The 67,806-nt window shown below is 40.0% G+C and overlaps 3 protein-coding genes across 5 annotated transcripts; 2 read left to right on the top strand and 1 right to left on the bottom strand.

The window, feature by feature from the left end:
- Positions 1 to 7,413: 7,413 nt before the first annotated feature.
- On the bottom strand, positions 7,414 to 17,291 carry LOC309811853 (oxidized low-density lipoprotein receptor 1-like). Of its 3 annotated transcripts, none has more exons than XM_082635100.1 (6): positions 17,176 to 17,291; positions 15,118 to 15,219; positions 13,351 to 13,596; positions 9,781 to 9,920; positions 9,370 to 9,485; positions 7,414 to 9,072 (listed from the first exon to the last, which is right to left on the bottom strand). In XM_082635100.1, the coding sequence occupies exons 1-6, from the start codon at positions 17,249 to 17,251 to the stop codon at positions 8,928 to 8,930; spliced, it is 825 nt and encodes a 274-aa protein (XP_082491226.1). In that variant the 5' UTR covers positions 17,252 to 17,291; the 3' UTR covers positions 7,414 to 8,927. The 3 variants fall into 3 exon arrangements, with proteins under 3 accessions (XP_082491226.1, XP_082491228.1, XP_082491227.1); XM_082635102.1 differs by lacking the exon at positions 17,176 to 17,291 and adding an exon at positions 17,008 to 17,151; XM_082635101.1 differs by lacking the exon at positions 15,118 to 15,219.
- Positions 17,292 to 29,500: 12,209 nt separating this feature from the next.
- On the top strand, positions 29,501 to 37,165 carry TMEM52B (transmembrane protein 52B). The gene is made up of 5 exons (XM_082635618.1): positions 29,501 to 29,898; positions 32,020 to 32,063; positions 33,962 to 34,000; positions 34,548 to 34,714; positions 35,750 to 37,165. Exons 1-5 carry the CDS (start codon positions 29,845 to 29,847, stop codon positions 35,992 to 35,994), a joined length of 549 nt encoding a protein of 182 aa, XP_082491744.1. The 5' UTR covers positions 29,501 to 29,844; the 3' UTR covers positions 35,995 to 37,165.
- A 13,948-nt stretch (positions 37,166 to 51,113) lies between these two features.
- On the top strand, positions 51,114 to 59,737 carry GABARAPL1 (GABA type A receptor associated protein like 1). The gene is made up of 4 exons (XM_082635948.1): positions 51,114 to 51,473; positions 56,042 to 56,120; positions 57,332 to 57,450; positions 58,353 to 59,737. The coding sequence occupies exons 1-4, from the start codon at positions 51,384 to 51,386 to the stop codon at positions 58,416 to 58,418; spliced, it is 354 nt and encodes a 117-aa protein (XP_082492074.1). The 5' UTR covers positions 51,114 to 51,383; the 3' UTR covers positions 58,419 to 59,737.
- Positions 59,738 to 67,806: the final 8,069 nt, after the last annotated feature.

Genomic DNA, 67,806 nt, shown 5'->3' with positions numbered 1-67,806 from the left:
CACATATTAATCAAACTGTCAAAAATTAAACACAAAGAAATCATATTAAAAGCAGCAAGGGAAAAACAACAAATAACACACAAGGGAATCCCCATCAGGTTAACAGCTGATCTCTCAGCAGAAACTCTACAAGCCAGAAGGGAGTGGCAGGACATAATTAAAGTGATGAAGGAGAGAAACCTGCAACCAAGATTACTCTAGCAAGGATCTCATTCAGATTTGATGGAGAAATTAAAACCTTTACAGACAAGCAAAAGCTGAGAGAGTTCAGCACCACCAAACCAGCTTTACAACAAATGCTAAAGGGACTTCTCTAGGCAAGAAACACAGCAGAAGGAATATACCTACAATAACGAACCCAAAGCAATTAAGGAAATGGGAATAGGAACATACATATCAATAATTACCTTAAATGTAAATGGACTAAATGCTCCCACCAAAAGACACAGAGTGGCTGAATGGATACAAAAACAAGACCCATATATATGCTGTCTACAAGAGACCCACTTCCGACCTAGAGACACATACAGATTGAAAGTAAGGGGATGGAAAAAGATATTCCATGCAAATGGAAATCAAAAGAAAGCTGGAGTAGCAATTCTTATGTCAGACAAAATAGACTTTAAAATAAAGACTATTAGAAGAGACAAAGAAGGACACTACATAACGATAAAGGGATCGATCCAAGAAGAAGATATAACAATCGTAAATATTTATGCACCCAACATAGGAGCACCTCAATACATAAGGCAAATACTAACAGCCATAAAAGGGGAAATCGACAGTAACACAATCATAGTAGGAGACTTTAACACCCCACTTTCACCAATGGACAGATCATCCAAAATGAAAATAAATAAGGAAACACAAGCTTTAAATGATACATTAAACAAGATGGACTTAGTTGATATTTATAGGACATTCCATCCAAAAACAACAGAATACACATTTTTCTCAAGTGCTCATGGAACATTCTCCAGGATAGATCATATCTTGGGTCACAAATCAAGCCTTGGTAAATTTAAGAAAATTGAAATTGTATCAAGTATCTCTTCCGACCACAATGCTATGAGACTAGACATCAATTACAGGAAAAGATCTGTAAAAAATACAAACACATGGAGGCTAAACAATACACTACTCAATAACGAAGTGATCACTGAAGAAATCAAAGAGGAAATTAAAAAATACCTAGAAACAAATGACAATGGAGACACGACGAACCAAAACCTATGGGACGCAGCAAAAGCAGTTCTAAGGGGGAAGTTTATAGCAATACAATCCCACCTTAAGAAACAGGAAGCATCTCGAGTAAACAACCTGACCCTGCACCTAAAGCAATTAGAGAAAGAAGAACAAAAAACCCCCAAAGTTAGCAGAAGGAAAGAAATCATAAAGATCAGATCAGAAATAAATGAAAAAGAAATGAAGGAAACGATAGCAAAGACCAACCAAACTAAAAGCTGGTTCTTTGAGAAGATAAACAAAATTGACAAACCATTAGCCAGACTCATCAAGAAAAGAAGGGAGAAGACTCAAATCAATAGAATTAGAAATGAAAAAGGAGAAGTAACAACTGACACTGCAGAAATACAAAAGATCATGAGAGATTACTACAAGCAACTCTATGCCAATAAAATGGACAACCTGGAAGAAATGGACAAATTCTTAGAAATGCACAAACTGCCAAGACTGAATCAGGAAGAAATAGAAAATATGAATAGACCAATCACAAGCACTGAAATTGAAACTGTGATTAAAAATCTTCCAACAAACAAAAGCCCAGGACCAGATGGCTTCACAGGCGAATTCTATCAAACATTTAGAGAAGAGCTAACACCCATCCTTCTCAAACTCTTCCAAACAATCTCAGAGGAAGGAACACTCCCAAACTCATTCTACGAGGCCACCATCACCTTGATACCAAAACCAGACAAGGATGTCACAAAGAAAGAAAACTACAGGCCAATATCACTGATGAACATAGATGCAAAAATCCTCAACAAAATACTAGCAAACAGAATCCAACAGCACATTAAAACGATCATACACCATGATCAAGTGGGGTTTATTCCAGGAATGCAAGGATTCTTCAATATACGCAAATCAATCAATGTGATACACCATATTAACAAGTTGAAGGAGAAAAACCATATGATCATCTCAATAGATGCAGAGAAAGCTTTCGACAAAATTCAACACCCATTTATGATAAAAACCCTGCAGAAAGTAGGCATAGAGGGAACTTTCCTCAACATAATAAAGGCCATATATGACAAACCCACAGCCAACATTGTCCTCAATGGTGAAAAACTGAAACCATTTCCACTAAGATCAGGAACAAGACAAGGCTGCCCACTCTCACCACACTTATTCAACCTAGTTTTGGAAGTTCTAGCCACAGCAATCAGAGAAGAAATGGAAATAAAAGGAAGCCAAATTGGAAAAGAAGAAGTAAAGCTGTCACTGTTTGCAGATGACATGATACTATACATAGAGAATCCTAAAGATGCTACCAGAGAACTACGAGAGCTAATCAATGAACTTGGTAAAGTAGCAGGATACAAAATTAATGCACAGAAATCTCTGGCATTCCTGTACACTAATGATGAAAAATCTGAAAATGAAATTAAGAAAACACTCCCATTTACCATTGCAGCAAAAAGAATAAAATAATTAGGAATAAACCTACCTAAGGAGACAAAAGACCTGTATGCAGAAAATTATAAGACACTGATGAAAGAAATTAAAGATGATACAAATAGATGGAGAGATATACCATGCTCCTGGATTGGAAGAATCAATATTGTGAAAATGACTCTACTACCCAAAGCAATCTACAGATTCAATGCAATCCCTATCAAACTACCACTGGCATTTTTCACAGAACTAGAACAAAAAAATTCACAATTTGTTTGGAAAAACAAAAGACCCCGAATAGCCAAAGCAATCTTGAGAACGAAAAACAGAGCTGGAGGAATCAGGCTCCCTGACTTCAGACTATACTACAAAGCTACAGTAATCAAGACAGTGTGGTACTGGCATAAAAACAGAAAGATAGATCAATGGAACAGGATAGAAAGCCCAGAGATAAACCCACGCACATATGGTCAACTTATCTTTGATGAAGGAGGCAGGAATGTACAGTGGAGAAAGGACAGCCTCTTCAATAAGTGGTGCTGGGAAAACTGGACAGGGACATGTAAAAGTATGAGATTAGAAGATCATTCCCTAACACCATACACAAAAATAAGCTCAAAATGGATTAAAGACCTAAATGTAAGGCCAGAAACTATCAAACTCTTAGAGGAAAACATAGGCAGAACACTCTATGACATAAATCACAGCAAGATCCTTTTGGACCCACCTCCTAGAGAAATGGAAATAAAAACAAAGATAAACAAATGGGACCTAATGAAACTTCAAAGCTTTTGCACAGCAAAGGAAACCATAAACAAGACCAAAAGACAACCCTCAGAACGGGAGAAAATATTTGCAAATGAAGCAACTGACAAAGGATTAATCTCCAAAATTTATAAACAGCTCATGCAGCTCAATAGCAAAAAAACAAACAACCCAATCCAAACATGGGCAGAAGACTTAAATAGGCATTTCTCCAAAGAAGATATACAGACTGCCAACAAACACATGAAAGAATGCTCAACATCATTAATCATTAGAGAAATGCAAATCAAAACTACAATGAGATATCATCTCACACCAGTCAGAATGGCCATCATCAAGAAATCTAGAAACAATAAATGCTGGAGAGGGTGTGGAGAAAAGGGAACACTCTTGCACTGCTGGTGGGAATGTGAATTGGTACAGCCACTATGGAGAACGGTATGGAGGTTCCTTAAAAAACTAAAAATAGAACTACCATATGACCCAGCAATCCCACTACTAGGCATATACCCTGAGGAAACCATAATTCAAAAAGAGGCATGTACCAAAATGTTCATTGCAGCTCTATTCACAATAGCCCGGAGCTGGAAACAACCTAAATGTCTATCATCGGATGAATGGATAAAGAAGATGTGGCACATATATACAATGGAATATTAGTCAGCCATAAAAAGAAACGAAACTGAGCTATTTGTAATGAGGTGGATAGACCTAGAGTATGTCATACAGAGTGAAGTAAGTCAGAAAGAGAAAGACAAATACCGTATGCTAACACATATATATGGAATTAAAAAAAAAATGTCATGAAGAACCTAGGGGTAAAACGGGAATAAAGACACAGACCTACTTGAGAATGGACTTGAGGATATGGGGAGGGGGAAGTGTAAGCTGCGACAAAGTGAAAGAGAGGCATGGACATGTATACACTACCAAACGTGAGGTAGATAGATAGTGGGAAGCAGCCGCAGAGCATGGGGAGATCAGCTCGGTGCTTTGTGACTGCCTGGAGGGGTGGGATGGGGAGGGTGGGAGGGAGGGAGATGCATGAGGGAAGGGATGTGGGAACGGATGTATATGTATGACTGATTCACTTTGTTATAAAGCAGAAACTAATAAAAAAAAATTAAAAAAACACCCATATTCAAATATATGTTGTATTCATATATACCAGCAAAAATAGACGATTTTTTGTCATTTACAATAGCAAGAAAACTATCAATATCCTAATAATAAATACAATAATAAATGTGATAAAAATGTGCAAGAGTGTTATATTAAAAGCTCCAAATTACTGTGCAGAGAATTTTTAATAATATATAAATAAATGGAAAGATATATCATTAAAAAAATAAAATAGGGCTTCCCTGGTGGCACAGTGGTTGAGAGTCTGCCTGCCGATGCAGGGGACACGGGTTCGTGCCCTGGTCCGGGAGGATCCCACATGCCATGGAGCGCCTGGGCCCATGAGCCATGGCCGCTGAGCCTGCGCGTCCGGAGCCTGTGCTCCACAACGGGAGAGGCCACAACAGTGAGAGGCCCGCGTACCACAAAATAAATAAATAAAATAAAATAAAATAAAATAAAATAAAATAAAATAAAATAAACGAAGGAAATAATGCCCAAGTTCACATGGGGCAGGAAACAGTGCCCTTTCCCAACAGCAAGACTGGACAAGATCATAGCCCATTGAGTACTGGGTGGGATACTCAGAAAATATTTCCTTCATAATGGAGAATCATTAACCCCAGACTGAGAACTTCTTTGGTACTGCCTGATAATCGTAAAAGCAATACTCAGGAGCATCACAGTGTTTCTATGTAACTTAAATTGTTCTCACAATAAAACTCAGGAATATTTAGAGGAACAAAAAATATCTAGCACTGACCTAATATAATATGCTAAGTCAATTATACAGTAGATCATTGAACGAGATGGGTTTGAAATGCATGGATCCACAAATATGTGGATTTTTATCACTAAATCCGTACTACAGTACTACACAATCCACATTTGGAAAGGAGGTACAGAGGGCTGACTACAAAGTTATACATAGATTTTCCGCCTCATGAAGGGGCTGGTGCCGCTAGCCTCCACATCGTTCAAGGGTTAACTGTACTCCAATTAAAAAATAAAATTAAAAAAAAACTTAGAGGTCAGAATTAGAAGGCACAGACATTAAAATAGTTAATATGTTCTTCATATGTTCATAGATTTAAAAAGCTACATAGAGACATGGAGGATTTGTTTTCAAAGCATACTTCTAGAGATGAGAACTACAAAGTGTGGGATGAAAAATACATTGTATGATATTAATGATAGACACTCAGTAGAAAAGATTCATGGACTTGATTATATAACAGTAGAAACTAACAAAAAATGAAACACTGAGAGAGAATACTTTTAAAAGGCAAGGAAGGAACAAGGACAGGGAGGGAGGGAAGAGAGCAGGAAAGAAAGAAGCATTAGGGCACTGTGGTAGCCCAATATTCACATAACTGGAGTCCCTCAACAGTGTGTGTGTGCATAGGGTCGGGGGGGAGGGGAGAGAGGTGGAGTGAGGGGGCTACCGGGAGGCGGGGCAGAAAAATCATTTGAAGAGGTAATAGCCTAGCAGCTTAAATTTTTTCAAACTTGATGGAAAAGAAGAAAGATTTCCTCACAAGCAGACCTTCACTATAGGAAATGATAAAGAAAGTCCTTTAAGAAAAATTAAAATATCACATGATGTAATATGGATCTAAAAAAGAGATGAAGAGCACCCAAAATGGTCACTACATGGGCAAATATGTAAGATTTTTTTGTTTACTGTTTAAATGTCTTTAAAAGATGATTTACTATTTAAGCAAAAATGATAACTATGCATTGTGGTGTTTACAACAGATATAAAAATAAAATGTATGGCAACATTAGTGTGACGGCTGGGAGAAAAGAAATGGAAGTATGCTATTCTAAGGTTCTATTCGTAGACATGAAGTTGTATAATATCACTTCAAGGTAGACTGCAGTAAGTCATGATGTGTATATAAATCCTGAAACAACTACTAAGATAACAAAACAACGAGTAACAGCTAATAAGCCAACAGGAAGATAAAATGGGAGAGTAAGCAATATTTAATTAACACAAAAGAAGACAAGAAAAGAGCAAAAGGCAACAAGGACAAGATGAAAGAAAGTGAAAGGAAATATCAAGATGGTAGACTTAAATCTAATTACATCAATATCACATTAAATGTAATGGTTTAAACACACACACAAAAAAGACAGAAATTGTCAAATTATATAAAATAGCAGCACTCAACTATTTGTCACCTAAAAGAAACACACTCTAACTAAAAAGACAAAAAATAGGTTAAAAGTAAAAGAATGGAAAAAGATATATCATATTTACATTAATCAGAGAAAAAAGGAGTGCCTGTATTAATTTCACTCAAATAGAGTTCAGAGCAAACATTATAGAGCCAAACTGATTTTTTTTTAAAGGGGAGGTATAAATTAACAATGCCAGGAATAAGAGAAGTAGCATCACTACAGACTCTAGAGATATTGAAGTAATAAGAAAATATAAAGAAAAATGTTAGGCCAAAAAAATTAAACAACTTAGATGAAATGGACAAATTCCTTGAAAGACACCAACCACCAAAGCTCATTCAAGAATAAATCATTTGAATAACACTGCATCTATTAAAGAAACTGAACCTTTAACAGTAAATAATTTAAAATCTTGTGAAACAAAGAAAACTCCATGCCCAGATGACTTCAATGGCAAATTGCTTCAAACACTGAATGAACAAATCATACCAATTCTACACAAAATCTTCCAGAAAATTGGCATAAAGGAGTACTTCTCTGAAGCCTAAAGCAGACAAAGCTGTTACATGAAAAGAAAATTACGTATAAATATCATTCATAAACATAGTTGCAAAAATCCTAAGCCAAATTTTAGCAGATCTAATCCAGTGATATATTAAAATGATAATACATCTCGAGAATCGAAAGTTGGCTTAAACTTCTATAACTATTTAAGTTAATTCATCAGGTTAAAAAACTAAAAAGAGAAAAGAAAAACTATATGATCATCTCAACAGATATAGGAAAAGTATTAGACAAATCAATACCCATTTCTGATAAAACCTCTCAGTATTCTAAGAACAAAAGGAAAATTTCTCAAACTGATAATATTCATCTATGAAAAATATACAGTTAACACCTTAGTTAATGGTATAACTTTGACTTATTCCCAAGATCAAGAACAAAATAAGAATTTGCACTCTCACCATTTTTATTCAATATTGTACTGGAGGTTCTAGTCTATGAAATCAGGCAAGGAAAAGAAATAAAAATCATCCAGAAAGGAAAAAATAAAAAAATATTTTTATTTGCAGATGACATGATTATGTATGAGGAAAATCCAATGAAATACACACACACAAACACCCACACAAAAACACAAACACACACACACAAACACACACACAAACTTCCTAGAAGAAATAAGTGAGCTTATCAAGGTTTCAGGATATAAGGTTAGTATAAAAAACTATTATAATTCTATACAAGAGCAAAGGACATTGGAAATAAAAACTACAATGATAACAATACCGTCTAGAGTAGCATAAAAAATGTGAAATACATGAGGATAATCTAATAAAATATGTGAAACATCTATACAGAGAAAATTACAAAACATTACATAAAGAAAATCCATGAGTTGAACAAATCAGTATTTTAAAGAATTCAATTTCCCCCAATTTATCTATAGATTCAGTGAAATCACATTCAAAATTTCAAAAAGTTTTTTTAGAAATTGACAAGCCAATTCAAAACTTAAGATGGAAATGCAAAGACATAGATTAACCAAAACAACATTGAAAAACTACCTCCATGTGATTTCAAGATATTTTATAAAACTACAGAATCCAAAATATCATAATGGTGTTATGCACAAAGAATACACAAATAGATCGATAGAACAGAATAGAGTCCAGAAATAGACCCAGACACGTATGGATAATTGTTGACAAAAGTGCAAAGGCAATGTAGTGAAGAAAGAAGAGTCTTTTCAGCAAATGTTGCAAAAACAATTGAATATCCACATGCAAAAAGGAAAAGAAAAAGAACTTCCATACATCCATAGGTGACTTACAAATTATCCCCCCAAAAGTTAAAGATTTCCATGTAAAATCTGAAACTATAAAATATCTAGAAGAAAACATAGCAGAAAAATTTTTGTGACCTTGAGTTAGGCAACAAGTTCTTAGAAACAGGAAAATGGACTTCACTGAAGACTGGCAGGGGGGCTTGGAACAAGCTAGGTGAAAAAATATATACATAGAGAATTAAAACTTTTGCTATCAAGGTGTCAAGCAGCTGGGCCCCAGTCTCTGCTAAGGAGTTCTGCACTTTAGCTAGTAACAGGAAGTTCTCAGGGCTTTTATGGTTTGCACCTAAGTGACGAAGTATAGCTTAATTTTCAGAAGAAAATTCAAAGGTCTTCTCCTCCTTTTCTTCCCGAGCCTTCACATTCACTGTACTCTCAATACGTTCGCCTTCTTCTGACAGATACTGAATGCAGTTAAAATGCAGTTTTCAGCAAAAACAGCTCCCCTTTGTATATATGCACAGGTGCCTGAAGAATACATCTGGAAAAGGGCTCCCTGGAGTCTAAACCTGCAGGCAGGGAGAAAAACAAATTTAGATTTACTGCCACCTTGTGTCAGGCACTTAGCCTTGTCTTAAAGCTTCAGGTCAGCAATAAACGTGAGAAGGAAAATTTAAGAGAAGATCTGAATGGGTAAATGGGCAAGTCCCTGTGTGAGAGAGCTGGGGAGAGAGATTCAGAAATTCCCCAAGCTTCTTTCCAGCAAGAAGAGGACATTGTGTGGAATGTGGCAGTAACTTCACTAGTAGGTTCAGCAAAGAATAGGAAACTTACAAGTGGGGCATCAAAAAGAATAGGAGACTTACAAGTGGGGCATCAAAGGAGAACCATCCTCCCAGAGCCATGAGTAGTTGGGTTTCTTCAGAGACAACCCCATCCAGAATGGGAAACCGGAATGGACAGTTGCTTGCTGGATGAATTCCTGTGGGAAGTAACATTTCTGAGTTGACGAAAGAGTCGATGTGGACTTTTTAGATTAGATTCACAAAACGAAAGAACCCAAAGAGCTCTTAGACATCCTCTTGATGGCTTTACAGAAATGTCTACTGGAGCCTAGAGATACTTCATAACCTGTCCATCCAAGGTCATGCATGTAACCAGTGGCCAGCCTAGGCTAGGAAACAGGTACATATTCTGATTCTCAAGGAGGGCCTTAACCTGATCTATTTCCCTGTAAACCAATATTCCAGCCCAACACACATCCATTAAAAACACACCAGATCAACTGAGCTATTAATCTTCAGCATGTGGGCATCCAAAGACAAGCAGTTCTCCCGGCTTTTTTCCCAATTAAATGGGCCAGAGGAAAATTGGTAACAGTTTTCTTCATGCCAGAGCCAGTCTTGGGGACAAGGACCTAGGAAATGTAATATACTTAATTAGTGAGTTATGCCTGAGTAAAAATATTTCTACAATTCTTAAATCAATTCACCTCTCAGGACTCTCACAGGCTACCGCCTCTTCTTAATTAGAATTATACCCAGACTCTGCAAATACCTAAATAGCCTAGAGTCTTTATTGCTCCATTTTTTTGAGAAAAAAGAAATGAAGCATTCTGATTTCAGAAAACTCAATTAAAAAGCAAGGCTGTTAAAAAGCAAGGCTTGAGCTGGGATGTAATTTTAGAATCTGATCTATTTTTTAAAAATTATGTTTGGAATCATGGAAGTGAGGGTTGGGGGGATGAATATGTAATAGCTATTCTGCTACTAAAAAAGATATGCTTATATATTTTAAAACTTCAGGTCTTTGAATGATGGATTTGGGCATAGATACTATGCCTCCTGATTCTGGACATGTAGCCCTATGTGGCTCTTGAGTACTTGAATTACGGCTAGTCTGCATTGAGATGATGTTCTGTAAGTGTAAAATATACCCCTGATTTTGAAAACTTACCATGAAAAAAAGAATATAAAATACCCCATTAATAATATTTATACTGATCAGTGTCAAAATAATATTTTAAGTATATTGGGTTAAATAAAATATGTCACTAAAATTAATTTCATCTGTTTATTTTTCATGTTTACTGTGATTACTAGGAAATTTAATGTTGCATGTGTGGCACACACTGTATTTCTTTTGGACAGAGCTGTTCTAGGGAGAACAGTATATTGATGCAAACAGAGCATCTCAATTTAAATAAGATTTCAGAAAGTAGGGGAAAGTTTTCAGCAGAAAGTTCCCAGAGAGTCCAAAAAACTCAACTCAGGGCTTAGGCAATAGGCAAAATATGTGTTTTACAGATATTTTAAACGATCCCCAAATCCTCTTCCTCCTCCCCCTTCCCCTCCCCCTCATCATCATCATCCCTTCTGTGCGTTACTAACACTTGGAATCTCTTTACTGGGGAACAAAGCCCTTTGTTCTATGCTGTGACCAAAAAAAAAAAAAACCTCAAATCCTTGAGCAAGGCAACATTTTAATTTCAATTTTCATTGTGGCATAAAACCATCAGATAATTTTGTAAGAATAGGCTTTATCAGAGAGGACAAAATAGAAGGGCACTGAACTACGAAAGAAGAAAGTGAATGAGGAAGGGCATACATAAGGCCGGATTGAAAGCAAAGGATGCAAGCTTCCTAACTTATTAATTTGCCTAGTCCTGTCTTACTATGTCAAAGGAAAGAGTATATTGGTTTTCCTGAACTAAAAGAAAGGTCTAGGTAGGTTTTCCAAGCCATGAAAAAGTGAAAAAGATGAATGTTAAAATATGGCATTCAAACCACCTGTATGTCCTTTAATTATTATTATTTTTTATTTAACAAACACAATAACCACTGTGTTAACCAATGTGCCAAAAACAGTTGGCAGTAATTTTTATGTATTGGCTCATTTAATCCTCATAACCACAGTATGTAAGAGTTAGGTTAATTTTCTTCATTTGAAAGATAGAGAAAATGGGAATTTGAACATGAGCAGTCTAACGCTAGCATCTGTGTGTTTAATCACTATATCACACTACCTCTCAGACTCCTGAGTTTGAATTAACTGAGGAAATATTTCTTGATGCCCCTCAAGATATTTTGATACAGGGTTTTGGGGTAAATCTGGAACTTGCCACTTTTAACAAGCTACTTAGGTGATAATTTCGTACACTAAGGGTTGAGAACCACCACTAATTCAGGTGCTAAAATGTAGTCTATTACTTTGAAGATTCTGTATCTTTCTAGCTGGCTGACCTCAAGCAAATCACATATGCTAATTTCTCAGCATCTTGCCCTCTTCATACATTACCGAGGACCACAGACTGGTTAGTAAGAAAGATAAAACTTGTCTCAAACTTGAGAAAACTGGCATAAGTTTTTTGCATAGTATTTTATTATTAATGTTTTTGAGAATCTTCTCAAAGCTGCTTGATGAACAGCAGTGCTTTATTTGGCATCTCTACTAATTGGCCTTTATCTGACACTGCCAAGGAATGAAAACACATTACTTGGTGTATCTGCTGCAAAAGACATATCACCTTTTAGTTGTCCACACTTGGCATCTCTGGGATACGAGTCTGAACAATCCTGACATAATTTTACTCCCATACAATGGATAAAAACAAGACTATTTTACAGCCCCACCTGTGAAATAAACCATTTTTGGTATGTAGCTATGTCTGCTTATATAAACATTCCTGTCCTTGATATATTAGCCTCCTTCCTTTAAGCCTTCTTTGAGATGGTTTTATTTCCTAAACAGCTCTTTCCTTAAAGAGATTCAATATATGTTTGACTTGCTAAAAAATCAGCTTGTCTATAAACGTCTGCTAATTTTGGAAATTTAAATAACCCTGTACATACTGAAAGGATTTATAAACTGCAAAACTTTATACAAAACTACTTATCGCTATTAACATTTAACTTACCTGGGTTTCATCTATAAAATAAATGGATGGGTACCTATAAACTTACTTTATAATCTTTATTCAACAAAACTACGTGGTTGAGATTAAGGTGAGCTGTACAAGCAAGAAGCTGCAGAAATCTCTGTTTATTAGTGACAGCTAGTTACTAATGCCAAGAAAGCAATGTACCACTGAAAGTGACTCTATTTCACACTTTCAAATTCTCCCCATGACTAAAAGCACATACCTGATTTAATTATACATTGTAGAAAAACTATATTAACTGTACAGATCACTTCTGTAATATTGAGCTCACATTATCATCTCCATGTTATAAATGTTTCTATCTGCCTCCTAGATTCTGAGTTCACCTAGTCAGCTGAGATCAACTCAGTTCTTCTCATATACATTGACTTCCTGGGTCTCTCATAACTGTCTAATTTGAAGTATCTACTTAACACTTACAAGCCAGCTCACCTCTATTGATTCAATTTACATTGATGTAGTACCCTTTATGAGAAACAGTCCCATAGAATAATGCTAATGAAGAGGAAGGGGTCCCCAGGACAAAGGAGACCCCTTAGGAAAAGAAATCAATGATTAAGATACATTGGAATGGAAAGAGAGAAGAATCTGTGCAAAGGGTAAAGGTGAGGGATTTCTTCCAGAAAAATCTCAAAACCAGAAAGTTATAAAGAAAGAGAAGGCTCTTGTGAGGCAGGAAAACTTAAATCCACCAAAAAGTATGGTTAATTGAATCAGATTAACTCAAGAACTTGGCATGGGATAGGGTGAGGATGACAAAAAGAGAGTACTTCTGGTATAGAACATGATGAACAAAAAAAGATACATATATCAATATGCTAATTTTGTGCCTAGAGATATTTCCAAAAAATGTTAAGATTTACAGAGAAGCTTCCACTGTCTCTCTTCACCCCTCCCTCCCTCATACCTGAATAGTTTGCTGCTTTTTTCAGAGCTTCTTGGAGATTCAGGTTCTGGTGATGAAGTTCCATTAGTTTCTTGGATTTTTCATCCAGCTTGTGAGCAAGGGTTTCTATCATTTCTTTGAGTTCCCTTTCTGACTCCTGGGAAGATTTTTCTGTCTGGTGCTGGGCTGAAATCTTTCCCTCCAGGATAACTTCCTGGTGAGTAAGATTTGCTTGCTGTTCCTTTAGGAGATCAGACACCTGGGATACTAAATCAGAACTGAATTAAGACTCCATTTCCAACCCCAGTAAAAATTCCTCCACAGGATTTTGAGGAAATCAAAGAACTGAATCAAACCATTTGTTTTCACAACAAACTGCTGCAAAATGACCCAAATTTATTCAGGAATTACATATTTGGAAATTATTTGATATTCTTGCAATATTTTTTTAATGTGAGGAACTGTCACAGATACTTGTGATTTAAAAAAAAAAAGACAGGATTTTACTCGTTGTTGAGAGTTACAGACAAGTTAAAAGGAATCACAAGATAAGTCTTATATGAGTGGCATAAATAAAATGTAGACAATCTAAGGTAGTCAGACACAAACCAGCCTCAGTGACTGTTAGTAGCACTTGTCATTAATGACTTACTCTAGTTGTGTCTTAATTCCTCTGCCCTTTCTCTACCCTTCCACATTTCCTGATTTTAGTTAAAAACTGTGACACTCACCCCGTTTTTGAGAAACCCTCCCACGGAATTTTTTTAAGCTGCTAACACAAGAGTCTGAAAACATATTTTTCAGTTTTAGTTTGTTATTTTTTTGTTTGTTTGGTTTTGGTTTTGTTTTTTTAGGAAGGGTGGAGATGAAAGGGAAGTTGTGAAATCAAGCAGGCAACAAATGTTAAGGGTCCAGTATCTCAGTTCTAGAAGCTTGACGGTTCAGTACAAAGTAGACCTCTTGGGTTGAAAGCCAGATTTGACCCTGTTGCAAAGTGGTCCAAGCCTCAGAGGAAGACTCTTCCAATGACCATCTCTGAGTCAAGGGCTCTTCTCCCAGATCAGTAGGAAAAGTTTTATAGATTGAAAGTGTTCATAGATTGAAAATATAAGTTGTTTGAGACCTTAAACAACCGAGAAACAAATTAGCACTTCAAAGGCCTTAGTAACCTGGATTCTAGGATTCTAGAGATAAATAACTCAGATCTATGACCTAAATACACAGGTGTATTAGATGGATGATCAGCACCATTTTCTTTCTTTCTTAGCCATTTTCATCTTTCCTTTCATTTCTTTTCCTCTCAACATCCCCTCTTTCCTAAATGGCCATATTGTAAATTTGAAATCTGTTTTGTTTTAAATGTTTTATTTATGAAGACTGTATTTCTGGGTTCTTAACTTTAAATTGGTATTTAATCATCTCTATTAAAACTCAGCATGAACTAAATGAAGTTTCTTTTACTTGTGTGTCCCTCGGGTGACCTTGTGGATTAGTAACTTCAAATTATTTTCTTCCTCATTATTCTGGGATTTAAATAGGCTGTATCCATGAAGTTATGAAAACAAAATCAAACAAAAACCTACCATTCATAATCTTCATCCCATGCCTCAAAATCTATTTGAGGGAAGAGCACAATATACCCATTCATCTTCCCACTCACTCTTAAAACAATTTGCCTAAAATGTATCTAAATCAAGGTTGTTTATAGTTGTTATGAAACCAACAAATAAACCATGTTTATAAGTTCTCATTTTTTGTTCTCCATCTTTCCCCTGCTTCAGCACTTACACTGGTTTATCAGCAATATAACAGTCACCAGTAATCCCAGACAAAGGATCCCTAGAGCCATAGCAGCAGGATACCACCTCCGAGAGGAAAGAAAACGAAGACCTAAAGTGACAGAGGATAGATTCAGAAAGACAAAAATGATGGAGGCAAGGGATCAAACAATTCTTTGGATACTGTCTGTACCTGGTGCTTTGCATTACTTACCTCTAGTATTCCCAATGGCTTTGCAAATAATTCATTATTCACATTTACAGATGCAAACTATGTACAGTTAAAGAATTTAAGGAATTTACCTATGGTCACGCAGCTAACAACATTAGGAGCCAGGATTCGATACCAGATATTTGACTCCAAATCTAGAATCTAAAGCTTATGCTTTGTCTACTGTCCCCACAGTGAGTCTTCAAGAAACTCTCAGCCCAGCTTGGTTAGATTAACTTCCTCCACAGGGTAGAGAGCCTGATGTTTTTAATATGGACAATGTGTATGTACGCGCACATGTGCACAAACACACGCATGCTCGCATGCACACACACACGTTCAAACACATGCACACATGTATGTGCACACGCACACACAGTTATAAGTAACATATCATAAATGAATGTCAGATATCAAGCAAATAAGCCTTTGGTCAGTTAACCAACTGACAAAACCTCAAAGAACTAATACATAATTTTGTGCTATTCAATTTTTATTTGGAACTGGGTTTTTTTTTTTTTTTTTTGGTGGTATGTGGGCCTCTCACTGTTGTGGCCTCTCCCGTTGCAGAGCACAGGCTCTGGACGCGCAGACTCAGCGGCCATGGCTCACGGGCCCAGCCGCTTCGCGGCATGTGGGATCTTCCCGGACTGGGGCATGAACCCGCGTCCCCTGCATTGGCAGGCAGACTCTCAACCACTGCGCCACCAGGGAAGCCCTGGAACTGGGGTTATTGACCAAAGAAAAATAGGAATGAAACCTCAATATTCACTTGATTCATATTAACATCATGTCCTATACTCACACCAGCTGTGGCCTTCTTGTTACAAGAGAAAAATTCACCATTATTATAACAAATAAATAAATCATGTAGCTCACAGGTGTACAAATATCTTATTATGAGGTCCACCACTTAAAAAGCACAGATATTACTGGTTCAGCGGGAAAACATTTCATGTAATGGATTTGGACTCCTCACCTTGTAAGATAAACAAATAAGGCACTGATAATGTTATCCTCTATACGCAAACAAGGAAACTGACAATTCAGTGACTTGCCTAAGATCACACAAATGTTAAGATCCAAACATAGGTCTTTAATCCAGTCGTCAGTAGCTATGTGACTTAGAACGTCACATCACAAAACTTCCAGCATGAATGTATAATGATCCAAATCAATCAGTGGTCAAACGTATTCACAGAGTTCTCATGCATCAGAAGCACTCCTAATAGATTCTACAGATGATCCAAGCAAAATAAAATTTTGACAGGAAGCAATATGGTTTATTCTCTGTTTCAAAAGTTATTAAGCTCCTAGAAATGTGTATGGTAAGTTGGCAGAAAGGAAGTTGAAGACAGTTATGTGTCTTGCAAAAAATTGCCCAATCTTAGCCTTGGAGGCAAATATCTGAGTAAATCTTTCAATCAACATTTCTCTCTGGTCAATATTCATTCCATCTTATAGATCAATCCTAGCTCTACCACTTACTAGCCACATAAAACTGGGTAATTTAGTTAATCCTCCCGATCCCCAGTTAGTCCTCTGTAAAAGGGAGATAAGATTAGTCCTAATCTCAAGGTGTGAAGATTTAGAGAAATAATTCATGTGTAGTGAATATCATAGAAAATAGCCTATAGCAAATGTTTAATAAAAGTTAGTTATCACCCTCTACTACAGCATCATTCATACCAAGTTAGTTTATTCAACAACATCATCTTCGTTATCACCATTATATCTGACTTGTTTTTCCTTTAATTAAGTGCTATTAACGCTTTAATATTTTCCCATATTCAGGTGTTGTAGTCTTCCAATCCTATATTCAGTTAGTTTACATTTCTATTTATCCACCCCTAGTACCTTTGTCTCTCTCTCCATTTGGCTTCTGATCCAGTTGAGCCTTCATACTCTTGCTCTTGAGGTCATCAAAAGTCATTTCCAAATTTATTCCAAGAATGAGAGAGTGAAGCAGTCAAGGACTTCTACAAAGTAAAAATCTGTGAGCTCCTGCTGGAGTGTTTAAACAGCTGATATCTAGTAGAATGACTCAATCATTGGTAGGAGGAAGCAGAGGCTTTGCTTCATACTGGGAAGTTGGCTGACGCAAATTCTTGGGTTATGCAGGAGGGGAAAGTGGTGATTCTGATAGTGTTTCAGGATATTTCACTAAGTAATTTATGAAAGGGAAAACTGTATTTTCCATGATCATTAGAGGAGAGGAATTTGTACCCACGTTTCAGATATGGAAGCTGAAGTTTAAAAGGGTAATTCACAGTAAATTTGTGGAAGAGCGTGCATTAGACCAGATTACTTGATGCCAGTATCCATATTTGTTTATTGCACTGTAGCAGACTATCTCTGTACTGAGTCTTTCATAAGTCTCATGTTTTCCTTTTTAATTTTGACTTTTTTTCATCAGTTATAGACTTAGGAATTTGGGGATTAATCACTTATGACTCTTATCTCTCTAGCCATGATAACCTAGGTAATTTTAGAACTTAGTTAGGAGTGTTATTTCATACAGTGGCAGTATAACATAGCAGCAGAGAGAACTTCAGAGCCAGATGGAGCTTGTTTTATATCCTTCCTTTGCTGTTCCCTTGGTCTCTAATCTTGGGGAATGTCTTTGGCTATACATTAGGACATTATAATGTCCACTTGATAATGTTGATAATGCTGCTATAGGTGTTCAAATGAGATATTGGGTGAAAATGCTAAGCTTTGTACTTCAAACATAATAAGAAATCAATAAATGGTAGTTATTAATATTAGCAGTAGTAATACTCAACACGGTGGAATTGCTCATCAAAGAATACATTTTGGGCTTCCCTGATGGCGCAGTGGTTGGGAGTCCGCCTGCCAATGCAGGGGACACGGGTTCGTGCGCCGGTCCGGGAAGATCCCACATGCCGCGGAGCGGCTGGGCCCGTGAACCATGGCCGCTGAGCCTGCGCGTCCGGAGCCTGTGCTCCGCAACGGGAGAGGCCCCAAGGGTGAGAGGTCCGCGTACAGAAAAAAAAAAAAAAAAAAAAGAATATATTTTATATGTTTGCCTTGAGTCACAAAGACTTCTATGGGATCCTAATAAAGATACTATATGTATTCACTGATAGAATTCTCACCTATTTTTCCCTCACAACCTCATAACCAGAAAAAAAAAATCTTGTTGCAGTTATACATGCTTTTAAAAAAATCCTTATCTATTAGAGATATCTTCTGAAGTATTTATGGGCAAAAATGATATGATAGCTGGTATTTGCTTTAAACTATACCAGGAGAAAAATTAAAAGAAGCGAATACATAAAAGATTGGAGAAAAAATGTAAATAAACAAAATCTAGGAAATATTAGGAAAATGAACAGTTTTCACCAGTAATAATTTTTCACCAAAATGAAAGCCTAATTAGGATTCCATTTCTCTCCTCCTCCCTAAATTTTTTTTTTAATTTTTTGCTTTATAACAAATTTAATCAGTTATACATATACATATGTTTCCATATCCCCTCCCTTTTGCGTCTCCCTCCCACCCTCCCTATCCCACCCCTCCAGGCGGTCACTAAGCACCGAGCTGATCTCCCTGTGCTATGCGGCTGCTTCCCACTAGCTATCTACCTTACGTTTGGTAGTGTATATATGTCCATGCAGCTCTTTCACTTTGCCACAGCTTACCCTTCCCCCTCCCCATATCCTCAAGTCCATTCTCTAGTAGGTCTGTGTCTTTATTCCTGTCTTACCCCTATGTTCTTCATGACATTTTTTTTCTTAAATTCCATATATATGTGTTAGCATACAGTATTTGTCTTTCTCTTTCTGACTTACTTCACTCTGTATGACAGACTCTAGGTCTATCCACCTCATTACAAATAGCTCAATTTCATTTCTTTTTATGGCTGAGTAATATTCCATTGTATATATGTGCCACATCTTCTTTATCCATTCATCCGATGATGGACACTTAGGTTGTTTCCATCTCCGGGCTATTGTAAATAGGGCTGCTATGAACATTTTGGTACATGTCTCTTTTTGAATTATGGTTTTCTCAGGGTATATGCCTAGTAGTGGGATTGCTGGGTCATATGGTAGTTCTATTTGTAGTTTTTTAAGGAACCTCCATACCGTTCTCCATAGTGGCTGTACCAATTCACATTCCCACCAGCAGTGCAAGAGTGTTCCCTTTTCTCCACACCCTCTCCAGCATTTATTGTTTCTAGATTTCTTGATGATGGCCATTCTGACTGGTGTGAGATGATATCTCATTGTAGTTTTGATTTGCATTTCTCTAATGAGTAAAGATGTTGAGCATCCTTTCATGTGTTTGTTGGCAGTCTGTATATCTTCTGTGGAGAAATGTCTATTTAGGTCTTCTGCCCATGTTTGGATTGGGTTGTTTGTTTTTTTGCTATTGAGCTGCATGAGCTGCTTATAAATTTTGGAGATTAATCCTTTGTCAGTTGCTTCATTTGCAAATATTTTCTCCCATTCTGAGGGTTGTCTTTTGGTCTTGCTTATGGTTTCCTTTGCTGTGCAAAAGCTTTGAAGTTTCATTAGGTCCCATGTGTTTATTTTTGTCTTTATTTCCATTTCTCTAGGAGGTGGGTCCAAAAGGATCTTGCTGTGATTTATGTCATAGAGTGTTCTGCCTATGTTTTCCTCTAAGAGTTTGATAGTGTCTGGCCTTACATTTAGGTCTTTAATCCATTTTGAGCTTATTTTTGTGTATGGTGTTAGGGAGTGATCTAATCTCATACTTTTACATGTCCCTATCCAGTTTTCCCAGCACCACTTATTGAAGAGGCTGTCCTTTCTCCACTGTACATTCCTGCCTCCTTTATCAAAGATAAGGTGACCATATGTCCGTGGGTTTATCTCTGGGCTTTCTATCCTGTTCCATTGATCTATCTTTCTGTTTTTGTGCCAGTACCATACTGTCTTGATTACTGTAGCTTTGTAGTATAGTCTGAAGTCAGGGAGCCTGATTCCTCCAGCTCCATTTTTCGTTCTCAAGATTGCTTTGGCTATTCGGGGTCTTTTGTGTTTCCATACAAATTGTGAAATTTTTTGTTCCAGTTCTGTGAAAAATGCCAGTGGTAGTTTGATAGGGATTGCATTGAATCTGTAGATTGCTTTGGGTAGTAGAGTCATTTTCACAATGTTGATTCTTCCAATCCAAGAACATGGTACATCTCTCCATCTATTTGTATCATCTTTAATTTCTTTCATCAGTGTCTTATAATTTTCTGCATACAGGTCTTTTGTCTCCTTAGGTAGGTTTATTCCTAGATATTTTATTCTTTTTGTTACAATGGTAAATGGGAGTGTTTCCTTGATTTCACTTTCAGATTTTTCATCATTAGTATATAGGAATGCCAGAGATTTCTGTGCATTAATTTTGTATCCTGCAACTTTACCAAATTCATTGATTAGCTCTAGTAGTTCTCTGGCAGCATCTTTAGGATTCTCTATGTATAGTATCATGTCATCTGCAAACAGTGACAGCTTTACTTCTTCTTTTCCAATTTGGATTCCTTTTATTTCCTTTTCTTCTCTGATTGCTGTGGCTAAAACTTCCAAAACTATGTTGAATAAGAGTGGTGAGAGTGGGCAACCTTGTCTTGTTCCTGATCTTAGTGGAAATGGTTTCAGTTTTTCACCATTGAGGACGATGCTGGCTGTGGGTTTGTCATATATGGCCTTTATTATGTTGAGGAAAGTTCCCTCTATGCCTACTTTCTGCAGGGTTTTTATCATAAATGGGTGTTGAATTTTGTCAAAAGCTTTCTCTGCATCTATTGAGATGATCATATGGTTTTTCTCCTTCAATTTGTTAATATGGTGTATCACGTTGATTGATTTGCGTATATTGAAGAATTCTTGCATTCCTGGAATAAACCCCACTTGATCATGGTGTATGATCCTTTTAATGTGCGTTTGGATTCTGTTTGCTAGTATTTTGTTGAGGATTTTTGCATCTATGTTCATCAGTGATATTGGCCTGTAGTTTTCTTTCTTTGTGACATCCTTGTCTGGTTTTGGTATCAAGGTGATGGTGGCCTCGTAGAATGAGTTTGGGAGTGTTCCTCCCTCTGCTATATTTTGGAAGAGTTTGAGAAGGATAGGTGTTAGCTCTTCTCTAAATGCTTGATAGAATTCGCCTGTGAAGCCATCTGGTCCTGGGCTTTTGTTTGTTGGGGGATTTTTTATCACAGTTTCAATTTCAGTGCTTGTGATTGGTCTGTTCATATTTTCTATTTCTTCCTGGTTCCGTCTCGGCAGGTTGTGCATTTCTAAGAATTTGTCCATTTCTTCCAGGTTGTCCATTTTATTGGCATAGAGTTGCTTATAGTAATCTCTCATGATCTTTTGTATTTCTGCAGTGTCAGTTGTTACTTCTCCTTTTTCATTTCTAATTCTATTGATTTGAGTCTTCTCCCTTTTTTTCTTGATGAGTCTGGCTAATGGTTTATCAATTTTGTTTATCTTCTCAAAGAACCAGCTTTTAGTTTTATTGATCTTTGCTATTGTTTCCTTCATTTCTTTTTCATTTATTTCTGATCTGATTTTTATGATTTCTTTCCTTCTGCTAACTTTGGGATGTTTTTGTTCTTCTTTCTCTAATTGCTTTAGGTGCAAGGTTAGGTTGTTTATTTGAGATGTTTCCTGTTTCTTAAGGTGGGATTGTATTGCTATAAACTTCCCTCTTAGAACTGCTTTTGCTGTGTCCCATAGGTTTTGGGTCGTCGTGTGTCCATTGTCATTTGTTTCTAGGTATTTTTTAATTTCCTCTTTGATTTCTTCAGTGATCACTTCGTTATTCAGTAGTGTATTGTTTAGCCTCCATGTGTTTGTATTTTTTACAGCTCTTTTCCTGTAATTGATATCTAGTCTCATAGCATTGTGGTCGGAAAAGATACTTGATACAATTTCAATTTTCTTAAATTTACCAAGGCTTGATTTGTGACCCAAGATATGATCTATCTTGGAGAATGTTCCATGAGCACTTGAGAAAAATGTGTATTCTGTTGTTTTTGGATGGAATGTCCTATAAATATCAATTAAGTCCATCTTGTTTAATGTATCATTTAAAGCTTGTGTTTCCTTATTTATTTTCATTTTGGATGATCTGTCCATTGGTGAAAGTGGGGTGTTAAAGTCCCCTACTATGATGGTGTTACTGTCGATTTCTCCTTTTATGGCTGTTAGTATTTGCCTTATGTATTGAGGTGCTCCTATGTTGGGTGCATAAATATTTACAATTGTTATATCTTCTTCTTGGATCGATCCCTTGATCATTAGGTAGTGTCCTTCTTTGTCTCTTCTAGTAGTCTTTATTTTAAAGTCTATTTTGTCTGATATGAGAATTGCTACTCCAGCTTTCTTTTGATTTCCATTTGCATGGAATATCTTTTTCCATCCCCTTACTTTCAGTCTGTATGTGTCTCTAGGTCTGAAGTGGGTCTCTTGTAGACAGCATATATATGGGTCTTGTTTTTGTATCCATTCAGCCACTCTGTGTCTTTTGGTGGGAGCATTTAGTCCATTTACATTTAAGGTAATTATCGATATGTATGTTCCTATTCACATTTTCTTAATTGCTTTGGGTTCGTTATTGTAGGTCTTTTCCTTCTGTTGTGTTTCTTGCCTAGAGAAGTTCCTTTAGCATTTGTTGTAAAGCTGGTTTGGTGGTGCTGAGCTCTCTCAGCTTTTGCTTGTCTGTAAACGTTTTAATTTCTCCATCAAATCTGAATGAGATCCTTGCTGGGTAGAGTAATCTTGGTTGCAGGTTTTTCTCCTTCATCACTTTAATTATGTCCTGCCACTCCCTTCTGGCTTGTAGAGTTTCTGCTGAGAGATCAGCTGTTATCCTGATGGGGATTCCCTTGTGTGTTATTTGTTGTTTTTGCCTTGCTGCTTTTAATATGATTTCTTTGTGTTTAATTTTTGACAGTTTGATTAATATGTGTCTTGGCGTATTTCTCCTTGGATTTATTCTGTATGGGACTCTCTGTGCCTCCTGGACTTGATTAACTATTTCCTTTCCCATATTAGGGAAGTTTTCAACTATAATCTCTTCAAATATTTTCTCAGTCCCTTTCTTTTTCTCTTCTTCTTCTGGAACCCCTATAATTCGAATGTTGGTGCGTTTAATGTTGTCCCAGAGGTCTCTGAGACTGTCCTCTGTTCTTTTCATTCTTTTTTCTTTATTTTGCTCTGCAGCAGTTATTTCCACTATTTTATCTTCCACCTCACTTATCCGTTCTTCTGCCTCAGTTATTCTGCTATTGATCCCGTCTAGAGTATTTTTTATTTCATGTATTGTGTTTTTAATCGATGCTTGATTCATCTTTAGTTCTTCTAGGTCCTTGTTAACGGTTTCTTGCATTTTGTCTATTCTATTTCCAAGATTTGGGATCTGGGAAATAGAATCTTGGATCATCTTTACCATCATTATTCTGAATTCTTTTTCAGGTAGACTGCCTATTACTTCTTCATTTGTTAGATCTGGTGGCCCTAAATTTTTTTTTATTCCCCTTTTCTGTGCAGGGTGTCTGAGGCCAAACTGAAAATAGTTGATCATTTAAAGTGCTACTCTATGAGACAGATCACAAAGGAAGCTCAGTACTGGCAAATATATCCTAGTCCAATCAGCTTGTAACAAATCAATGTTACTTACTTTTATCCCTCAAGCCCCACACCTCCTCCCTTGATTGTGAGTGCCAGGAAGCAAGATTAGATACATTACTGCATTTACCATGCGGGCTTTCACATAAATAGGATCTCAGGAAATTATTTTAATGATGATTAGTAAATACTGAAATGATACCACAATGAAGTGGACACTTTATCATTTCCCACAGCGACGCTATTTCAGATGCCATCAATAGTCTAGTGGATTAAGATGAGACATATAGGTATCCTTGTTGAGGAAATGGACATGACACATATTTCTTGTGAGCCCATCACATCCTCATAGGTTTTTATGGGAAGAAGTATCTCAGAAGGATGCATGTGAGTATGTAGTTAAAATACCCAGAGAAAGACACAAGACCAGAAAGAAATACATTCCTTACAGAAGGCCTAAGATTGAGCTAGATCACCCAGATTTCTGTTATTCACCTCCACACTTCACCCATGAGACCCAGGAGAGAAGAATCATCCATTGTCCTTTGGGTCAACACTCCCAGGAACCTCCCTAAGCAGTCCAGGACTTGTTGGTGAGCTCTACAAGTCCTATACTTCCTTCAAAAACAATTTTTTTTCTTTAAAAAATCCTCTCACCTTAACACCTACAGGTCGGATTGTCATCATCAGTTTCTTTTTCTCCCCCCATTTTATATACCCTAACATGCACTGTATTGATTTTCAACTTCATTAATGTTATTCCATTTCTCCAACTAAATTATAAGCCCTTTAAAAGTAAGGGTAGATCCCCTTCTATTAAGGAAATCTCATTCTTTTCTACCACCCTAGCATACCATACTAATTGTGCTAATATTCTACAGACAGTTGACAGTTAATACGAGATTCTTAATTGTGAAGACATCACCAGCATAAACTGGATTTTTAAACTACAAAGAAATCTAAGAAAAATCTATCTCAATTCTTTTATTTTGAGAAAGTGGAACTAAAGTCCCCCAAATTTAAGTGGTTTACTGAATATCTCTTTTCTACCTGATGCTAGACAAGAACTCAGTTCACTGTTCTTTCAATTATACCAGCTCATAAAAGACATGGGTGACTTCTTCTAAGTGATATTATAAACGCAGTATGAATCTCTCTCAAAGGATTCAGTGAGAGACTTTTCAGATCACCAAGGCAGAGCTTATCCACTTCATCGTAGACTTTAAATGTGGTATGCAGTAGAGGATACCCACATCAGGGGCACCCTCAAATCTTTTCTTGATGTCCCTCCAGCCAGAAGCTCACGCAGATGTGCTACAACACGGACAGTGTGAAAACTAGACCAGTCACCATCTTCTGGGTGATCTAGCCTCTCAACATGGCCATATTTTGCCTTTTGCTATTCAAGCCTGTAGGTGTTAAGCTATTCCTCTCTTTTTTTATTGTGGTAAAACTTACATAACATAAAATTTTTACCATTTCAGCCATTTTTAGGTGTACAGTTTCACGGCATGAAACAGATTCACATTGTTGTGCAACCATCACCACTATCCATCTCCAGAACGTTTTTCATCTTCTCCAACTGAAACTCTGTATCCATTAAACAATAACTCCTGTGATGGTTGATTTTATGTGTCAACTTGACTGGGTCACAGCGTGCCCAGATATTTGGTCAAACATTCTTCTGAGTGTTTTTGGATGAGATTACCATTTTAATCAGTAGAGTAAAGCAGATTTCTCCCCATGTGAGTGGGTTTCATCCAATCAGTTGAAAGCCTGAACAGAACAAAAAACTACCCTTTCTCCAAAAAAGAAAAAACTTCTCCAGGAGACAGCCTTTGGACTGGAACTGCACCATTGTCTCTCCTAGGTCTTGAGTCTGCCAGCCCACACTACAGATTTGGACTTGCCGGCCTCCATAATTAAATGTGTCAATTCCTTATAATAAATCCCTTTCTCTCTATATATACAAATTCTATTGTTTTCATTTCCCTGGAAAACCCTGACTAATACAACTCCCCCTTCCTTTGTCCTCCCAGATCCTGGAAACCACCATCCTACTTTCTGCCCCTGTGAATTTGACTACTGCAGGGACCTCATACCAGTGAAAGCATATGAAATTTGTCCTTTTGTGTCTGATCTATTTCACTTAGCATAATATCTTTAAGGTTCATCCATGTTGTGGTATGTGTCAGAATTTCCTTCCTTTTTAAGGCTGAATAATATACCGCTGCATAAGTATACCACATTTTCTTTATCCATTCATTCACTGAGGGACATTTGGGTTTCTCCTGTTTTTGAAACATCCATGGGAATAATTTCTACAACTTTTTTTTTTTTTTTGTGGTACGTGGGTCTCTCACTGTTGTAGCCTCTCCTGTTGTGGAGCACAGGCTCCGGACGCGCAGGCTCAGTGGCCATGGCTCACGGGTCCAGCCCCTCTGCGGCACGTGGGATCCTCCCGGACCGGGGCACAAACCCGTGTCCCCTGCATCGGCAGGTGGACTCTCAACCACTGCGCCACCACGGAAGCCCCATATTATCTATTTTTGAAGCCATGGCTGTGGTCCAACCCACTGTCAGCTCTTCACAGCTCACTCTTGGTGCCTCAGAGTAATAACAGTCCTAGCCTCTATTTCACTGAAGCACAGAGAGGAAGGGAACCTGCAGTGAGTCATCTGACCTAGGCAAGGTCAAAAGGAGGATAATCAAAGGAACCAGAAGAAAGAAATTCTTTAGCCTCCCTTGTTATAGCTGTTGTAGAACAATTCCCTGAAGCATAGGTGAAAAGGCTTTGGTACAGTTCTCTCCATTGGCTCCACTCCATGTTCTTAACGACCTGGGTACAAGCTAATGATTCACAAGTGTAATGGAACCACGAGATTGTGTAGGGTTGTAATGAGTTCATTCCCCTCTACCTCAGGCACCTGCCCTTCCAATGGGGACCTCTTCAGTCTTCCCGCCCTAATGCTCTTTCCTGTCTCATCGTTCCCTACATGGATGCTTTGATAGGGACTGAGCTCAGAGTTAAAACTGCCACAAGGCATAATCACTTCCATTAGGATAAACAAGAAGTTCTCTTTCTCCAGGGAATAATCCAGTGGAGGGAGGGGTGGGGGGGAGGGCAAGGGGCAGTAGTAATTCTAAGAAAGAAAAGTAACAGGAAGGTCATTAACAGAATTCCATTTTGTTGTAACCTGTTAGGAAGCTGGAGGGCAAAGAGATGATGGCAATCACATGGCAGGGAAGTGCAATTGGGGGGAAAAAGTCATGTTAATGGGCAAACCTGTTCATGCAGGTGAAGCCTGGCATGACTGGGAGAAGAGAGGGTCAGGATAGCAAGGGGAAATACTCAAGAACGGGAATGCTAGGAAAGCTAAAACAAGGTCATGGTAACAATACACATGAGAGGCAGGAGGACATCAGTTATCCAGCATATTGAAGGGAAAAGTTACTGCTAAAATTGAGTGGAAATCAAGGCAATCTTAGCTAACACTTACAAAATACTTGTTATATCAGGACTAGGATATGTATTTCATACACATTAACATAGTTAATCTCTATAACTGTATGAAGTGACATTATTTTATCCATTTTATATAGGATGAAACTGAGCCAACAGAGAGATGTAATAACTTGCCTGAGATCTCACACCTAATAAGTGACCAAGTAAGTATTGTATTTAATCCCAGACAACCAAGCTGGATTCTTAGCCATGATGCCCTACTGCCCGTCTGACAAGAGAAAGAGAAGGGCAAGGTTAATGATGCTATATGAACATGTACATGACACTCTGACTGGAAATATTCTAATCAAAATGCCTTCATGATGCAACATAAAACAACATCTAGGGCAGGTCCAGTGGGCATTCCACTCCTATTGAATGAATGGAAACACTGAGAACTGAAGAAATTATATAATAATTTAGTGGAGGGTCTAGATTAGAATTCTGCTCTCTTACCCTATAAAATACCTCTTACCTGGCAAAGTTTTCTGCTAAAATTTGGAAAGTACTCTTACATTTAAAAATATAATGCAGTGTTCATTTATTTTTGGAAATGAATGATTTTGAATCACCAGTATCATACCAGATTTTCCTCTCACTATTTGATTTCCTTAGCTAAGAAATCAAATTAAGTTTATATTCTCCATTCTCATATCACATTGTTACATGGTGGGAGGGCTTTTAGAATCAACCTCGCCCAACGGTCTCCCCTCAACAGCTCAGTAACATCAGATTTTCAGAGTTAGTATCTGAAAGTTGTTTTTTTCCCCAATATTTATAAGATAGATCCCTGTAAACAAATGTCCAATTTTCGTATGAAAGACTTTGTATTTTAAAAAATTTTAATACTTTGTATTAATTAAAAGATTACTGGGGGCTTCCCTGGTGGCGCAGTGGTTGAGAGTCCGCCTGCCGATGCAGGAGACACGGGTTCTTGCCCCGGTCCGGGAAGATCCCATGTGCCACGGAGCAGCTGGGCCCATGAGCCGTGGCCACTGAGCCTGCACGTCCGGAGCCTGTGCTCCACAACGGGAGAGGCCACAACGGTGAGAGGTCCGCGTACCGCAAAAAAAAAAAAAAAAAAAAAAAAGATTACTGGCTTAAGCATACATCATCTATACAGCATTCATTTGTTCCTATAGAGGTGCGTCTTTACAAATTTTCTATGTCCTTTCCATGTGTGCTTATTTCTGCTCTGACTTTACATTATATGAGAGAGACAGAGCGAGAGTGAGAGAGATATATAGATCTTGAATCTTGTTTTAAAAATGTCTCTTTGGGGCTTCCCTGGTGGCGCAGTGGTTGAGAATCTGCCTGCTAATGCAGGGGACACGGGTTCGAGCCCTGGGGGGAAGATCCCACATGCTGCGGAGCAACTGGGCCCGTGAGCCACAACTACTGAGCCTGCGCGTCTGGAGCCTGTGCTCCGCAACAAGAGAGGCCGCGATAGTGAGAGGCCCGCGCACCGCGATGAAGAGTGACCCCCGCTTGCCACAACTAGAGAAAGCCCTTGCACAGAAACGAAGACCCAACACAGCAAAAGTAAATAAATAAATAAATAAACTCCTACCTCCAACATCTTCTTAAAAAAAAAAAAAGTCTCTTTAACTATTTCAATGGGAATTGAAGTCAGGGTGGAGGGTTATTTCATGGACAGCACCCAGAAATTCTAATCTCCCCACCTGCTTTCTCCAAAGATGCTATAGCTTTCCAGTTCACTTGGCAACCTCTCAGCCCTACTCCAATGTCTAGGAATAAATGACCCAGAACCAGGAAAGTTGATTATCAACATAGTGAAGGGGAGGCCTGCATACCGAGGGGGAGAGCAAGAGAGGCAGGCTAATCGCACAGAGAGGGGAGTGAATGGAGATTGGCAGGGTGACTTTCAACTGGCAACAGTCACCCTGGCGTGCTTGGGTGAAGGACCAGGAATATTACTCCGTTTTTGATGGAGAAGAGAACTTATGTGGCCGCCCTGAACGTGCCTTTGATCGTCCTTCAAGTCCAGTTTCTCAGCACTGCCTAGAAGAATATCTAATTCACAGGACTGATGCGTGCTTCCTGAAAGTCTTCCTTTCGGAGGCAGTGTGAGAAAATTAAAGACATCTAGAAAGAACTAAGAGTAGAATGGAAGAAGAGAAGCCACAGGGAAGCAAACGTGGAGACCTTAAAACCAGGAATAGAAATAGAGAAAGAAGCTAGGATGAAAGGGGAGAGAAAAACCACAGAAAATAACAGCCCGAGGGAGTAACAGAAGAGAAAGAGAGAGGAGGAAAAACCGATTTATTGCTGAGAAGAGTTTCTCTCCTTAAGTCCTCTAGGTCAAGAAGTCAGACATGGCACAGAGCATGGAAAGGAGGCAACAGACGCCCAGTGCGTGATCTGGAGAAGGAGGAGTCCAGCCCGATGAGAGTGCAGTCCCCAGCCCTGATGGCTTCTGCCCTGGTGTATTTCATCCAGGTGAGTTGTGAAAATGCAGGCATAAGACCTTTGTTTGTTTCTTTGTTTCTCTGATAAATCAACTCTCAGAAGAACCTGGAGGGAAATGAATGAGGGGGGAAGACATATATAGAACCAAAGGGATGGTAGGTAAAAGAATAACTAGAATGTTCCCTTAGTATTATAGGGTTACATATAGTGCACGTGTGACTAATGACATCAGTGAAAAGAAGGACATATATACTAGTAGGAGAGCAATGGCTATTTAGAAGTGTCTCATGTATATTTCTCTCTTTTAACATGTCTTCACCTATCCCTCAAAACCCCAAGTAAGTTACTGGGAATTCCCTGGTGGTCCAGTCGTTAGGACTCCACACTTCCACTGCAGGAGGCACGGGTTCGATCCTTGGGCAGAGAACTAAGGTCCCACAAGCTGCATGGCATGGCAAAAAAAAAAAAAAAAAATCCAAGTAAATTATTAAAATGAAGTACATAATTCCCCTAAGTAGTGTTTCCCATATCAGCCCTAATACTACTCTAGCAGTTTAGGTGCCTCTGGATCAGAGAAAAGTTGAGAAAGAAAACTCTTTTAAAATACTTTGTACTTTTTATTTCTCCCCACTAAGAAGCAGAAGATTCTCAGTAACTCATTAGCTGAGAAAGAGTCATTGGACTGAGGAATTCTGGATCACTTTCAGTGGGAAGTTTACACAGATATGAAATCTATTAAGAAGAAAGGCACATGAAGAAATGGGCTGGTTTCAGATTCCTGAACAGCTCCTAACAGGGAGGGTGCTATTTTACTTCCTATCTACCAGTGAATTGAATGTCTGAAACCATAGCTTTTTCTGTCTTTTTCTTGTATTTTCTTTTTACTTCTTCTTCTCCTCCTTGTCGTTCCCTTCCTTTCTTTTCTCGTTTCTTCTCTTTTTGCAACAGGCCTGAAAAGAGGCATTTTATCGGCTGAGCACTTTAGGCTTTTTTTAAACTTTAGTCAAGAAAACAAAGCGAAGTACCAGGGGTGGGTTGAGGACACACATACTTTGTCATCTTTAGTGGCCAATTATTTTCAATTAAAACAAAACCAGGAGATTCTCAAATGTTTTCTGCAGAGATCTGCTGTTTGTTCTTTTACAAATCCTTTTCACCCAATGTCCTAGGTAGGTGTGTCCCCTGCCTGCCTCCACCTCCCCCCAAACTCCCAATAAGTACAAATTCTTGCCTCTTTCTAGAGTAACTTTGTGGCCTTTGTTGTTGATTTCCTGAAATATCAAGTCATCCAAGTTATTGGAAGAGAGAGACGGTTTCTAGAACAGAAATTTACCTAGAGAGGTTTTTGAAGGAGAAAGTCAACTGAAATATAAGGCAAAAGAAGGCGTGGGACATTCCTTTCTTGGGAGTAGAAGGGACCCGACAGCAGTGTCAACAGTTGTTAGAGCAGACTTGTCCCTGGTTCTAGTGATTCATTCCACACGTATACCTGAGAGAGTTTGATCTGAATTCTGGCCAAATCAATAGGTGTATGCAGTTGGTCATGTTACTTAAACCTCTATGCCTTAGTCTCTTAACGTTTCAAAATGATGTACCCACCAGCATGGTTATTGTGACGAAATGTTATGAAATCTTAAAAATTCTTAGCAGTCTGGCTGGCATAGAGTAGCTATTCAGTCAATACGTTTTTCCCCTCCCTTTCCCCCCTTCTCCTCTTGTACGGTGAGTTATTGATGTACGGAGGGAATAAAAAAGAGCAGTGGGGTTGAATTCAACTTGTAGCGGATAGAGAATTAGGGGAACAAGAACAGTCTCCTGAGAGACAGATCAGGAAATTTCTAGGACAAGCAAACTGATATAAATGCTGCCTCTCATTCACAGAGGCAGTGATGCTCACCCACCACCAAAAAACCCAAACCAAAACAGATTAGGTATTTGCTCTTCCAGGTTTTCCCACTGTGAATTTAATAAAGATCAGGTATAGGAGAGATGAAAACAGTCCTCAACATGACTGACCCCATGACCTTGTCCTTGTATTTGCCTTGCTGTCACCAACAGACCTGACAGCGCAGTCATGAGGGATGACTCATAGGCTGCTGAGCAGAGCAGATGAGACCATTTCCCTGTCTGAGATTGTTTCCCTTCCTACAGCTTCCTTGGGCCAGATGTGAGGAGAACTGTGTCAGTCCAGAACAGTAAGTATCTGAGAGTCCACACTGGGAGGAAAGCGAGACAGACAAAAACGTCAACACCCAAAACAGGGTCAAAATGTCATTAGATATCTCTGACTTCCCTTATTTCTACTTAAATGGCATCACCCACTAAGCTCACAGACAGATTATCCAAAAAGAGGTGTTCGTGTCATCCTAAGTACTCAAGATAACACTGCTGATGGCGTTTTTCCAAAGCCAATCTTCCTGTCAAAACAGCAGACTTAATCTCAGTTTATACAGTCACAGTGATTTGCAAAAGATTTTCTTTTCCAAGCCTCTCAATGAGTCACCGAGACAGACGGGATTCACTACTGACACGCAGATATACTTGGGTGATTGCCAACGTAGCACCACCATTTCAAATCTGCAGAGCGTTTCCTATTTTTCAGGGCATGTTAATATTTATTGCAGACTTCATTTAGCTATCACTTTGAGGTAGTTATCCCTCAATCTAAACCTGTCACAATCAGGTCCTATGTAGACACAGAGGACACAAAGACAAAAAGGGAAGAGATTCATTCCTCTTGGAGACAAACTATTTAAGAAAGCAGGGACAATTTGAATGAAAAGACTTACTTAGGCTGAAGGAAAACACATATTTAGCCACAGGAAGAGTTTCCCTACAGCCAAGTCTGTTAAACCCAAGGGAAATGGTGATGGCCTTGGTTACTTGCCACGAGCTCTCTGCGGTTTTAGACACCTACCACCATAGGAGGGTTATTTTTAATAAAATCAGAATTGTAACATTGTAGAACTGGAAGGGGCTTTGAACAAACGGGGAATGTGAGAACAGCTAGAGACACTGTTCAGTGAAAAAGAAAACTGTATGATCTACAACTGTGCAAACAGAGAGGATGTAGAAGTGGATTTCAACAGATCACTAGATCATAAAGTATTAAATGTATTCATCTTCAGCGACAGACAAATATTTTCCTTCCCCTCCCCTTCACACTCCCCAACTTATCCCACACTCCTTCTCCCTTGCAATCCATATTTTCTTCATTCTATAGAGAAACTTGATAATTGCCCTAGTTCATTCAGAATATTTAATTAGCTTTTGTCATGAGGAAGTTGGTTTCTACATTTTTTTCCCCTTTCTTGTTTGGCCTCAACGGATATGCTTATCTGTTTTGATCCTGGATGTGAAAATTTAAAGCTCTTTTTACGGTGGGAGTTTTTATGGTGGCCCTTTTTTATTTTTTCTGCTTTTTATTTTTTTATTGAAGTATAGTTGATTTACCGTGTTGTGATGTTGTGTTCGTTTCTGATGTACAGCAAAGTGATTCAAATATATATATATATATATATATATATATATATATATATATTCTTTTTCATATTCTTTTCCATTATGGTTTATTACAGGATATTGTGTATAGTTCCCTGAGCTATATAGTAGGACCTTGTTGTTTATATGGTGGCCCTTTTTGCAACAACTTGCAAAACATAAATTACAAACTATCACACTTATAACTGAAATTTTCTTTATGTTTAAATTGTATTGACCTCCAATATATACAAACCTTAACTGTCACATTTATTTTCACTCTTTGTAAACTTGCATTGAAAGTTCTTTCTCGGTAATTGTCATCAAAACTGTTTACAATGGTCATGGTTACATGTTCTATTAACAGCATTTTCATGATCACTAGTTTAGTCTGTCTCATAATGACTTACACAATGCCATGTATAGTATAAATCACTACTGAAGTCATCGCATTCCATAATAGATTCAGCTGGTTACATCGAAGTTAATATAACCTGTGATGCTTTTATAATAACAAGGTAGCATACATTGTAACTTGTATTTCTGATTCTGGAATTATAACAGGCTTTGACTATATTTTTATTGCAAACAAACCTTTATTCTTTCTCCATAGTTGCCTGACCACAGATTGGGTACATCTCTGGTATATATGGTAAGTTTCAGCTATATTACCCAGAAAGATGTTTAAAAGGGAGTTTTTCTCAGGGGTATTACTTTTATTTATTTATTTATTTATTTTGGTTTTTAAATATATTGACAGCAGAAAAGAAACTGAGACATCCAGTCCATTTCCTAGCATCTCATGGAGTAAAGCTTCTTTACCTCATCACTAACCTGTGTGACAATACACCAGGATTTCCTATTTCAATACAATCTCCTGGGCCAACATCGACAGATTATTGTGTACTTTCTCAGGGTCAGCTCTAGAGAAAGCCACAGAGAGGAGATTACTTCAGTAAAAAGTAGACCCTCCAAACCACATTTAAATCTGTCATGAATTGCTCTAGTGAACTGACTTAGTCTTGCTGGCAAAATAAGGAAGTATATACGTGAAGAGAAAGCCTGGGAGTTAAAATCTGGTAGTCATTCTATAAAATACTCAAACAAAAATCAAAATGGAGACACTGAAGACTGATTACGCCAAAGTTGGGAAAAACACCAGACCACAGAGCTCTCACTGCTCGGTGGGGTCCTTACAGGTTGCTGGTGGTCATCGGGGCGCTGCTTCTCCTGTGTGGCCTGACTTCTGTGTGCTTCCGCTGTTGTCTGGGTCACCAGCAAAATGGGGAAGACGAGGGCCGGCCACCCTATGAAGTGACGGTCATCGCTTTTGACCAGGACAGCACTCTCCAGAGCACGATCACTTGTGAGTACACTAACGTAGAACATGCGAGGTGAACCCGGGTTTAAACGATCGCTTAGGACAGTGCACTGTGTAAATAACATGTAAAAGTGTAAAAACATGGATCAAATAGTGTTAAAGATTCTAAAACTTAGGGCAGCTTTAATTTCCCAAAGCCTGATGGTGCAGTTACCTGGTCTCCCATGAATGCTGTATTTTCAGTTTTTGGTCAGATAATGGAGTGAAGAAAGAAATGAAATGTTGGAGACAATATTGGAAATGTCTTACCAGAAGAATTCCCAAGTTTATAAATAATTATCTTGATAAAACCATTTTAAGCTCTGAACATATCCCTTTCTCGAAAATGTCTTAGATTTTTGTGAAAACTTACACTTTCTATTATCTACACTATTTTTTTTTTATCTTTAGAGAAATCAGTTGTGTGTACTTTCTTTATTCACCAGGTCTTAAACCATTAGATATTAAACCCAACACTGGACGATCATAAGACACTTTCCTTTATTTCCCTCTGTTCTCTTCTTTGGATTATATTCTTTGCTAAAATAGGAGCATGAATACAAGGCAGAACAGCAGGCCTTGTGATATTTATACCCTGTGATAAATTATACCCTGTGATAAATACCCTGTGATATTTATTTTGAAAAGAGAGAACACTATAGCACGTTGTTCACCTATCCTGCTTTTCTTTTCTCACTGTCATTTTGGGGAAAAGACAAATAGGCAGAAACAACTATTTCTAAGGTGTCTGCAACTTCAATGTGTTGGTATAAAGGGTTCCAAATCTGTAAAGGGGAAAGGACAGGGTTGTGAGCTATGGGAGCCCACTTTAGAATTTGAGGAAGCCAGAGAAGACGGGATCTCCTAGCAAAGAGTGAAGCTGGTTTCTGAACAAACTTCACCGGATTTTCCTAACATCTGTGGCCAAGAGTGATGATGAATTTGGACACTTGTTTAAAATGGAAGGGGACTGAGTGCGCCGTAAGTCTCTGACTTCTGTGGACGCCGCGTTTACTTGACTAGTCCTTCTTTGCTCTCCAGCCCTGCAGTCAGTGTTTGGCCCTGCGGCTCGAAGAATCCTGGCCATGGCTCACTCCCCCAGCCCCCTGAGCCAGCTGCCGCCCTCTCTGGACACCCTCCCAGGGTATGAAGAAGCTCTTCACATGACTCGCTTCACTGTTTCCAGGTGTGGCCAGAAAGCACCTGATCTACCCCCAGTGCCAGAAGAAAAGCAGCTGCCCCCAATGGCAAAGGAGTGTTCTCGAATAGGACCCTGTTCTAATTGATGGGAACTCTGGTTTGATCAATGGGTTGGGGGTTTGCCCAGAGTTGGTAGAGATTCACAGACAAATGGAACCTTTTTTCCCTCCTAACTTTCAGAAGGCTTAGGATGGCTATCTAAACAACATTCAGTGGCAAAGATGGATTCCAACCCAGACACATATATTTTCTGCTATGGCATGCTCTAGTCGAGAGCTCTTCTTTAGCCAGTGGCCACAATTTGCAATTAACCTATAGCAAGGCTGATTACTACTGAACAGGAAAGCATTAAAGGTATCTTGGATTCCTTCAGCTATTGAGCTCCTTTCCCCATAGGATGCTGCAAGTTGCTGGTTTCTCTACCAGCGAATAGACTATGTACACTTGTGGAGAAAGACCAGCCTGCAGGCACAGCCCAGAGACATTCATGCACTGAATTCATACATGCTTCCTCTCAAGAAAGCACTCACTTTTATGCTAAATAACAATGAGAGTTTCGTACGTCATGTAATGCCTCACTGGACATCCAGAATCCAGGGGTGGGATTGCAGGCCTGGGCTTAGAGTACACAGCAGAGTATTGAAGTGCCAAATAATCAAGGTCTTTCTTTCACTCTGGTTCTACCCACCAGCAGTAGGGGAAACTGCATAGAATGCAGTAACAGTTCTATTCATTTTTTAGTTCCTCTGCCCTGCAAACATACGCGCACACACGGAGGCACGCAAGCATACACACACGCACGCTTTTCTAACTCTGAAAGAATAGCGCCGCTTTGCTTCTTTCCTCTTTCCTGCTTTGACCAAATGTCTCTACAGTTGTGACAAACACTTGCTTCTAGTGGTGGCCTTCACTGTCACCTAGTGGACCTATGGTAGAAGTGCAGTCTCCTGTGGGAGCCCATCTGCGTACCTCTCTGGTTTTTGGAGCCCTAACTGGGTGGGAAACTTCCCAGGGCAGGATCATACTGTGTAGTGATAAGCTGTCCACATAACATACTACCTCCAAAATGTACCATTATTGGAAAATTTAGGAAGTGAAGTGTATTTCGGGAAATACTGCTTGCCAGTGACCTTAGAAAAGTCATTGAACTCTCTCAGGCACAGTTTTCTCATCCATAAATTAGGAGATATAACACTTCCAAGGATTGTTGTGAAGATCAAATAAGCTATATGTAAATGACAAGATTTGTAAATTATTATGCACATGTATTTGTTACTCTTACTTTTTTTTTTTTTTTTTTTTTTTTTGGTACGTGGGCCTCTCACTGTTGTATCCTCTCCCGTTGCGGAGCACAGGCTCCGGACGCACAGGCTCAGCGGCCATGGCTCAGGGGCCTAGCCGCTCCGTGGCATGGGGGATCTTCCCGGACCGGGGCACGAACCCGTGTCCCCTGCCTCGGCAGGCGGACTCTCAACCACTGCGCCACCAGGGAAGCCCTACTGTTACTCCTGACAACTAATTTTCACCGGTCTGCTATGACTCTACTGAAAATTATGTTCTGATTTGTCCTTTTGCCAGCCAGCCTGCTATGTTATTGCCAAGTCACACCTGATGTAGCTTTATTTCATCAATAAATATTTGTTGATTGAGGTAAACATGTGATTCTTCTTGATATATCCTGTGTAGAGGTAAGAAATATTTAAGAAAAATTTATTAGGCAATTAGATCCATTTCTCAGGGAGCAATACAGACCCGGGGATGGCTGATTAATGCACCACCTCATTAAATACTTTCTTGAGATGCTCACTCAGCCAGGAGGGAAAATGTTCTAAGCGAGTATAACCTGCTGGTGACCTGAATTTATTCTGAGTCACTTAAGATGTTGCCTCTGGAAATTGTTAATGCATGAATTATTAATAGCACCCGAGGGGGCCTTGTTTTGCCACTGCCAAATGAATCTCTTCATTATTACATATTCCATGAAACATTCTAGGCCCTTTCATTCTTAAAATACTACAGTCTTAAAGAAGTTAAAATGTCCTCGGGTATAACAAGATCTTGAAAGGAATCCTGCCTGTAAGGATCTTATTCTAAAGAGATCTCTCCGCCCCACTTTCCCCTCCCCCTTGCCCTCTCCTCAGCCACAGAGTCACCTTAGCATTACATCACAAGCAATCAGCAGCCACTTGGCTTCACTTCTTTTTTTTTTTTTTTTTAACATCTTTATGGGAGTATAATTGCTTTACAGTGGTGTGTTAGTTTCTGCTTTATAACAAAGTGAATCAGTTATACAGATACATATGTTCCCATATCTCCTCCCTCTTGCGTCTCCCTCCCTCCCACCCTCTCTATCCCACCCCCTTTAGGTGGTCACAGAGCACGGAGCTGATCTTTATCTACTCAGACGAAGACATCTGTTCATCAGCTCAGTCCCTTTCACCACTGGTCTCAGTTTTAACTCCTTTTAACTTTTCTCATACCCATCCTTCAGACTTTAAACGTTGGTTCAGTGACACTAACAGATTTCTCCCCAAAGCCTACATCCCCGAGCAGTGCTGCAGTCTGAAAGAGACATTGGGAATAGGATCTATCAGGACTTGCTGATGGATTGGGTAGGGAAGTGTAGTAAGGGAAAATGATTTCTAGATCAATGACCCGAGGCAATGTGTGGAAGGTGTAACTGTTTATGAGGATGGCGAAGACTAGCAGAGACCTGATTTAGGGGGAAATTAAATTCAGGGATTTCTAAAATGGGGGAAAGGCATTTTGCGGCAAAATATAAACCAAGTGAATCTGAAATGAGGTCTAATACACGAAAACAGCAAGGAAGGTTCAGGTGTGCCAATGACAAAAATCATTTTCCTCGAGATTGAATGAGGAAAGCCTCAATCTGTAAAAAAGAAAAAGAAATTCCATATTGGATCTTGATACTTTGCAGTGTTTGTAAAATAAGCCACTGGGAATGGCCCAGAGATGATTGGGATTTGCCAATTTGGGACTGTGGGGTCTGGACAGGAGGATATGAGTTTGGAAGCCATCAAGTTACAATGTATATTTATAGATATGGGTATAAATGAGATAACTCTCCCTCCTTCTTCCTCTTTTTTTTTTTTTTTTTTTTTTTGCAGTACGCGGGCCTCTCACTGTTGTAGCCTCTCCCGTTGCGGAGCACAGGCTCCGGACGCGCAGGCTCAGTGGCCATGGCTCACGGGCCCAGCCGCTCCGCGGCATTTGGGATCTTCCCGGACCGGGGCACGAACCCGTGTCCCCTGCATCAGTAGGCGGACTCTCAACCACTGTGCCACCAGGGGAGCCCTGCTTATTTTTTAATTGTTCACTTTCTATTAGCTTTTTCCCTTTAGTATACATTAGTTTAGTATGCATTATATATTCTAAAAAGAAAGGAGAGCATTATCTGAAGGAGAAAAGTATCACATTGTTAAGCCTGGCACTAAGTAATTCAGACACCGCGCGTGAAGACAGCCATGAAAGTTTTTTAGCAGGAGAGATCCATGTGGTCAATGTTTTAGAAAGACACTGATGAAAATGTCTGAGGTCTTAGCTGAAGTGTGAAGAAGGCAGGTCTTGCTTCCAGCTGGGAGCTTATATTAAAAATCCTAGTCAAAACTGATGAGAGCCTGAAAATGAATGGGAGGCTGGGCGGGAAGTGGTGGTGATGAAATGAATGATAATCATTTCTTCTTTTCAGCAGAGCTCCGAGCTGTGCTCAAATTGCAAAAACGAATAACAAAATGGTTAGGAAATAGAACCTTTACACCATTGTTCTCTAGGTCTTTCCTCTAATTTTAAGCAGTGGAGAGTCTCTGCCACCTCTTTCTCAGTCTGAATGACACAAATGTGGATTGACAGAAACCTCCTGCAGCCTGGCTGTGAAGCTGCACTATTCATTCTCTACAGCTTAATTTGGGTTTTCTGGGGGTGATTACACTAGTGAAAAAAAACTCCACATTTAAAAAAATCATTTTTTACTTGCCCAAACTGAAATTCTTACAATCAGCGCTATGTCCAGTATCTGAAAGGAAGTGTTAATATCTACATAGCAAGAGGAAAAGACTCTGAGAGCGTGAAGCCTCTAATCTGTGAGAGACCTGGAAGATGGGCCTAGATTAGTTTACACAAGGATAATAAAGGCACTCCTTTCTGCAGGAAGATGGGTCTGAGAGAAGATTGATTGGGCTGTGATGACTGGTTTTGTCTGAGGTTTGGAGGCAAATAGAACAGTACAAGATACCTTGTAGTGGCTTGTTTCTGATCCAAGTCGAGGTCAAGAGCTAGAGCATAGAATCTGGTTGAGTTGGCCTTATGGGTCTGGCCCATGAGACCTTTATTAGACGGTCTGATTCGTTAACACATTAGGAGTATACTTGTATATGAAAGCATGGACCTAAAGCAAAAATGGAATTTATGTAACAAATATAAGAAGCAGGGGAGAAAAACTGCAAAGTCTGGGAACAGTGAGTTTTGTTTTCTTTCCATTTGTTAAGCAGATTGGCTGGAAGGCAATAAAGAAGCCAGGATAGGAAGTCCGCCCTTGAACAGGCTGACTGGGAAAAAATATTCTGTGATTTATGGATTGTCCAAGATATATTGAGCATTCATCTGCGGAAAATATTTTACAAGCTGTGTCTGAATAATGGTGGCCAGTGTCCTTCTGTTGGCACCTCCACCTCAGCTAAGCCAGAATTGCACTATTTCCCACCTCAGAATTCCTCGTAACTGTAGAGTTTGGAAAGGGTGCCATGAAAGTGGTCGTGTTTGAGTTGAAACCTGAAGGATCATGGAAATTTAAATGTCAAATAGACATTATTGGTGCATTTTCTGTCTATGAGCAAAGATGGGAACATGAATCATGGAGAATGTTAAAAATTCCAAGAGTGATAGAAAAGGAATGGATCTGAAAAGATAGGTTGACATCTGTTTATGGAAGGCATTAAATATTGTAACCAAATGCAGGTTTGGCCACTCGCTGCTCAAGATCCAATAACGAATTGAGGGGCAAGCTTCAGTAGAGAAGAAAGGTTACCTTATTCAGAAAAACCGGCAATCTGGGGAGACGGTGGACTTATGTCGAGAGACCAACTCTGAAGATTCTGCTCAGCCATGACAATTTTTAAAGGGAAAACAGTCTCAGTTAATCATTAAGGCAGAAGGTCAGATTCTTCATCATCTTTCCACTGTGTGCAAACCTGCTGACTTCTCCCGATCTATCTTGGGTCGCTGTCTTGCTCATGTGGTCCACCTGCAATTGGATGTTCTCTTGCCCACGCACTCTGCCTCTACCTGCGAGGTCCACCTGCAAATTTACTAGGGGAAAGCTAGGGGTAGAAGGTCAGTCATTCTTTTTTTTTTTTTTTTTTTTTTTTTTTTTGTGGTACGCGGGCCTCTCACTGCTGTGGCCTCGCCCATTGTGGAGCACAGGGTCCAGACGCGCAGGCTCAGCGACCATGGGTCACGAGCCCAGCCGCTCCGCGGCATGTGGGATCTTCCCGGACCGGGGCACGAACCCGTGTCCCCTGCATCAGCAGGCGGACTCTCAACCACTGCGCCACCAGGGAAGCCCCCAAGGTCAGTCATTCTTTAACTACTTAATCCTTCACTCTTATTCCTTCTAATCCGGGAAAGGAATCAACAGGTTAGGTAAGGTGGTGTGTATGTTTAGCAAAGCAGAAATCAGGAGCTAAGTTAAATGTTGCCTAACGACCTCATCTTTATGATTAAGGTCTAAAGTAAACAGGGATGGACAAAAGAAAAGAGGCGGAGGAGCTGCTCACAATATGAGCTTGAGCAGTTTGGTCTTTATCCTGCCTTGTATGAAAGCTACTGAAAGTCTCTGAAGAGGGAAAAGAGATCATGTAACTTGTAAGATGCTTCAGCTGTCACTACAGGATGAATAAGAGAAGTGACATGTAGAGGACAGGGACAGCATTATGGCTCTTCAGCCACCCCAAAGACAACACTCCAATTTCTTCCATAAGAGCTTAGTTATAGGCAAAGTTATGGAATAAGGCAGACTAAATTTAAAGCCTCTTCACTGTGTTTCAGCTTCCTGGTAGGACTCATCCAAGTGTTTCTGTGGCCCTTTGGTAATTCCTGTCCTTGTTTCACAAATCATATCAGTGTTCTTAGTGCCTGGACTTTCTTGGGTCCCATTTTGTATATCAAACTTGCCTACATAGGCTCTGTCTTGTACAACCCTCTTGCACTAGACTTAGCACCTGCTCTTTCTTCCCATGTTAATTCTAAGTACTACAGGTGCTAGAATTGAGTACCCTCTTCTCCCTCTCCCCCAAAAGAGTGTAAATCCAAACTCAGGAAATATCAAAGTAGATAAATGTAAATCCATTTCAAAGGGGACAAAAGGTCACCAGGAGTCGAACAAATGGTAAGTAATCATAACCATTTGAATGCCTTCAGTGCCGTATCTCATTCTCCAAACTATGTGCTTCCTTTTGTCAGCTTTGGAGGCTGAGTTGCAGACAAGTGATGGAACTGGTGGAGAGCTGAGTGCCTGAGCTGGCTTTACCCTCAACTTCCTCAGACTTCAAACACCAAACTGAAAAGTCTTTTGCTCTGATTTTTTTCATTTAATTTTTATTCCTTTTAATCAAATGCATACCTTCATACAGATTACAAAGTCAAATAGCTCTACAAGGCTTGTGAAGAAAAGGAGTGCCTTCCCACCACACGCATACATGCACATATAATCCCTACTTTTTAACTTTTTAAAATCTACATTTCTTCAAATATTATACATATGTTTCTATTCCTTTTCTCTCTTTTTTTTTTTTGAAGTATAGTTGACGTACAATGTTGTGTTAGCTTCAGGTGTACAGCAAAGTGATTCAGTTATATATATATGTGTGTATGTATATATATGTGTATATATATATACCTTTTTTTCACATTCTTTTCCATTATACATTATTACAAGATATTGAATACAGTTCTCTGTGCTATATAGTAGGTCCTTGTCATATGTGTCTATTCTTGATTTTTATTTTCGGTTTGGACCATTATCTATTGACTTGCCATTATGGAAGATGAAAATATGGCCCTTTTTCACCACCATCCCTACCACTGTGACCACGACACATCTGAACATTTCTTGTGCCCCCCTATTTTCTAAATATAGTTATATCATAATTTTGATTAGATGCGTATAATGGGAAGCAGCAAAAAATGACTATTAAGGATTAAGTTCCTGAAACCAGTCTTTCTGGGTTAAAATTCTGGCTCCTTCCCTTCCTCTTTGTCCAATCTTTGTGTAGTGACTTAACTGTTTTACGCTTCCATTTCTTAAGCTGTAAAATGATCATCAAAAGAGTACACATACATTACATTATTGTGTGAGGATTATGGAAGTTAATACATATATTCATACTATATATAAAGCATGTATACATTAATAACTATCAATTACTTTTACTATCTTGAAGATTATCTTCATCTCTCTCGTGTTAAATCCTGTCTTCTATGTCCCATGTCTTTTCCTTTCTTGGCTTACTTCCTCATTTGGGGGCTGCTCCTGGAAAAAGGTACATAAGAAGTGAATTTTTGAAGAACTTCAATGTCTATGAAATGTCTTGTACTACCCTCATACTTAAGTAATAGTTTAGCTTTGCATAAAATTCTAGGAAGAAAATAAATCCCCTTAGGATTGTGTAGGCATAACTAGCTTTAAATAAAATCTGACCTCCCTCCCTCATTTTCTGAAATCTCTCTCTCTGAGATTCCTAGTATTTGAATGTTGGACTTCTAATTCTCCTGGCCTCCTTTTCCATCTTTCTGTTTTATTGCTTTACTTTCTAGGAAATTTTGTTAACTTTCTTCTAATACTTCTATTGAATGTTTTCCTTCTCTTACTTTTAATTTTTAAGATTTTTTTATATGAATACTCTTTGGTTGTAGCTATTTTTGTTTCATGGATGCAATATCTTCTTTTGTTTCTCCGAAGATATTAATGATAAATTTTTTGGGTTTTTTATCTCCCCGAATAGTCTTTCTTATTTTCTCCAAGTTATTTTTCACTAATTGTTTACTTCATATTAGATCTTTTTTTGAAATCCTTGAGTCCTTGCTGCCTGATCATATTTAAGAACAAGGCACTAAAAAGCCCATTTTAAATTTCTGTATGTGTGCAAAAACCCAGCTGGGCTGCTAGAACTCTGGGAACAGAAGGAGGAAGAAGGTTGAGGATTCAAGGGTCAGTATGTAAGTTCTCACCGAACAGTCCTGTTTTCAGTAGCCATCTTCTACTAAGCCCACTTTCCCCCCTAGCTTTCCCAGTCCATAGACCTTGTTAATCATGCAAAAATAAATCTCCAGTCTCTACAGGGATGGGGAGATAATCTGGGGGTAAAGATGGCTGAGCTGTTTTAAGTTCTGTAAAGAATAATGGACTACTTTAGATTTTCCCTAGCACCAGGTTTGGACTGCCTTTTTCAGATCTCCTCTGTCGTTTATTATTTGTCCGTCTTCTTTTTAGACACCAGTATTGTTTTCTGTTTTCTTCTTTTTGACTTTGTGAGTTTTTGATTCCCTTTTTCTCCTTTACAGTCTGTACTTGTTTTCTAGAGCTGAAGGATTCTTTTTTTTTAATTTTTGTTGGAGTATAGTTGATTTACAGTGATGTGTTAGTTTCAGGTGTACAGCAAAGTGAATCATTTATACATATACATATATCCACTCTTTATTTTTTTTTAAGATTCTTTTCCCATGTAGGCCATTACAGAGTATTGAGTAGAGTTCCCTGTGCTATACAGCAGGTTATTATTATTTATCTATTTTATATATAGTAGTGTGTATGTGTCAATCCCAATCTCCCAATTTATCCCTCCCCCCCATCCCCTGGTAACCATAAGTTGTTTTCTACATCCATGACTCTACTTCTGTTTTGTAAATAAGTTCATTTGTACCCTTTTTTTTTTTTTTTTTAGATTCCACATATAAGCAATATCATGATATTTGTCTTTCTGTGTCTGACTTACTTCACTCAGTAGGACAATCTCTAGGTCCATCCATGTTGTTGCAAATGGCATTATTTTGTTCTTTTTTATTTCTGAGTAATATTCCATCATATATATATGTACCACATTTTCTTTATCTGTTCCCCTGTTGACAGACAACTAGGTTGCTTCCATGTCCTGGCTATTGTAAATAGTGCTGCAATGAACATTGGGGAGCATGTGTCAATTCCAAGAGTTTTCAGAGCTCTGTGCCAGGGATGGGGTGAAGACCAAATATATATTTCTTTTTATAAATCACAATATCAGAGGCTGCCATAAGGACTACAAATTGGATGGTTTAACCAACAGAAATTTATTCTCTCAGTTCTGGAGGCTAGAAGTCTGAAATCAAGATATGAGCAGGGTTGGTTCCTTTTGAACGTGGTGAGGGAGACTCCGTTTCCTGGCTCTCTCCTAGCTTCTGATAACCTTCAGCATCCTTTGACTTGCAGATTGCATTCTTCCAATGTCTTCACATCCTCTTTGCTTTATGCATGTCTGTCTCTGTGTCCCAATTTCCTCCTTTTTAGGAGGACACCAGTCCTATTGGATTAACATCTACCCTAATGGCCTCATCTTAACTTGATCATCTGCAAAGACCCTATTTCCAAAGTCACATTCACAGATACTGGGGTTAGGACTTTAACATTTTTTGGGGGGATGTATTACAACCCATGACACAGTTGCTTACAGCAGCGGTCCACAACCTTTCTGGCACCAGGGACTGGTTTTGTGGAAGACAATTTTTCCATGGACGGGGTGTGAGGGGTGATGGTTCAGGGGGTAATGCGAGCGATGGGGAGCGGCACATGAAGCTTCACCCCTCCTCCGCCGCTCACCTCCTGTGGTGTGGCCCTGGTTCCTAACAGGCCGTGGACCAGTACTGGCCCATGACCCGGGGTATGGGGACCCCTGTTTTAGTGGAATTTCAAGAGACAGCAAAGATAAATATATCCTTTTCAATCGACCATCTTAAATCAGAAGTCTACCCTTTACTCTTTTCACTATCACATACTGCACATTTTTTTTTTTTTTTTTTTTTTTGCGGTACGCGGGCCTCTCACTGTTGTGGCCTCTCCCGTTGCGGAGCACAGGCTTCGGACGCGCAGGCTCAGCGGCCATGGCTCACGGGCCCAGCCGCTCCAGGCATGTGGGATCTTCCCGGACCGGGGCACGCACCCGTCTCCCCTGCATCGGCAGGCGGACTCTCAACCACTGCGCCACCAGGGAAGCCCTGCACATTTTTTGAGTCTTTACTTTGTATCCAAAGTACTGAGAATATAAATACACATAATATGCCATCAAGTGGCACAGAAGCAACTGCGAGAGACTACCTGAAACTAAGGACTTAAATGCCATTAGAATTGCCTCTAACTCTTTATCTGTCTCAATCCCTATCTATATATCTTGCCTCTCTGAATATCATCTTCTCTATCTCATTGGAACCCAGAACAGGCCATCCCAAAATATGCCTCAATGACATATGGATTATTTTGAATTAAAGTTACTTCAGAAAGAGCCGATGCAAGAGGGACACTGACCCTCCTCTCTGTCTACCTGAAAGCAGGAAATAAATCTCCCATGTGAAAGGTGCACTCCCTGCATCTAAGGTAGAAGGACACTTTTATTGCCAGATATGGGAAATTCAGGGACAAGAAACTTGTGTGAGCAAAGATTGTTACTTCTTTAATTTACCACTGCAAGCCCAAACTCTGTTTAGATTCTTCATTAATTGAGTACCTCAAACCTGTTTCTTTGCCCTGACAGTTTCTCACAAATGTGCGGTTTCCTTATCTAAAAAGTATAAAAGATGACTGCTTTGCCCATTTCTCAGATCTCATTTCTGAGATTTTTGTGTGCACTAATTAAAATTTGTTTCTTTTTCTCCTGTTCATCAACCTTGTGCCAATTTTTTATTAGTCCAGCCGCAAGAACTCATGAAGGGTAGAGGCGGAAATTTACCCCTCCCAGATATTCTTTTATGTTGAACTGGTACATTTGGACTGCAGGAGACTAAAACAATGGCTCCTGTAAACCTGTGATCTTACATCATCAAAGTTCATCTCCAAAGTAGAGGCTCACTTCTCTTAGTTCACAAATGAGAAGTTCTAAGGATAGATTCTGATTAGTCTTGTGTAAAGTTACTTGACCTTATAAATGGTCAAGGCAGTGAGGGTCTATGATTGGTGGATTCTACTAGAAGAATTATGTGGTATCAGTGGGACGAGAAATTCCCTCTAAAACCCTGCATATCCCCTGCCCCTCCCCCCCAAAGAACCCAATGAGAAGTAATAGGCATAATATTATCTAATGTACAATACATCATTACAAAATGCGTTGTGACAATGACAAGCACACAGTGCTTTGGAAGCCGGTTGAAAGGATACAAAATGATCCAGGCAAATGAAATCAAAAAGGTTTCCTGGAGAAAGCGATGCCTGTACTAAATCCTGAATGATTTATAGGAATCAGACAGAAAAAAAAAATAGGAGAAAATGTTTTCACAGGAAGAGGCTTTGAGAATATCCAATGGCTGGAAACAAGGTCAATATTAGAGAAAGAGGTAATTTAAGTGACTTAGTATGCCTGGAACAGAGAGAGCAAAATAGGAAATGGCAGTATATGAGGCTAGCGAGAAAAACATCAGCCAGATCCTAAGTGCTCCATTTCTCTACTAAGGAATTTGAACTTTTTCCAAAGACTACAGAGAATCTCTGACCACTGAAAGATATTAAGTAGAGAAATGACACAATGAAATATGGTTTTATTATAGTTATTCTGGTATCAGTGAGTTTTTTCTTTCTCTATCTCCTAGAAATGATAAAGATAAAAATTAAAGACTAAGAATGGATTTGAGTAATAATGGTGGTTTTAAAATATGTCCACAAATTCTTTAACATTCCTTCCATCTGGGTTGGAATTACCCTTCCAAACAAGGGTAATTCCTACTTAGTTCAGGACATCTTTTTCTTTTTCTTTTTTTTTAAATAATTTATATGGCAGAATAGTTGATTTATAACATGTTAGTTTCAGGTATACAGCAAAGTGAATCAGTTATACAGGTACATATATCCACTCTTTTTAAAATTCTTTTCCCATATAGGTCATTACAGAGTACTGAGTAAAGTTCCCTGTGCTATACAGTAAGTCCTTATTAGTTATCTATTTTATATAAAGTAGTGGGTATATGTCAATCCCAATCTCCCAATTTATCCCCCCACCCCCATACTCCCTGGTAACCATAAGTTTGTTTTCTACATCTGTGACTCTATTTCTATTTTGTAAATAAGTTCATTCATACCATTTTTTTTAGATTCCACATATAAGCGATATCATTTGATATTTGTCTTTCTCTGACTTACTTCACTCAGTATGACAATCTCTAGGTCCATCCATTGCTGCAAATGACATTATTTCATTCTTTTTATGGCTGTGTAATATTCCATTGTGTATATGTACCACATCTTCCTTATTCATTCCTCTGTCAATGGACATTTAGGTTGCTTCCATGTCTTAGCTCTTGTAAATAGTGCTGCAGTGAACATTGGGGTACATGTCTTTTCAAATTATGTTTTTTTTCCAGATATACGCCCAGGAGTGGGATTGCTGGATCATACGGTAGTTCTAGATTTAGTTTTTCAAGGAGGTTCTGGACACCTTGATTGCTTCCAAGTTTTGGCAATTATGAATAAAGCTGCTATAAACACCTGTGTGCAGGTTTTTATGTAGACAGAAGTTTTCAACTTCTTTGGGTAAATGCTAATGTCGGGGAGGAAGAAATTTCCCTCTGCCCTTCTTGGTTCTTCTGGCTGGTCTAAGAATTAAATCGACATGAGACACATTAACAGGAGAAAACCAAACGAAAGTTTAATAACACATATACACAAGAGAGACCCAGGAGAACAGAGTAACTAACTCACCAAAATATCCGAAGCCCTTACCTTAAATACCTTCCTCAGCTAAGGACAAAAGAGGTTGGATGTTTGAAGGTGGGGTGAGTCAGTTATGGGAAGTTACCAGGAAAAACACAGTAAACAAGGGTAAGGTTATTTTGCAGATTTAAGTCCTTGACTTCTCTGTTGATAAGAGTTTCTAGAGATTTGGCCACCGTCCTCTTCCAGGTGCAACAAGGGAGACACCCTTATGAAGGAGATTTTCCTTATAAACACAAATGTCACTTACAAAAGAGTAACTCCTTGGTTTTCAGTTTTCCCCATGTGTGCTGTTTCTTAGAAAAAAACCAGCTTAAAATAATTAATATACCAGAGATATTTTTAGGGTGGCAAATTCTGCTCCCCCTACACTAAGGGGTTGATTGCTATATTTTATTGTAAGCGTATGTTTAGTTTTCTACGAAACGACCAACCATCTTCCAAAGTGGCTGTACCATTTTTCATTCTCATCAGCAATGAATGAAAGTTCCTGAAATGTGAAATTTTCAATATCGCCTTTGGTTAAAAGGGGGATTTGGAAATATTTTTATCTGAATGAATGTTTTAATTTATAAAATTACCTCCTATATAATATTTTAAGTGTTCTGCTACAAATAAAGGTAGAGAGCAAGCTGTGGGAGTTGAAGGATTGGGTAGTCTAAGATAAAGTATTAGCATTTAGAGAAGGCTTAAGGCAGAAAGAGTAACTGATATTTCATCTCCAAATTATTTTTCATATATAAATTGCCACTGTGGTTAGGTATTTTAAAAATAAAAGTTAAAATCAGCTTTAAACTAGCTATGATTGTTTCCAGTAGATTTGATGGGAAAACAACACTCTTAAAAAATATTAATCTCCATCATAATTACTTTTCTCAATTGGTTTTAAAGTACTCCTTTGAGAGATTTAGCTATATTTAGGTCAAAGCTCAAATGAGCTAAAATGTTCAGTTTGAGAATAAGGACTAAACATTATAAACATATAATGTGATCAAAGAATTCCTGGATTTTCATACATGAGAAGGATTGAAAAATGCCATAGAGAAAAATAATGAGCATCAAAGGCTATGCAATTCATTTTCCTTGTTTCAGTAATGAAACTTAGTTTCTTTTCTTTTGTGGGTTTGTTTTTTAAATCAGAGATAAGGAGACCTTGCTGAAAGTAGACAGGTGACTGGGGCCGCTGTTGTCTGATACATTTTTCAGAACTTCTGGGCCTTGTTTAGGGCAAAGCAGCCCCTCATTCTTCATCTTTTCTTCACTCTTTTTTATCTTAACAATTTCTGCTGCTCCTCCCCTACAGGTCCCTGGAATCACTGTCCTTAGTAGTGGTTGGAAAGGCCTTTGTCCTCGGATTCTTAGCAGGGAAAGGGGAGGGCCAGAGGGAGGCGACACTGGCACCAGGTCCACCCTCCAGTCTGCCACCAGCCCTTCCGGTGGCACTTTGTATCCAGGTTAGAAGAGTACTTTTCTCCGGTGAATTTTTGCCTTAGGGAAAAAAAAAATGTTTGAGGACTACTGAGTTAATCACCTGAATCTCTTGATATTTTCTTTTCCGAAGACAGATCCAACTTCTGGGTTAGGAAGAGAAAGTAAATCATTTCTATATCCGAACGTGTGTGAAGCCCTTAGTAGTCGGGACTGACATCACTTCTGCGGACCTTGATTACACCTCTTGCCCTTCACCTTATACATCTCTTCAGATCCCTTAGTCATGCTCTGTTTGTGCTGCTGCTCTAGGAGCAGCCTGCGGCCAAGACCTAAACAACATGACGCCAACGTGGTGAAGGAGGGGTCACGGTCGGAGGCAGCCAGCCTAGCACCGAAGGCGCCGGGCGAGTGCAATCCAACGAGCGAAGGGCGAAAAGCAAGCACGGGGCACCTCTGCACGGGCCAAAGGAATGCCAGGACCCCCATCCCATCTGTTTCCAGACTCCAGATCCCAACAGGCTGAAAAAAGCTGGATTTTCGCCATCTGTATTTGTTTTGGGGCCCAACCAAGAAATTGCGAAGGAGAGGGAAGAAGACATTTTTAGAACAGATTTTTTTGGTTGAAAAACACCTTTAATGTTACAGTCACCATAAAATAAGAGGTGAAAATTGCTCGTGGTCCCAGTGAACTCTATTCAGGGAAAGTTTAGATGGAAGGAGAAAACACCGAAATGGACAGAGCTCCTGCCCACCCCCATCCCGCGGACCACGGATCGCGGGGGGCGGGCCGGGGGCGGGGCTTCGTGACATCAGAGGACCAACGCGCCACCGTGTTGTTTTTGTACTCCCGAGTCTCGGGAAAAGCCTCCAGGATTTCTTTACCTGGCCCTCCCGTGCCTCTGGATCGGGGGCCCCGAGACCCCTTCTGAAAGCTCTGCAGAGCCGCATTGCGACGGGGGCTGGCCTTTCTGAGGCGGGTCTGAGGCACATTGCGATTTGTTCCGAGGGAATCAAGACGGGAGAGACGCCTTCGTCGGCGAGGGAGGCAGGCCCCGTCCGGGGATCTTAGAAACCCTGCGGTCCATCATGAAGTTCCAGTATAAGGAGGACCATCCCTTTGAGTATCGGAAAAAGGAAGGAGAAAAGATCCGGAAGAAATATCCGGACCGGGTCCCTGTGAGTGTGGAAGGGGAGGGGGGAATGAGGGGGGGGGGCGGCGGCGGAGTCGTGATGGCTGCCAGAGGCACAGAAAGGTGGTCCCTAAAAGTACTTAACCTGGACGCCCGTCACTACGGAGAGAGCCAGTGGAAGGAACGTTCGCACTGCGGACCCTTTAAAATCCGTATCCCCAGGGCCCGTCCCCATCTTTGGAGCTGACCGCAATTTTAGAGCGGAGCCTACGTTTGAGTGACTCAGCAGTATTCAGAGGCTGTGTGAGCTGGGATGTACTCAAAATGTGGCCCTTTTTGTGCGAGAATGATTAGGTTGGGACTGCCCATTTGCTGCCTTTAAGACTGCCTGGAAATTGTTTTGGGAATAACAGATGCGGTGGATTTGCTCCCATCAGTTTTCTCCTTAGGTGGGTCTCCGTTCATCAAGTTGACTTTGGCCCTTATAGCCTTGGGTTTGGGAGGGAAATGTCCGGAAGCCAGTGGATCCTTTATTTTTGTCTCTTGAGGGTTAGGGAGCGGGCGTGGGGGGATGGGGGGCGCTCCAAGACAGGCCTGGCCCAGAAAACAAGGTCACGTTCTCCGCGCAGCAGCCGGGTTGCCTCATCATTCCTGGCTCCGGGGCGTGTGGGGCTGCAGCCAGCCTTCCTCCGGTATTTATTCTGAACACATTGTGCCTGGACACAATAAGGAAGGACCGAGACCTTTTTTCTCTCGGGTTTTTGGACTCTGGCGTACGTAATGTAAAACTAGTGCAGGCAGTGAGGAGGGAAGAAATAGTAAGGTATCTTGCTGCATCCGGGCGCTTTCCCCCTCTCCCCCTCCCCCGCCTCCTGCCTGGTTTTTCTCTACTGTGGGCTACGCAGCCGGATGGGAAGGCAGAAGGCTTTAAAGTGTGGTGGAGGGAACAGTCGCTGAGCTTTGGCGATGGGGGACTAGAGACCCTAAGATTGTGCTCTTTATCTTCGGGCAGGGACATTCGGATAAATATTACAGATAATTTGCAGGTAAAGGAATTGCCATTATCTGATGGTGAGAGGTACTCTTGAATTCCTTTCCAAACGTCGTCTAACTTTGATGTTCTTACAGCTGCCAGAAGCGACGTGGGCCGTATAAACCCCTTGCAGTCCTTTTCCTATAAGGGTAGAGGAGATATTAGGGCTGTTCCATTCCCCAGGAATTACATACAAAAGGGTTTTCAGCTCAAAAGGAGAGCTAGCCCTATTACCCACTGACGGATTCGTGACAAATTGCCTTCTTGGTCTGTGGACCTTGCATGACTGCTTTAACAGTTTCCCCCAAATCTTGGTGATACCCATTCCTACTCTCTTATAGTAATATTTGAAAGTGACAACTAACTTTGATTGATACCTTACCATGTACCTGGGAGTATTCTCAGTGCCCTGTCTATATTCATTCACTTAGTTCTCACACCGTTATAATCCCATTCTACAGAGGCAAGATCTGGGGCACAGAGAACTGAAGTAACTTCCTGAAAGGTCTCACCTGGCTGCCGTGTTGCAGAGCTGGGATTCTGACCCTGGCTGTTGGGCCCTCCGTGTCATATTGTTTCTCAATCTCTAATGCAATTCTGTTCAACAGAATTATTTAAGTGTGCAGTGTGTGCCTCGCACTGTTAGGTGCTAGAAATAGAGAAGTCAACTGCTGCTGCCTTCAAGAGTTCACAGATGGTAGTAGGATGCCAGGACGGCATCCCAGTCAGCAAAATGACTACCGTTTATTCAGAACGCTAAGTAGGAGGCTCTGTTCCAGTAAGCTCCGTATAAGTCACAAACTCAGAATTGTACCTGTTCCTACATCTAGTTAAAATTCTCATACATTTGCTCAAAACAGTCTTTTCCATTTCAATCATTTACATGCATTCACCCAGAATATTTCAGCTAATCCCCCCTATTTTTGTTCTGCTCATTGTTTGGTGTTAAATGTTTTACTTCTGTGATAGTTTGTAAGCCATTATGACTCTCACTTAGATCTCATGATTCCTCCAGTTAGGTTTTAACCAGTGGTCAGCCTCCTAGCTGCTCCTTAGGTGCTCAGCCTGTGGCCTTCTTTCTAGTGATGCAAAAGGATCTCTACCCTCCGAATCCTGAGATTTGGTGCAAGTTCTGGGCAGAACCCTGAATCTTGCTGTGCTCAAGTGTTGTGTTTACGGAGAAGAGGGTTAGACTAAATGATTTCTAAAGCCCTTTCCCCCTAGACCATTGGTGTAATTAAAGCAGTCACGTACCCTTACTGCTTATGTGACTTGAGTGTAGCCTGAGCTCATCTGTAGCTGCCACCCAAAAGAATAGGCGTGCTTGGGCCTTGAGACAGACTTTCATGGGATTTTGAAGTTACCTTTCTAGCTACAGTGTATTGAAAACCTGCAACATAGCAGGAAACTGTTAGGAAGAGATTGCCTATTTTTTGAAATTCATGAGCAGCCCCATGGAGTATTAGTCACATTTCACAGAGGAGAAAAACTGAGACCCAAACAGGCAAAGCATCTAGGCCCAGGGCCCACTGTAAGTGAAGGGTTCCTGGGAACTTGAATATTTTCTGGTAAAGCGAAGGCCTTAATGATTCCTTCTCCCCTCCTTTTCCTCCACATCCAACCCTCTCCTCCCGATGTCACAGTTGCACTTAGCTTTGTCGCTCTCTTTTTCTGCTCCCTTCACGTGGTTTCCATGTCTTATTAATCCGGGCTGGAGCTGCCACGTCGTCTCAGAGTTCCTGCGTGACACAAGGCAGCCTCCTTCCCTTTGATTTTATGTGCCTGCGGCCTCCTGTCCATCCTCGTTGTTGTGCCATCACTGGTCTCTTCCTGTGCTCTTCCTACTTTTTCTTTTAATTTCTGACTCACATATCACTGCTGCAGTTTTGATTTTTATTTATTTATTTATTCTTCCGGTTTTACGGAGATATAACTGACATATGGCACTGTATAAGTTTAAAGTGTGCAGCATAATGATTTGACTTACATACTTCTTGGAATGATGATCACAGTAAGTTGAGTGAATATCCATAATCTCATACACAAATACAAAATTAAAGAAGTAGAAAAAAAATTTTGTGTGTGTGATGAGAACTCTTAGGATTTACTCTCAAAGTGTAATTGACCTACAACACTGTGTTAATTCCTGTTACACAACGTAGTGATTTTTTTTATACATTTCAAAATGATCACCGTGATAAGTCTAGTTAGTTATGGTATGTCACCATATTACTTATTATTATATTCCTCACACTATACATTTTGTACCTGTGACTCATTTATTTTGCAACTGGATTTATTTTTATTGTTAAGTGTGATCACGTCCTTCTGGTCTTCCAGGTGCAGGATTCTTTTTCTGTGCAAAAATAAGTAGGTTTTTCACTTGTTATTCTCTCCCCTTAAATTTAAAAGCTTCAGATTTCTCCAAATCAATCCTTATGTTTAGATCTTTATAATTTACAAAGCCTCTTCACTTAAAATTTTATGAATTATTCAAGTTCATTGTATCAGTTACATGCCTCTGTAAAAGATGTGTTTGAAAGTTATCGTCTTCCTTTTACTTGTTGGAATGCTGAAGCTCAGAGAGGTTAAGTGACCTGTTGAAGGTCACACAGCTACTAGGGATACTTGTCCAGTGTATATTTCTATTTCTTTAAATTTTCTGTGCTTCCCATATCTTCTGCCTAGAGTGATTATATTTTCTAAACTAAAAATCTAAAGCTGATGGTTTTACAATAGATTTTAAATATTTTTAAATTAAATTAAATATATCACATATAATATATAAATAGTAAATATATTTATATAATATTTACATTTAAGTATATTTAAGTTAATATTAAAAATTTATTTATAAGATATTTTCTATTTTATAAATCTTCATGTATAAAGAGTCTTTAAATTTTACATATCTTTTTTTCTTTTCATTACAGACATATATGATCTTTCTAAAACTTGAAATATTATTGAAATATTTAATGTAGACATTGAAAATCTCTTAAAATCCTAACAGATAATCAGTATTGACTAATGGGTTTGTTATTGTACTGACATCATACTAAAGAATATAAGAACTGTTTTAATACTTAATTTTTTTCAGTTAATAGTGTCTTAAATATATTTTTTGCAGTCGTTCTCAAAAATTTTGACAAAGTATAAAATTTGAACCACATTATCTGTACCTTTAATAAATAGCATTTATAAGACAGCATAAAACTAATAGGTACTCAGGACCATCTGAGAAAATTCAGACAATCTTCTTGGTGCTTTAACTAAATACCAGAAAGTATATATCCTATAGTATACCTTACAGGTAATTCGTAATTAAAATCAAGGTTTTAAAATCTTTACTTTTCATAACATGCCCTCCTCATCCTCTTGTTATTGCAGTAATAAAACTATAACATTATTAAGAAAGTCCATTTCCCCATACATTTTGTAAGGGGTAAGGGGGAATAAGAAATGGAAAAGCTTTATTGGCCCTAGACAAACTCACTTCAGATAGGGCAACTGTAGGATGTAGAGGGGAAGATACTAGTTTGGATTCTGAAGTTTTTATCCCCACTCTCTACTTCTCCCAGGTGATCGTGGAGAAGGCTCCCAAGGCCAGGGTACCTGATCTGGACAAGAGGAAGTACCTAGTGCCCTCTGACCTCACTGGTAATGCTCCTTCCCTCCCCTGACAACTTCCTCCCATGGGAAAGCATTCCCAGTCCTTCCTGTGTGCATGCGATTGTGGGATTGAGAGGCAGTAGAATTGAAGAGAGTGAGTGGGATTCTCCTGAGAGTTAGGTGATTCAGAAACGGTGATGTCATAGTTCTTTCCCATCACCAATTTCCTTAATCATTTCCCATGATAGTGCTTTGTTTGATTTAGATGCAGCAAAGTACGAAAGCTTGAAAGGAAAGATCCGACGTCCATTATTTAAACCGCTTAAAATTCAGCTTTGTTATTGTGATACCAATTTACTCCAAAAGGAAAACCAGACTAGTTTATTGGGAGGATCACATTTTAGAGATTCTCAGCTGAATACCTTGTCTCAAGCTACAGATTTTTGTTAATACATCTTGTAGATACTGTTTGGATAGGATATATTCATTCTTCACGTGGATTCTTAATGGAGTAACCACTGCATCAGGAGACACTTGGAAAGATTTTGTAGATGTGTTTGCTCCAGAGTTATTAGGTTTGCATATCAGCCTTCTAGAAATCTTTCAGTGTGCTCAGTGAAGGGTAATGCATCGAACCCCACTTATTGCCCCAACATTGGTATGCCTAACTGTGCTGAGATTACTGCAGTCTATTAGACCGCTTCCCGTCACAAGGTGACGGGAAGGTGGGAGTGTGGGAAGTGTGTTTCTTTCTTTCTTTTTGTTTTTTTCTTCTTCTTTTTGGCTGCACCACGTGGCTTGCAGGATCTTATTTCCCCGACCAGGGATCAAACCCGGGCCCTGGCAGTGAAAGCGCCAGAGTCCTAACCACTGGACTGCCAGGGAATTCCCTGGAAGTGTGTTTCAAATCAAGTTTAGACAGTGATGGGAGTGTTTCAGTCTGGAGACACATTGTATTCCCTCAAAGGTGTCCACAGGCTTTGAGTGGATATGCTAACATTAGGTCTGAAATTGAGTAAAGTCAGGAAGGGTTGAGGAATTAAACTCCTCAATGGCATGTCAAGAAATATGCAGGCTTCTTTGAGTATCACTTTTTATTTCTAAAGCTGTAGGACGGTATTGGGCTCTGCTCAGGTGATACGTAAGTCTGGTACTTTTGGAAACAGGTGCAGTAGGATATTTTTCTGGATCTTACCATTCTGCTAACCTCTCATTTTCTTCCGCCTTTCCTTCCTTTTCTAAAACCTTCCTTCATCCAGTTGGCCAGTTCTACTTCTTAATCCGGAAGAGGATCCACCTGAGACCCGAAGACGCCTTATTCTTCTTTGTCAACAACACCATCCCTCCCACTAGCGCGACCATGGGCCAGCTGTATGAGGTAATGGTCCTGGTGACAATACTGTGCAGTCTGGCCTTCTCTAGCTTTTGTCCCAGGTGTGTTATCAACATCCCAGGTGTGTTACCAACATACCTGGGAAGTGGGGCAGGAGGTGTTGTCTATCAGGTTCCTTTCACATGGCCGTGTCAGGCTCTGGGAGATCAGATGCCACTTGTCCCTTAGGGAATGAGCAGCCCACTAGATTCAGTCCCTTTGAATTCTCTTTTTAGCCTTGCCTTGCTATAGTGTTTTAACATTGGATCGTCTTTATTGAAACAGCAGGAAGTGGTTTCTGACTGCACAAATTCCAGATAAAATGAAATTTAAAATTAAGGCAGTCTTTAAATGGATTCATTTGTCTTCACAGATACACTCAGTTGGAGGGAATAACTTGAGTGTTTTTATTTGGTTTAATTGGTAAACTGTCAGAATCTGATGAGAAAACTAGAATAAAGGACTTTATCATGCTGTATCACCTAAGGTTGTTACTGCATTATTATTCCTTAAAGGGTTTCACACAATACTGCCTTCTTTTTGTGTCCCATTAGTGACTTGCACAAACTTTTCTAATACCCTCTCATTTTTATTCCACAGCATACATTCCCTATTAGTTTTTATTCCAGTATATATAGTTACCTTGTATCTATGTTCCCCTTGCCAGAATGAGCCTTTTAGGGGTCATGTTTGTACCCCTGATGTGTACGGCGTTCTCCACGAAGGTTTTTGTGAACTCAGAGTTCAAAGTTGAATCCCAGCCACTTCTGCTGCTTCTTCGATCCTCTTTTCAGTGGGGACTAATGATACCTCCTCTGCCTACCTTACAGAGTTGTGTGAGGCTCTGAATCCGAGGGATAATGAATGTGATTATGTTTTCTAAACCGTCGTCTTACCTCTTCCCCTAGGACAACCACGAGGAAGACTATTTTCTGTACGTGGCCTATAGTGACGAGAGTGTCTACGGGAAGTGAGTGGTGGAAGCCGGCCGATGGGAGCACCTGGACTCGGGGCAGGGGGAGGGGCGTGTGTGGGGCTTGGGGAGAGAAGGGGGAGGGCTCCCCCCATGGAGGAGATAGAAGGTGAAGACATCTGGAAACACTACACTGCACATACCATCACCATATTTTCACATGCTCAACTGATATTTTTTGCTGCTTTCTCGGCCCAGGGAGAAAGCATGTCAGGACAGAGCTGTTGGATTGGCTTCATAGAAAAATGAGGATGCTCTAGTCTCACAACACTGCTGCGCATTAACTTTTGTGGGATCTCCATAGAAGAATCGGGGGGTGGGCGAGTTGGGGCCAGAGATCGTGGACCACCAGTAACTTTCTGCTCTCCTTCTCTCTGGGCAGAGATTCTGTTTTGGACATTTGCACAAGACATGTAGGGAAAGGGGATGGGAATGTTTTAGGACCACTGGTAGTGGACCATTCCTGGGGACCAAAAGAGACCCATTGTAATTGAAGCATTGTGACCCCTGACCTCTCCTATCTCCACATCTCCTCCCGCATCCCAATTGTCATCTCACAAGCATCACAGTACCCACCCCAGTGGTGGCAGTAGACCTGAGACCCAGACACTTAGATGGAGCCTCTCCTTCTGCCGGAAAACAGGGGCCAGGCGTGAGGGATGTCAGGATTGCGAAGATAGTCTCGGTAGCGTTAAACTGGAATTGACAAAGTATTGAGCATCTCTGTCTAACCTGCTTTGCTCTTTGGTGTCCCTTTTCCCCACACCTACCTTGGACTTGAATGAGCCTCAGCCATTTCCAGAGATAGGCTAAAACCACTCGTCTGGCATTTCCCAAGCTTCACTCCATGAATAGGGACAAAGCTGAGTTACGTATGGAAGGGGCAGGTGTGAGGTACGATGGAGTGTCCGCACCTCCCGCTCATCCAGAATTCTTGCTCCCGGGCTGCTGTGCTTCACTCTCACACGCACGGAAATGCCCAGCGAGGGCCAGCTGCTTCCCTCCTTGGGTTTTCACTTACCACAGCTGCTCGATAGAAACACTTGCGAGGGTGACTTTTAGTAGTTCCTGGGGATTCTGTCTGATTCTGATGGCTTTTACTTTAGGGGTTATGATGTGGGTGGGAGTGGGAAGCAGGAGTTGCACTCAGATGGGACATTTCAGTTCATCTCAGACATGACACTTCAGTTCATCTCCGCTAACGCAAAGGGTCCTTCCCGTGGTGGAAATCCGTGTGTCAGTTCTGTGAGCTGCAGGCTCTTGTATCATGAAGTTTCTGCTGTCAGGCCGAGGAAATAAAAGAATTGCATACCTTAAAAACCTGCCGTGAGTTCAGAAATGTTGCTTCTATTTAGTAAGTCTTAGAATAGACGGCGTGTGGACGCCGAGCAGAAAACTTTGAGTAGGGGTGGCTGTCGGCTGGGTGCCCACGCGCGGCCAGACGTGTACCCTGCCCGTCACTGCCCAGGAGTCACCGTCCAAAGGTGAATGGAGGTGGGGCAGCGTGCCCAGGGTGTCGGTGCAACGTGGGTGATTTTCTCCTCCTCAGATGAATGCCTTGTCACCGCTTTACGTGTTCCTCAGAGCTGAAGGTGGAAGACTGCCTGCGTTAGAAGATTGGGGGTGGAGGGGGGGTGCTTGTTAAGATGCAGATGTCTAGGCCTCGCGCAGATTTGGCTGACTCAGCCCCTCAGCGTAGGCAGCTGCATTTTTAACCGGCTCCTCGTGACTGCTGCACGCTGCGGTTGGAGAGGCGTTGCTCTGGTACCTGGTTTTGCTGTAAGTCCTAACCCAACCTGTTCTTTTCACATCTCGGTCAATATGAGGCCACCATCTCCCAAGGCAACAAATGGCGCCTCCTTGAGGCTCCTGGGGTCAGAACAAGCTTGATGCCTTCTGAGCTTAGGAGAGTCTTCATTCAGGAACCGATATGTAGGTAGGCGGTGGGGTGCTAGTTTAGAGACAATGAAAAACAGATTAGTACAAATTCCTTTCTGAAAGAACTTTAATACCCATTTCTAATCTTTAATCTCTTGCAGGGCTATATCCCCAAGTGGTGTCTACCTCTGTAGAGTTTTATGGAAATATAAGAGTCAGCAGAAAAGAAGTAGATGGTCATAAGGGATCCATGGCAGGATTCCACCCACCACCAAACCCAAATCATGCCTGATTGAGAGCTAAGTTAGGACTGAGAGGAAGGGTAGAAGAAGCCCAAGCCCAGCAAAGGCCACATGTAGGAAATACAGAAAGTTCTAAGGAATTTTCATGTTGACATCAAGGCATTGGAAATGGACACCTGTCACTACTGCCAGGTATTGGGGTGTTTCTGATAAAGCCAAATGGAAGCTAATACTGGAATTAAGATAATGAACTTGAAACTAAAGACTTGCCCACACTACCTGGGAATGAGATTGGATAAATGTTTAAAAGAAGAACACATGGCAGATCCCGGTCCTCCGTACGCATTGGAAGCAGTGGTGTGGGAGACTGTAGGCCATTGCCAAACCAAAGAAGGGCCTTGAATTTAGAGGCTGTGCCTCCCCCAGCAGGCCTTTGCTTATTTTGGTCCTACTCATCTCTAGAGTTTCCTGGTAGAAAAAGTTTATCCTTGGATGGGACATTACATATCATATTAGACCAGCCCTCTGACCTAGGTGCATAAAGTTGAAACAGCTAAGTTCAGAGACAAAGGCAGGCTGGATATTTCATTGTTCTCAGTTGGATATGATGCTCTTTCCTGTACATCAGTATCTCAGCATCATTTCCCTGTTTCCTGCTGGTCAAGCTTTAAAGCTTCTTAGCACCCTCAGTCCATTGTGAGTCCTCTTGAACTAAAAGCAGGTTAGGAAATGTCCTTTCATTAACTGGGTCCCATGTAAGATTGACACCCTGATGCATATTCCTGGGGACCAGTCTTGAATGATGTGTCACATAAGTCCATTCTTCCCTTGGAGGCCAGTATGACATCAACGGCAGAGTTGAGTGAGTCCTTAACTTTTACTCTATTTTGGTAGAAAGATCTCAGATATAGCTGTAGGATAAGTGTACATCTAGGTTTGCCAAGGACAGTCTAGATTGATGCTTATTGTCCTGATTGGTTTATTAATGGTTCCTTATTGCACTGTCACAAGTCCCCCAGTGGAAAAAATGTTATATGGTCATGTTCTTTATACTTAGTATAAAAAGGGAAGCTTAGTTCCACCATCCGTCCCAATGCAGCCTGCCCCAGCACAGTGTGGGTAGAGACCAGAAAAAGAAGGCCACTCCTGAATGGCAGATTGTTCTGCTTCATTCTGTTTTTTTCCCCAATGCAGAGTTGTCTTCTTCCTTTAAAGCATTGTATACTTAAAAAAAAAAGTTCACAGACCGTATTGTGAAATCAGAAGTTAAGATTGCAAAAGAACAAAACAAATAGTTAAATCGTGAATAGTGGTGATTAGGCAGACAGGTGCACTGCCTTCCACAGCTCCAGGGGGTGCCCTGCCGTGGTGGTGTGAACAGCCCTCTCCAGAGCTGGCTGGTGCCCAGACTCTGCCTTGGTGCATTCACCCTTTGGACACAATATTGTCAGTTATTGCAAGTTGCTGTGACTCTGTTGCGTGTATTAAGCACGCAGTTCTATCAGTACATCGCATCTGTCAGTAACCACCCAGTATGATAGGTGTGGTATGGTTTTGAGATTCTGTATGTGGGCTGGGACGGCACATGTACACTTGCCCGTGGATACAGCCCCAAGTCAACTGCGATAACAAGTCATTTCTGAAAAATAAACTAGTTGATAAACTGATTCCATCCACTTCTTTTTTACTCGATACAAAACTTGGAATCAACTATTTCTAGCTGTGTTTTCTTTGGGATATATCTTTTACTCTGACAAATTTGACCAAGTTCCAAACATTCATCCTCGTTTTGTTTTTGCTGCATGAAACCACCAGTTATTTTCAGAAACTGGTCCACTTTGTCCTTGAGTGGCTCTGAGTCCAGTTGGTCATCTTACTGCCGCCCGAGTAACTAGTTCCTTCCTATCCCCCCTACTCCTCACCTGCCCCTTTGTTTACCTGGATGTTACAGTGCGGGGCCTGCAGTTTGGTCAGCTCCAGCCTGTGGCGTACTCTCCCGTGGATGACTCAGGGCTACAGAGCTTGTTTTTCTCATGCTTCAAACGACCCACCGCCCCAAACAAAAAACATTGAGTCCTCATCCCAAAAGCTGTAAGATGTTGTGACGATGTCAGCCTGTTTCCCCTGTTGTGTTATAGGACCATATTTTTTTTTTTTTTTTAACTTTTATTCTTACTGTTAAGGGCACTTTAGTACCTTGTAAATACAGACGACCAGGTTATTTTCAAAGTTTGAAGGAACAGGAAGGGATCGCCCCTAGAAGGAGTCAGATGACATCCCCACATGCCACTGTGCAGGTGCGTACATATTTCAACAGTGAGTAACGGACGACCCTAGTCACCCCCTTGGTGCATGTTCCACAGTGTGGACCAATCAGTTTTGACAGTTCTACTTTCAACATAGCAGTGGATTTATTTAAGAGCCTCGTGACTTCTGTTCAGAGGTATTTAGCACCTAAAACTTGCATGAAGTGATCCTGAGCTCTTGGGTTGGTGGAGTAAAACACATGTTTTTACACATCTCAGAGGGCTCAACGTTGCCTCACCTCGCTCAATCAAAGCTTGGTGATTGCTTTGCTTGACATTCAAAGAAAAGGAAAAATAAGCCATGTTTTAGGTGCTAACATTGGCTAACTAACTCCCTACCGCCTTCAAGTGTTGGCTCAGCTGTCATCTCAGGCTACCCAGAGCCCCTCTTTTAATATTTCAACAAACTCCACCCACTCGCAGCTCCCACTCATTCCCTCCCTGATCTACTTTTGTCCTGTTGGCTGAGCACTGATCACCTTCTGACGTTTTCTCAAGTTCATGGCCTGCTCTCACTAGATTGTAAGCTCCACAAAGGCAGAAGCTTTATTTGGTTCAGTGGTTTACACAAACTGGTCAGAACAGTGCCTGGCCTAGAGTTCATGCTCAAAAAATAGTGAAAGCATAGTAGCTTCTGGTAGGATTGAAGGTTTCAGTTCAGGGACTAAGGTAATTAAGAACTAAATAATCCATAAAAGCACAAGTTACAAAAGGGCCATTCAAGGAACTTTGGGAACGCCTTGGAGCTTCCTAGAAAGAAGATTTGGAGGCAGGGCATAGGGCTTGAACCCCAGCTCTGCCACTTATCCACCTCGGTGACATGGGCCAATTTATTTTTTGTATTAAAGGAAATTCTGAATTTCCTTTGTGTCAGATATAATCATTCCATCATAGGTTGTGAATACTAAATCCTTTGCAAATCATTAAATAGCATTCTTGCATATTAGTGAGTTTTGTTTAAAACTAAAATGCCAGTGACTTAGGCTAGCTGGCAGGAATAATCTAGGTTTTCATGTTTTTATCCTTTGGTAATAGCACAGGACCTTCATAGGCAAATGCATCGTGTGGCGTATGAGTCAGGGAAAATGAAGCAGCATATGTTGAGCAGGGTGTCTCCAAAAACAGTTTTCAGGCTGATGGGAAATACAGCCAAAAGGGCTCTTTTCCTTTTGGTTAATAAACTCTCCTTGAGGATTGATTTCTTGCTGACAGTAGCTGCTATTTATTTTCAAAGATGGTCTTGCCGTTCCCCTTTCCCACAGCAGCAGGTAAAAAAACCACCTAGATGTGGGACAGGGGAGCTGGAACATTTTTCAGCCTTATCAGGTTAGAAGCAATATGAACCTTTTTTTTAAGCTTATATTTTGCTAAACAACTATAAAATGTCCAGATATTTCTCATGCTGTACACACGTTAGCAAATATAACTCCCGCCCATTCGTTTTTATACCACCCAAGCCCAAGGAACTGTATGAAACACTGCGTCTGGAGGGGATGCCCTCGGCTGGGGTGTCCTGTAGCTCGATGTGACTGCAGCGCCCAGAAGCACTTTCTCCTGCCTGTGGTCCCAGCAGGCTGGTCCTGGAATGACAAATTAGGTGTCTTTTTTGTTTGCCTTTTTTGTCAATTTTATGACCCCTAAATGACATATCCCTTGAGGACCCATACTTCTTAAGTACCCACAAGTGTGCCAGGAGGCAAATTCAAGGAGAAAGGGTGGGAGAGAACAAACCTTTATCGGCCAGTTATTAAGTATAAATCACTGTGCAGATGCTCAATGTTTTCTCACTTGATCTTGGAAAATAAACTCTGAGGTGACTATTTTAATTCAATTTGCTAAAGAGGAGGAAGGTAACTTTTCCAAGATCAAATAGCTAACTTTGAGCTAGATTCAAACCCAGTACTGACTGATCACAAACCTCACGTGCGGGTCTTCCCCATGGTCAAAGCAGGTTAGGGCCTTTCAGTGATTCCACGTGCAGTTTTGATCAGATTAAAGGCTGAAGCTATAAAGTGTTTCCGTTTCTCTTTGTGATGGTGCCCTGTCCTGATTTGCTTGTGCTTGCTGATTACAAATATACCAAGTACTTTTACACTCCAGGCCCTCTCCTTGTGTGTCGCTCTCTATATCTGGAATCCCCTCCCCTGTCCTGCCTGTCTACTGAACTCTCTCCAGAAGTAGCCCCAGTGTGCGGATTATACAAGGACAAGTATCATGAAACTAAAATAACAGTGGCTTACACAGGACATTTGCTCCGTTCTTGTGTAAAAATGTCCAGGTCCGGCCTGATGGCTCCGCCTCCTGAGGCTACTGTTGCCCTCTCTGTTCCATATCAGTTGGGTGTAATCCTCAGCCTGAAAGTCAGAGGCAACATCTGTTCCCTGTAATCCGATGGAGGATGAGAGCCAGAAGAGGACAGCACACAGCCCCGCTCTCTCTGAAGGGAAGCTCCCTGAAGGTGCTAAGGACAGCGCCACTGATTTCTACTGGCCAGAACTGAGTAACCCGGCCACTCCTACTGCAAATGGGGCTGGGGAAATCTAGTCTGTGTCTTAGGTGGCCATCCTCCTGGCTCAAAACTTTATTACTTTGGGGTTTCCCTGGTGGCGCAGTGGTTGAGAGTCCGCCTGCCGATGCAGGGGACACGGGCTCGTGCCCCGGTCCGGGAAGATCCCACATGCCGCGGAGCGGCTGGGCCCATGAGCCATGGCCACTGAGCCTGCGCGTCCGGAGCATGTGCTCCGCAATGGGAGAGGCCACAACAGTGAGAGGCCCACATACCGCAAAAAATAAATAAATAAAATTGTAAGAGGACGCTAGCCATCCTTGAAGAGCTCTATGGTTACTCTTCTCTCTAGGCCAGACCTCACAGTGAGACCTGCAGTCGCTGAATTGGGAAAGGTAAATGCAATGGGGGGTAATTGCACCCTGAGGTGTCAGGGGCCAAGTGGCAGCATTTGACCACCAAAAGCAAGGTGGGTGTGGTTACCATAATGGACAGTAGGATCAAAGAGACAATCAGAATAGTCTGGCTCATGCAGATGTATGGCATTGGATTGTTGATCATGGTGTTCCCAGAGGTAAAATATATAAGAAACCTATTAAATTCTTACTTGGTGACTTATTCAGTTTGGGCTTCTATAGCAGAATACCATATAATGGGTGGCTTAGAAATAACAGAAATTTATTTCTTACAATTTTGGAGGCTGGGAAGTCCAAGATCAAGATGGGCTGACAGATTTGGTATCTGGCAAGATCCTCCTTCCTGGTCTATAGACTACAGTCTTCTTTTTGTGTCCTTACATTGTGTAAGGAATAAGGAAGCTTTTTGTAGACTCTTTTGTAAGGGCATTAATCTTATTCATGAAGGTTTTACCCTCATGACCTAATCACCTCCTAAAGCACCCACTTTCTAATACCATGACAATGTGGGTTAGGATTTCAACATACAAATTTTAGGATGACGCAAACATTATGTACAGCATGCTGTCACAGGCCCACAAAATATAACGTTCCACTGACTTCTAGCCTTCATAGTTATTTACTGGATAATCCACTAACAATCTTACCAAGGATCCTTTGTACATGGCTAGTTATTATTCTTTTGATGTTTTCAAGATTCTCTCTTTGTCTTTTGACAGTTTGACTGTATGCCTCAGTATGGCTCTCTTTGGGTTTATCTTACTTGAGATTTTTGGATTTATAGATTCATGTGTTTCATCAAATTTAGAAGTTTTTGACCATTATTTCTTCAAATAATCTCTGCCCCTTTCTCTCTTTTCAGTCTGTGACACCCATAATGTATATGTTGGTATTCTTGACAGTATACTGTAAGTTCCTTCAGCTCTGTTCACTTTTCTTCCTATTTTTTTCTTTCTGGTCCTCAGATTCAATAATTTTAAAGATCGTGGCTTCAAGTTAGCTGATTCTTTTATCTGTCTAATCTTTTGAAATCATGCATTAAATTTTTCTATTCAATTATTGTATTGTTCAGCTCTATATTTCTGTTTGGTTCTTTTATGATATTTTCTATTTATATTTTTGAAATTCTCATTTTGTTCATATATAATTTTCCTGCTTTCCTTTAATTTTTTTGTCTGAGTTTTTCTTTAGCTCCATGAGCATATTTAGTACAGTTGCTTTAAAGGTTTGTTTACATAGATTGATATCTGTGCTTCATGGACAGTTTCTGCAGATTCATTTTGTCTTTTGAGTGAGCTCTATTTTCCTGTTTCTTTGTATGACTTGTGATTGGTTGTTGTTGAAAATTGGGCATTTGGTAAAACAGCTGCCTTTCCCAGTATTTGCAAATTGGCTCTGTGTGAGGGCAATTCTATATTTATTAGTTTTGAACTTTGAGTCTTGGGATTAGCCTGAGATGAAGCCTTAAGGTCTTCTCAGGCCTTTTTGAACTTGCATCTTGCCTGGGTCTCTGTGTAGATTTTTTATTCCCTCATATATATGGTTGCTGTTGAATGTCTTTACTTCCCAAAGAATCACACCTAGCTTCTCCTCAGAGCCTTAGATGATCTGTTGTGTGCCTCCCCCTCTTATCTCTTACTCCAGGTGCATGTGGATCTGTAGTGTCCTTCAGCTTTTACCTGCAGTGTCTGCCATATTTGTTACTATTACCAACATGGAACATAACTACTCTTTCCCAAGATAATGGCCTTTTGGAAGCAGAGCATATTCTGTCCAGTAAATTTGGGGTGAGATACACCTTCTTTTGAAGGAACAATGATCGGGCATTAGCCTAAATAGAATAGTCAGTAATAAGATGATCATGGGAATTATACCTGGGGACTATAAAATCCTGGTACAGAAAATCTATTGAAAATAGAAATTAAGATAATAAATATGTTTGGAGCCTCAGCTTTAAAATGGTTTGAAGAATCAGCTACCATCAGTTCCACAGGAGGATAATAAACTAGTTCTTATAGAAACATATATTAAAGAGAGGAAA

This window comes from Mesoplodon mirus (assembly GCF_964341445.2).
Source record: "Mesoplodon mirus genome assembly, chromosome: 11".
In the NCBI taxonomy this organism is placed as follows: Eukaryota; Metazoa; Chordata; class Mammalia; order Artiodactyla; family Ziphiidae; genus Mesoplodon; species Mesoplodon mirus.
Note: the sequence above shows the minus strand (reverse complement) of the source record. Positions and strands in the feature narration are given on the sequence as shown.

Excerpts from the sequence above, each read along its gene's own strand:
- LOC309811853 (XM_082635100.1), bottom strand. The coding sequence starts at position 17,251 with ATGACTTTTGATGACCTCAAGAGCAAGAGTATGAAGGCTCAACTGGAT. Across the intron at positions 13,597-15,117 it reads TATATTGCTGATAAACCAGT|TATCCCAGGTGTCTGATCTC; the intron begins GTAAGTGCTGAA and ends GTTCTGATTTAG. Across the intron at positions 9,486-9,780 it reads TTAATAGCTCAGTTGATCTG|GAATTCATCCAGCAAGCAAC; the intron begins GTGTGTTTTTAA and ends TACTTCCCACAG.
- TMEM52B (XM_082635618.1), top strand. The coding sequence starts at position 29,845 with ATGAGAGTGCAGTCCCCAGCCCTGATGGCTTCTGCCCTGGTGTATTTC. Across the intron at positions 32,064-33,961 it reads AACTGTGTCAGTCCAGAACA|TTGCCTGACCACAGATTGGG; the intron begins GTAAGTATCTGA and ends CTTTCTCCATAG. Across the intron at positions 34,001-34,547 it reads GTACATCTCTGGTATATATG|GTTGCTGGTGGTCATCGGGG; the intron begins GTAAGTTTCAGC and ends GGGTCCTTACAG.
- GABARAPL1 (XM_082635948.1), top strand. The coding sequence starts at position 51,384 with ATGAAGTTCCAGTATAAGGAGGACCATCCCTTTGAGTATCGGAAAAAG. Across the intron at positions 56,121-57,331 it reads AGTGCCCTCTGACCTCACTG|TTGGCCAGTTCTACTTCTTA; the intron begins GTAATGCTCCTT and ends TCCTTCATCCAG. Across the intron at positions 57,451-58,352 it reads CCATGGGCCAGCTGTATGAG|GACAACCACGAGGAAGACTA; the intron begins GTAATGGTCCTG and ends CTCTTCCCCTAG.